This window comes from Bos indicus, chromosome 6 (genome assembly GCF_029378745.1).
Source record: "Bos indicus isolate NIAB-ARS_2022 breed Sahiwal x Tharparkar chromosome 6, NIAB-ARS_B.indTharparkar_mat_pri_1.0, whole genome shotgun sequence".
Lineage (NCBI taxonomy): Eukaryota > Metazoa > Chordata > Mammalia > Artiodactyla > Bovidae > Bos > Bos indicus.
Window position 1 is genome coordinate 58,290,687 of NC_091765.1, and position 50,870 is coordinate 58,341,556.

Below are 50,870 nucleotides of genomic sequence, written 5' to 3' on the forward strand. Positions count from 1 at the left end.
AGCTATACTCGCTCCCCCAAATTCCAGACATATATATCCAATTGTTTAGTTAACAGTTCCACTTGGATGTCTAACAGACATTTCAAACTAAATTTGTACAAGACAGAACTCTTAATCTACAAGCCCTCTCCCAACCTACTGTTGTTTTTCTTATCTTAATAAAAGGCAACTCCATTATTCTCCTTGCTCAGACCAAAACCTCAAAACTTCTTACTGACTGCTCTTCTTTTCTACTCTACCTTGAGTTCATCAGCAAATGCCATTGACTCTTCCTTCAAAGTATCATCTGCCAACTTCACAACATCTATCAGCTTCCTGGTCCAGGCCTCTGTAATCTACTTTATCCTTTCCATCACCTAGCTACTAGACTCCATGTCTCTTGTCAACTTTATCCATGCCATCACCTAGGTACTAGACTCCTTCATCTTTTTTCAGCACAACAACCAGTGATCCTGTTTAATTCTTAATTCCAATCATGTCACTTTTTTGCTTGAAATCCTTGAACTGTTTCCCAAATCACTTGGCACAAAAGCTCAAGTCCCTTCAGTTGCCTATAAAGCCTATTCTTCCCCACTATTTCGAGCCTCATCATCAGTACTCTCACCTTTGTTCATTCTGCTCCAGACCCACAGGCTCCTCTGCTATTCTTCCAACATCTCAAAGATGCTGCCACTCCAATGTCTCTGCATGTTCTTGCTCTTTGTCTTGAAAAGCTCTTCTTCTAGAAACCACTCCCTCTCTGCCTTCAGATCTTTGATCAAATGTCACCTTCTCAAGGAAATTCTCCCTGACCATGCTATTTTAAGTGCAATCCTTGACCCCACCCCTTGCTATCTCAACACCCCTGCCCTTCTTTGATTGCCCTTCATAGCACTTTTCACCATCTGACATAGTTTTTTATTTGCTTGTTGTCTGTCTCTCTACATTTGGAATTAAGATCATGAGAGGAAGTGTTTTTGTAGGCTTTGGAAATCAGTATTTTTTTTAGTACCAAGATCTATGTGCATGGTAGATACTCAATAACTCTTTGTTGAAAAAAGTAATGGTATATCACAATGGAAGTACATAAGCACATGAATGAAATATACATACTGGGGCAGCCAGTCTCCAAGATGTGCCCCAATGAGTCCCACCTCCTGCCGTTGTGTAGTCTCCCTCCCACACTGTATCAGAATTTGTCTGTGGGGCCATAGAATAAGTGATGGTGTGTAACTTCTGAGACTAGAGTATAAAAAATAGTACAGTTTCTGCCTTGCTGTCTTGGATCACTGACCCATGCCAATATCATGAGAACACTCAGTCACCCTATGAAGAGAGTCACATGGCAAGTAATTGGACCTCTGTCCAACAACCAACACTGTTTTGCCAGCCATGTGAGTGAGTCATCTTGAAAGTGGATTCTCCAGCTCCAATCAAGTCTTTAAATGGTTGCATCCCTGGCCAACATTTTGACCACAACTTCATGGGAGATCCCAAGCCAGAACTACTCAGCTTCAGCAATTTCCAACTTCCTACAGAGACTATGTGAGTTTCATTTTTTTTTTTTTTAATGAACATTTACTGTTGCTTTAAGCTACTAATTTTAGGGTAATTTGTTATACAGAAACAGTAACTAATACACATTTTTGTACCTGGAAGTAGGATGTTGCTGCAACAAAAATCAAAAATGTGGAAGAAGCTTTGTGCTTAAACAGTGGGTAGAAACCAGAAAGATTTTGAGAAGAGTGTTAAGTGAAGGTCTAAATGGTTTTGAACAGATTTCGGAAGCCAGGTGGTCTTTGAGGAGGCTCCTGGTGAGGAAAGTGAGGAAAATGTTAATGCACACCAGAGAAAAGGGAGCCCTTGCAGCATAGAAACAGAAAGTTTAGCAATGTTATTGCCAGCGATAACATGGAAAGAAGAATAAGTATCTGGTGAACCAGGGTATCTAGCTAAGGAGATTTCCAGGCAGATTATTAAAGGTGCTCCCTGATTTAGCCTTGCTGTAAGATGTGAGAGAAGACAAAAAGCTAAAAGGAGAATTGTTAATCAGAAAAGAGCTTGGAATTTCTGGATTTGAAAAATTTCCAGCCTTTGTAGATGTCAAATGACACTAAAATTTAGAAATGACTTCTGAGCAAAGATCAAATCCAAGGCCTCTCAGGAAAGCCTGATATAGAGATGAAGGCAAGGATGTGCCTGTAAAATCCTTGCTAACGTCTAGAAAGATCTAAGTCAGTGCCTTAGAGAACTGTTGGGTCAAACAACAGGGCTTCTAACAAGCTTAAGGGTGATGTCCCCAGGTATTCTTCATAGACGCTTAAGATATAGAAGTGCTTATCTCAAAGAGTTTTGTGGGCATGGTTTTGACTAATATAATGACTATCAATAATATTTATAGATTATTGACAAAGTTTTAAGAGAATAGTACTGTATTGGCAAAACCGTCTCCTGCTTGAGCTGAAAAAGAGAAAAATAATATAAAATGAAGAAAAGGACCCCAAACTTTATAGGCAGGAAGAAGTCTGAGAAAGCTATTGAACTGTAAACCTTTTTGGGAAGGGAATGATGCCTCAGAGGGCAAAAACGTGAGCCCAGAGGGTGAAGTCAGTAGCCAGAGAATTATTACCAAAACTTAACTCCCAATCAAGGAATTATGAAAAAATGCCCTGCTGAATTTCAGCATTTTCACAGACCAGTGACACTGGTAGACCCTGGTTCAATTCCTGGGTTGGGAAGATTCACTGGAGAAGAAATAGGCTACCCACTCCAGTATTCTTGGGCTTCTCTGGTGGCTCAGCTGGCAAAGAATTGGCCTGCAGTGTGGGAGACCTGGGTTCAATCCCTGGGTTGGGAAGATTCCCTTGAGAAAGGAAAGTTTATCCACCCCAGTATTCTGGCCTGGAGAATTCCATGGACTGTACAGTTCATATAGTCCATGGGGTCACAAAGAGTTTGACACGATTGAATGACTTTCACAGAGAGAGAGGGGTGATTCTAGTAGGTCTCTCCTTTCCACACTGTAGTTTTTTCACTCATATGCTACCATTATAAACTGGATTTTGGGGGATTGAGAGATGGGCATATAAGCTCACAGGCCTTCAAATCAAGATTAACTCTACTCAAGGAATTGGACCTGCTTTAGATGAGATGAGAGTCTGGACTTTAAGCTGATGCTATGATGAAATGAGAGTTTGGGGTCCTTGAAAGGAGGTGAGTATATTTTGCATGTGAGAAGCCATGAATAATTCAGAGGATGGATTGTGGTAGCCATCTCTAAGATGGCCTTCCATGATTCTCTCCCAGAATTCATGCTCTTGTATAGTCAGTCCCCTTCCACAATGAGCAAGGGCTGATCTGTGTAATTAATAGAAATATTTTGAAAGGATTTTATATAACATTCATGACCAGCTTATAAAAGTATTTGCAAGTTCTGTCTTGCTTTCTTGGATCACTCATCTGGAAGAAAGCAGCTGATGTAACACAAAGTTATTCAATCAGCCCTATGCTTGAATTCCTTTGCCCACAAAAACTGTATGAGGTAACTGTTTATTATTGTCTTAAGCTACTAAGTTTTGATGTAATTTTGTATACAGCAAAAGACAATGAATATAAACCCTAGAAGGTTAGCCCTATTTTTGGAAACTCGGATATCAAGTCACAAGTGGCCATTCCTAGAATATTAACCTTAAATGTGATGCAAGCTAACTTTCCATTCATGATCTATTTGATGTGTTTATGGTCAAGGAAAAATTATTTTATTTTCCATTATTCTTACATATTTTATTTGTAAAGTTTCAAGGAAAGATGAGGTACATTATGATTATGAGCACAGAATATACTATATTCACCAGGTGAACTTCACCCGGTCAAGAAATGTATCAGTTAATTATTGCTACATGACAACAGCCTCAAAATCAGTGATTCATTAAATTAATTTTTGACAAGAGTTCTAAGACTATTCTTCTTAATGAAGAAAGAATAGCCTCTTCAGCACTTAGTGTTAGGACAATTAGAAATCTACATGTAAAGAGAGAAGTAGGACCTTTACATCACATCATATACAAAATTAATGCAAAATTGATCAAAGACCTAAATATAAGAGCTAAAATCATAAGGCTTAAAAGAAAACATAGGGGTAAACCTTCAGGATCTTGAATTTGATATCAGTTTCTTCAGTATAACACCAAATTACAAATAACACAAGAAAAAAAAAATGAACTTCACCACAGTTAAGAATTTTTGTGCATCAAAAAAGACACTATCAAGAAAGTTAAAATACAACCCACAAAATGGGAGAAAATATTTTAAAGTCATATATCTGATAAGGGTCTAGTATCCAGACTTAGAGATGGTGAAGGACAGAGAAGCCTGGTGTGCTGCAGTCCATGGGGTCACAAAGAGCTGGACATGACCGAGAGACAGAACAACACCCAGACTTTGTAAAAGACTTTCACAACACAACAATAGAAAGAAAAGAAACCCAATTTAAAAAATGAAGCGCTTGAGTAGACACAGCTGTTTTTCCAAAGATATACAAATGGCCAACAAAAAAGATGCACAACATCAGTAGTCATCAGGGAAATGAAAATGAAAGCATAGTAAGATACTATTTCCAATGCACTTGGATGACTGTAAGAGAGACAGAGAGAATAACAGGTGGTGCTGAGGCTATGGAGAGAGGATGTGGAGAAGTTGGAACCCTCCTATTTACCAGTGGAAATGCGAAATGGAAACCTGCTGCTGTGGAAACTCATTTGGTGATTCCTCAATAAATTAAATATAGAATTACCATAGTATCCAGCAATTCCAGTCCTAGGTATAAACTCAGAAGAATTGAAGACATTTGAAAAACAGTTATTCTAGCAAAAATTTACATACAAATATTCATAGCAGCATTAGTTATAATAGCCAAAGAGTAGAAATAACCTAAAAGTCCATTAATCCATGAATGGATAAACCAAATTGGTATGTCCATACAATGAAATATTATTTGACTGTAAAAAGTTGTGAACTACTGATATATGCCATAAAATATATGGATGAAACTTGAAAACATCATGCTAAATGAGAAGCCAGACACAAAAAGCCATATATGAATATGAAATACCTAGAATAGGGAAATCCATGGAGATAGAAAACAGATGAGTTGTTTTCAGGGGCTGGAGGGAGGGGCTGATGGAGAGTGACTGCTTAATGGGTACAGGTTCCCTGTGGGGTGATGAAAATATTATTGATCTAGATGATAGCAATGGTTGCCCAGCACTGTGAGTATACTAAATACAACTGAATTGTATATTTTAAAATGGTTAGAATGGCAAAAATTATTATATATATATATATATTTTTTTAACTTATATGGTTCAAAACAACAGTAATTTATAAATCATCCTGAGCTTTTCTTCTATTGGTTTCACCTGGGCTTATCTATGTGTTTGCAACCAGCTAGAAGCTCAGAAGGTGGATTAGGAAGTCCAGCCAGCCTCACTCACAGGCCTAGCAGTGCTTCTCCTTGTGGCTTCTTAAACATCCATAATCTAAGCTGTTTTTCATACATGGAAGTCTCAGGGGAGTGTTCTAAGAAAGCTACAAGGCTTGGTGACGCCCTGGCCTGGAACTCACACAGCATCACTTCCATCACATTCTATTATATTGTGGTGTGTGATTAGTCGCTCAGTCCTGTCCAAGTCTTTGCGACTCCACGGACTGTAGCCTACCAGGCTCCTCTGTCCATGGGGATTCTCCAAGCAAGAATACTGGAATGGGTTGCCATGCCCTCCACCAGGGGAATCTTCCCAACTCAGGTCCTCCTCATTGCAGGTGGATTCATTACCAGATGAGCCACCAGGGAAGCCCTATTAGTCCAAAGCAGCTTGCAAAGCTGGCCCAGATTAAAGGAGGGGAAAATACATAACACCTCTTAACTATAACAGCAGCAAAGTTACCCTGCACAGATGCTGTGCAAAGAGAAATTATTGAGAACAATCTTCTAGAAGCAGCACTGACCTCATTTTCATCTTCTGATCTATATTTCATTAGATTTTTATTTTTTAGACTGAGAGAAATAATAAATTGAAAACCAAATAGCTGGGCTTAGTTTAGATAGCATTGGAGGAATATATTTTTGATAAATGTTCCTCTTTTTCTAGACTTTGGCTTAAAGCAACTTACATTTTTGGAATTCTCTAGGATTCTTTCTTGCCTGTGGACTCCAAAGAAACCATAGTGACACTCTGTGCTGTTATTGCTTTAGACTGCCTTTAGCTGGATTTCTGTATTGCAGAAACTCTCACATTCTCACAATAATTATATGCATAGAGTCCTATGAGAATAACAATAATTTCAAAAGTATCTGATTGCATAATCAGATACCATTTTTCCTTGACTTCAGAAATGGCACTGCTATGCTAATCTTTCTTTTCCAAGCCTAGCTCTCATGCATCTTGTATAAATTATTGGTGATTCTCCAATAATTGTTTAAGTGAATGAATGAATCCAATAAATATTTGTGGTTTGGAGTTATTTTGAATAATGCCAGCAAATTTTCAGTATATGAAAGAATGATCTGCTGGCAATTAGAAGAAAAACAGAGTAAGGTGGAGCAAGTTGCGGGAAATGTTAGCTGCAGGGGGTTTCTTCAGAGGGAGTTGCCGTGTATTTTTCTGTTTGACTTTGCTATCATAGGGAACGTTGTGATAACAAGGAAATACATTCCCCTGATGAAATGTAAATATGAATGTGCTGTCTCTGAATGACATCATTACACTTAAGGAGATTGGGGACAAGGTTGGCTACTTGGTCTGCACAATTCGTTAGGCAATAGGACTCTCTGAACAGTACTTCAGGCTCAGACTTCTAGAAACATGTAGTGAAGTGATGAGGACTGGGAACTGGTGTGTTCTGGCTACAACTTTATGTGACCCCATGGACAGTAGCCCACTAGGCTCCTCTGTCCATGGAATTCCCCAGCCAAGAATACTGGAGTGGATAGTCATTCCCATCTCCAGGAGATCTTCCCAACCCAGGGTTTGAACCTGTGTCTCCTGCATTGCAGGTAGACTCTTTACCATCTGAGCCACCAGGGAAACCCTCTCTCAGTCTCTCTCTCTCTCTCTCTCTCTCTCTATATGTATATGTTATATTGTATTTGTACCTTCTTTTTAATTGAAATATATTTGACTTACAATATTTCAGATGTACAATTATACATAAATATATTTATGCATGTATACATTTTCATTATAGGTTATCAAAATTCAAAACTTGGGATTAACAGATACATACTACCATACATAAGATAGATCAATAACAAGGACCTACTGTATAGCACAGAAAACGAAATTCAGTATCTTGCACCTGTATTTTTAAATGCTCCAAAGTTGGTCATTGTCACCGCCACTGTTAATGAGGTGAGTTTGGTTCAAATATTTCTCTTGTGAGCACCTCTCATGAAGTGCCCCTACGATCAAATCTCCGAGTCAGAGGAGAGATGCGGAATGCCCCAGGGTGATAAAAACAGATCTGACTTGTAACTCTGGCTTCCCCCTCTGTCAAGTGATGAGAATGAATACAGCAGTAGCTACACACCTCTCTCACTTCCTCTCCTGTTCAAGGAGGACTGTGAGAATTAACAGTTGATCAAAAAGCATAGTAACATCATATATCACAGAGAAGCAGACTAGAGTGAGCTTTGTGAAATTTGGGCAAACACAGGATATGTCTAATTTAGCAAAATTGGATTGGTATTCAGGCAGCTCACATCTTCGGTGCTTGAGGTTGCCCAGCATCCTTTCTGTAAAGGAATGCCAGTGACAAGGGGAATCCCTGCCTCACAATTTGCATGTAGATTTAGAAAGAAATGCAGTTTTGATCATTTGGTTTCTGTGTAACTTTAAAGTCAAAATGAAACTAGAATGTGAATATTAGAGTGTGTGAACCGTCTGAGTATGAAGTTGGACTGCTGTAGCATTCAGGAATTGGCATCATGCAACAGCAGTGTTCGATATACACACTGTCCTAGGGTCTGAGCATCAGCGGTCCTCACTGTCACTTCTCACAAGAACAGTGGAAATCAGTTACGGGAAGCTCGTAGAATTCAGCCACTTGTTGTTTGCATGCAAGAGTGTCTGGATGACCAATATTCACTGCACATTTTCTTTGTGTTTGCATTCTAGTCCTCTGTGGATAGATAGATTTGCTAACTATATATGTATTTCCCCCCCCCAAGAACTTGAAGTGCTGATTTTTTTTTTTAATTTTTGTGGAATTATCACACATAATCATTAAAACAGATTGGAATAGAAGGAAGACTGGGCTACCCAAACACAGCCACTGTTGGCATGCATATACCAGGTTTCCCTAACTGATTTCCACTTAATAAACCCACCAGATTGACTGATGCAGCCTCCACTCTACCTGTAAAGCACTTTTCTGATGCCCTCAGCCCGCTTAACACGTTTGAGTGGCATTCTCAGAAAACATCTGAGCACGTCTGCCACCAGTTGCGTTGTCTGTTTACCAAGAGCCAGTTTCTTTGTTCCCAGACATATTTGAAATGGTTGCAATAGAAATTTGTAATGTAATTAGGAATCAGGTAAATAATAAAAATACAATGCAGAAAGAACAGTCTTAAGAAAATCAAGTTTCTTTGAAAGGCTTGATAAAAGTGAGGCATGATAAAAAAAAATACTGTCAGATTAGGTGTAGACAAGCAACTATAAAAGACTGAAAGTAACATTAAAATCTAGCAGGATTTGCCCTCAGTATCTTTGAATTCTTGCTCCATTTTAAAGAAACTGGAAAATTGCAGCTGATACATTTAGGGTGAGTGATTGAATAGGTGAATATTGTTATTTATACTGAAATTAGTAATGAGAAATATTAATACATTTCTGGCACAGAGCTCCTGGCACCCTCGGAATTTGCTAAGTGATGAGAGTAGTAAAGGTGCCTTTTGTTACATTAATGAGGAAACTTTTGGGAAGCACCTGTGTAGCCTAAGGATGGAGGTTGGTTGGGACAATCAACCAAGTGATTAGAGGGCAGAATCTTCTACTCCCACACCAAGACCTCCTGGAAGAGAGAAGGATTGGAGGTTGAGTTCAATCATCGATGGCCAATGACTTAATCAATGATGCCTATGCAATGAAGCTCCAAAAGGAGGGCGTTTGGAGAGCTTCCTGGCAGGGAACACATGGACACTTGGGGAGAGTGCATAGCTGGGGAGGGTATGAAAGCTCTGGGCCTTCTCCCCATACCTCCCCAGCTATGCATCTCTTCCATCTGGCCATTCCTGAGTTATATTCTTTTATAGTGAACTGGTGGTCTACTAAGTAGAATGTTTCTCTTGAGTTCTGTAAGTCACTCTAGCAAATTCATTGAACCCAAGGAGGGAGTTGTTGGAAACATCAGCGTATAGCCAGTGGGTCAGAAACATGCCTGAACTTATGACTGGCATCTAAAGTTGAGGGTGTGTGGGCAATCTCATGGGACTGAGTCCTTAACCTGCGGGTTCATATGCTCTCCCCAAATAGTGTAAGAACTGAGTTGAATAGAATCTGAACAGTAATTGCTTGGATATGTGGGGAGAACTCCCACATACTGGAATTGGTACCAGGATCATTAGTTGGTGTTAGAATTGGAGTTGGTGATCAGAAGTGGGATCAGAGTCATATTTATAAAATGCAAAATGAGTGAAGACATTTTTCAGGATTCTTATGTCCATAGACAAAAAAGAAAAGAAATTCAATAAAAATATTAAATTCATATCCTGCTCAGTATGTGCCATGAACTGTTTTAGACACTGGAGAAATTCTACTCATTTTTTGGTCATATTAAATCAATGAAGTATTAAGTAGGTGGCACTGTTAATCCCATTTTACAAATGAGGAACCTGAGATAGAGTGACATCAAGTTTCTTACTCTAGATTTTACAGCTGGTAAGTGATAGCACTGAAGGTCAAACCAGGCAGTCTGGTCCTTAGTCCATGCCTTCATTCACTGCCTACTACTAGCCCTCAATTCTACAGTAAAATATTTAAATACTTTATATAAGATCAAATTTAAGATATGTTTGTATCATTAAAAATATTTTACTACGGAGATATTAAAGCCTGTATAAAAGTAGAAAGAAGAGTATGATCAGCCTGTATGTACTCATCACTCAGCTTCAACAATGTTCAGTCAATGGCCAATCTTTATTGCATCCATCCCTTATTCATTTCCCCCTTGCTATTGAAACATATTAAAGTGAATTCTAGAAATAATATATTTTCATCCACAGATATTTAATAATACATCTCTAAAAGACAAGACTTCTTTTAAAAAGTATAACACAGTATCATCATCACACTTAAAAAATGAACAATAATCCCTTCAGTTCAGTCGTGTATGATTCTTTGTGATCCCCGTAGACTGCAGCATGCCAGGATTCCTTGTCCATCACTAACTCTCGGATCTTGCTCAAACTCATGTCCATTGAGTCTGTGATGCCATCCAACCATCTCATCCTCTGTCATCACCTTCTCCTCCTGCCTTCAATCTTTCCCAGCATCAGGGTCTTTTCCAATGAGTCAGTTCTTTGCATCAAGTGGCCAAAGTATTGGAGTTTCAGCTTCAGCATCAGTCCTTCCAATGAATATTCAGGACTGATTTCCTTTAGTATTGACAGGTTGGATCTCCTTACAGTCCAAGGGACTCTCAAGAGTCTTCTCAAACACCACAGTTCAAAAGCATCAATAATCCCTTAATTCAATAAAACATCCAAGCAGTATTTGAATTTCTCTGATTGTCTCAAAAATGTTTTAAGGAATTTTTCCTCCAAATAGGATGCAGATGAGATTGTTGCAATTAGTCTCTTTTAATATCTAAGGCCCCACTCTCCATCTTTTTTTCTTGCAATCCTGTTCTATAAATTTTCCCAGACTAGATTTTGCTAATTTCATTCCCCATCATGTCATTTAAAGCACTTCTCTGTCTCCTGCATTTCTTATAAATTGAGAGTCATATCTAGAGATGCAACTGATTCACGTTTTGTTTGTGTAGCTTGAATACTTCATAGATGGTGATGTGATAATTCCATAAATAAGTACGCACTCTGGCTATGTCTTTTTCTGTAACATTAGCATCTACTGCCTAATCCATTATTTTATTGAGGGTTAAAAATTGTGCTAATTACTATTTCTGCTTCATTCCTCAATTCCTCAGTATTATCTGGAATATTTCCATAAATAAAAATTTGCCCTCATCAACAATTTAGTAACCCTAGGTTCTGTACAGTACAAATACTTTTCCTCTATTTACCAGTTTTCAAAATAATGAGTTATTTCCTAGCTCCTCTAAAGGGACCAATGCAGGTCTTTTTCTTCCTGCATAATTAAACCTATATGTTTCAAAACATTGATGTGTTTCAATGCACCACCGTTATTGATTCCCAGGAGTATTTTCTTTAGGCGAGGGGAACCTCTTCCATTTAGCTCTTGAGTGCTCTTGACGATAGCCCTCGAATCTTTTGCAGCTTCCTTGCTTTCTATTATGACAAAATGTCCCAGGCTCACCCTGTTGCATGTAACATTTTTAATGATATCTTTCCACATTATCCTTTTTCTATTTTTCCATGAACTGATTGACAGCTAAGAGACATGGCCATTGAGGCTTCCTGGATTTCTCTTTCAGCTTTGACCTTGTTCACACTAGGAGACTTGGTTAGCTTGCTTAATGCTCTGCCCCAGTTCCTTCATCTGTAAAATGGAATCATAATAGTCGTACTTACCTCAAGGTGTTGCTGCACAGATAAACTGAGTTAATATATGTAAGTCACTTCGAACAATACCCAGTACATAATAAAAATATGATAATGTTCGTTATTATCATTAGTCTAATAAGACAGCTTTTAGTATATCTTTCTGAAGTCTTTTAAGCAAGCCTGGCATAGTTGTGACCATACTTGATATTTACATGTTTCCTGATATTTTCCCCGTGCAATAAGATAGGCATCTATGTCATTTAACAAGCACAAGTTCTAAAAACTATGTAAAACTGTTACATAATACATATCATAATTCACCATAAAGAACAGCTGATTTCTATTTGCTCCCTATTATAAATAATACAGCAGTGAATATCTTTATAAAAAGAAGTTTTTTGTTTTTCTTTTCTGTTTAGAATTTCTTGACTATTAATTTCCAAAAGTGGAATGACCATATCCAAGTCACAACCAAATTTATTTCCTGACAGTTTGTACAGATTCATATTTACCTTGAGCTTTTCGCATGATTAAAAAAAAATGTTTATAAAAAGCCAGTTGTTTTTCATGTTCTTTTACAAAATCCAATGACATAAATATGCCATTTAGCTTAATCAGCTCTATTAAAAAGAAAGATTAATATGGTCACATATACAGTACTGTCAGCCTGGCCTCTTTTTTTTTTTTTCTTTGTATTTAAGCCTTCATCTCTCCCTGCAGAAGAAAATGGCAACCCTCTCCAGTATTCTTGCCTGGAGAATTCCATGGACAGAGGAGCCTGGCAGGCTACAGGCCATGGGGTCACAAAGAGTCAGACATGACTGAATGACTATCACACTCACTTCATCTCTACTTTCTATTTTCAAGCAATGTAACTATAATACTCTGTGCATTTTTAAAAAATTAGGGGGAGTATAGTTTCTTTACAATGTGGTGTTATTTTCTGCTGTATAGCAAAGTGAATCAGCTTAAGTATACATGAAAGTGAAAGTGTTAGTTAGTCATTTGGGTTCCACTCTTTGAGACCCCCTGGACTGTAGCCCATCCGACTCCCCTGTTCACAGAATTCTCCAGGGAAGAATACTGGAGTGGGTAGTCATTCCCTTCTCCAGATCTTGCCAACACAGGTCTCCTGCATTTCAGGCAGATTCTTTACATTCTGAGCCACCAGGGAAACCCCATAAATATTTATATATCCCCTCTTTTTAAAATTTCCTTTCGATTTAGGTTACCACAGAGCATTGACTAGAGTTCCCTGTGTTATGGTAGGTTCTCACTGGTTAAATATGTTATATGTAGAAGTACATACATGTCAATCCAAATCTCCCAATTCATCTCATCCTCCCTTTCCTCTTCAGTTCAGTTAAGTTGCTCAGTCATGTCCTATTTGAGATCCCATGGACTGCAGCATGCCAAGATTCCCTATCCATCACCAGCTCCCAGAGCTTGCTCAAACTCATGTCCATCAAGTCGGTGATGCCATTCAACCATCTTATCCTCTGTCTTCCCCTTCTCCTCCTGCCTTCAATCTTTCCCAGCATCAGAGTATTTTCCAATGAATCAGTTCTTTGCATTAGGTGGCCAAAGTAATGGAGTTTCAGCTTCAGCATCAATCCTTCCAATGAATATTCAGGACTGATTTCCTTTAGTATTGACAGGTTTGATCTCCTTGCAGTCCAAGGGACTCTCAAGAGTCTTCTCCAACACCACAGTTCAAAAGCATCAATGCTTTGGTACTCAACTTTCTTTATAGTCCAACTCTCACATCCATACATAACTATTGGAAAAACCATAGCCTTGACTAGACGGATCTTTGTCGGCAAAGTAATGTCTCTGCTTTTTAATATACTGTCTAGTGTGGTCATAGCTTTTCTTCCAAGGAGCGAGTGTCTTAAAAATTTCACAGCTGCAGTCACCATCTGCAGTGATTTTGGAATCCCCTCAAAAATAAAGTCTCTCACTGTTTCCATTGTTTCCCCATCTATTTCCCATGAAGTGATGGGACCAGATGCCAAGATCTTAGTTTCCTGAATGTTGAGTTTTAAGCCAACTTTTCACTCTCCTCTTTTACTTTCATCAAGAGGCTTTTTAGTTCCTCTTTGCTTTCCACCATATGGGTGGTGTCATCTGCATATCTGAGGTTATTGATATTTCTCCCAGCAATCTTGATTCCAGCTTCATCCAGCCCGGCATTTCACATGATGTCCTCTGCATATAAGTTTAACAAGCAGGGTGAGAAAATACAGCCTTGACATACTACTTCCCTGATTTGAAACCAGTATGTTGTTCCATGTCCAGTTCTAACTGGTTGCTTCTTGGCCTGCATACAGATTTCTCAGGAGGCAGGTCAGGTGGTCTGGTATTCCCATCTCTTTCAGAATTTTCCACAGCTTGTTGTGATCCACACAGTCAAAGGCTTTGGCATAGTCAATAAAGCTGAAGCAGATGTTTTTCTGGAACTCTCTTGCTTTTTCGATGATCCAACCAATGTTGGCAATTTGATCTCTGGTTCCTCTGCCTTTTCTAAAACCAGCTTGAACATCAGGAAGTTCACAGTTCATATACTGTTGGAGCCTGGCTTGGAGAATTTTGAGCATGACTTTACTAACGTGTGAGATGAGTGCAATTGTGCGGTAGTTTGGGCATTCTTTGGCATTGCCTTTCTTTGGGATTGGAATGAAAACTGACCTTTTCCAGTCCTGTGGCCACTGCTGAGTTTTCCAAATTTGCTGACATATTGAGTGCAGCACTCACAGCATCATCTTTTAGGATTTGAAATAGCTCAACTGGAATTTCATCACCTCCACTAGCTTTGTTCATAGTGATGCTTTCTAAGGCCCACTTGACTTCACATTCCAGCATGTCTGACTCTAGGTGGGTGATTACACCATGGTGGTTATCTGGGTCATGAAGATCTTTTTTGTATAGTTCTTCTGTGTATTTTGCCACCTCTTCTTAATATCTTCTGCTTCTGTTAGGTCCATACCATTTCTGTCCTTTATCATGCCCACCTTTGCATGAAATATTCCCTTGGTACATTGGTATCTCTAATTTTCTTGAAAAGATCTCGAGTCTTTCTCATTCTATTATTTTCCTCTATTTCTTTGCATTGATCACTGAGGAAGGCTTTCTTATCTCTCCTTGCTATTCTTTGGAACTCTGCATTCAAATGGTATACCTTTCCTTTTCTCCTTTGCCTTTAGTTTCTCTTCTTTTCTCAGTTATTTGTAAGGCCTCGTCAGACAACCATTTTGCCTTTTTGCATGTTTCTTGGGGATGATCTTGATCCGTGTCTCCTGTACAATGTCACGAACCTCCATCCACAGTTCATCAGGCACTCTGTCTATCAGATCTAATCCCTTGAATCTATTTGTCACTTCCACTGTATAATTGTAAGGGATTTGATTTAGGCTATACCTAAATGGTCTAGTGGTTTTTCCTACTTTCTTCAATTTAAGTCTGAATTTGGCAATAAGGAGTTCATGATCTGAGCCACAGTCAGCTCCCAGTCTTGTTTTACCTGACTGTATAGAGCTTCTCCATCTTTAGCTTCAAAGAATATAATCAATCTGATTTTGGTATTGACTACCCGGTGATGTCCATATGTATTGTCACTGATTCCTAAAATGTCTATGTTCACTCTTGCCATCTCCTGTTTGACCACTTCCAATTTACCTTGATTCATGGACCTAACATTTCAGGTTCCTATGTAATATTGTTCTTTACAGCATCAGACTTTACTTTCATCACCAGTCACATCCACAACTGGGCGTTGTTTTCATCTCTTCGTTCTTTCTGGAGTTATTTCTCCACTCTTCTTCAGTAGCATATTGGGCACCTACCAACCTGGGGAGTTCGTCTTTCATTGTCCTATCTTTTTGCCTTTTCATACTGTTCATGGGGTTCTCAAGGCAAGAATACTGAAGTGGTTTGCCATTCCCTTCTCCAGTGGGCCACGTGTTGTCAGAACTCTCCACCATGACCTGTCCGTCTTGAGTGGCCCTACATGGCATGGCTCATAGTTTCACTGAGTTAGACAAGGCTGTGTTCCATGTGACTGTTTTGATTAGTTTTCTGTGATTGTGGTTTTCATTCTGTCTTCCCTCCAAGGAAAAGAGGCTTATGAAAGGTTCCTGATGGGAAAGACTGACTGTGCGGGAAAGTGGGTCTTGTTTGTTGGGGGGGGCCATGCTCAGTAAACCTTTCCCCTTGGTGTCCATATATTTGTTCTTTATGCCTGTGTCTCTATTTCTGCTTTGCCAATAGGCTCATCTGTACCATTTTTCTAGATTTCATATATAATGTTAATATATGATATTTGTTCTCTTTTTACTTACTTCACTCTATATGATAGTCTCTATGATAGGCTAATCCTTCACTCTATGTGATAGGTCCATCTGTGACTCTGCACTAGTACCCTTCTGCCTTAATTACTATAGACTAGTCTGAAGTCAGGGAGCCTGATCCCTCCTGCTTCATTTTTCTTTCTCAAGATGGCTTTTCCTCTTCAGGGTCTTCTGTGTTTCCACACAAATTGTAGAACTTTTGGTCCTAATTCTGTGACAAATGCCATTGATAAGGACTTTTTTATAAGGATTTGCTAAGGATTGCATAATTTGATAAGGATTGCATTGAATCTGTAGTTTCCTTTGGGTATCACTGTCATTTTCACAGTATTGAATTTTTTTCAATCTAAGAACATGGTATATCACTCCATCTTTTTTTGTTGTCTTTGATTTCTTCTCAGAGGTTAAAGCGTCTGCCAGGAATGTGGGACACCAGGGTTTGATCACTGGGATGGGAAGATCCCCTGGAAAAGGAAAATGGCACCCCACTCCAGTACTCTTGCCTGGAGAATCCCATGGATGGAGGAGCCTGGTGGGCTGCAGTCCATGGGGTCGCGAAGAGTCAGACACGACTGAGCGACTTCACTTTCACTTTTCACTTTCATGCATTGGAGAAGGAAATGGCACTCCAGTATTCTTGCCTGGGAATCCCAGGGACGGTGGAGTCTGTTGGGCTGCCAGTCTATGGGGTCGCACAGAGTCGGACACGACTGAAGCGACTTAGTAGCAGCAGCAGTAGCAGAAGTTCAGCTTCTATGTGTTTGTGTTTTTTATAGGTTTTTTTCCCTGTAATTGATTTTTAATCTCATAGGCTATGGTCAGAAAAAATGCTTAGTATGATTTCAATTTTCTTAACTTTAATGAGGCTTGATATGTGACACAAGATGGGACTATCCTGAAGAATGTCTCATGTACGCTTGAGAAGAAAGTGCATTCTGCTACTTTCAGATGAAATGTCCTATAACCATGAATTAAGTCTATCTGGTCTAGTGTGTCATTGAAAGTTTGTGTTTCCTTATTAATTTTCTGTCTGGATGATCTGTCCATTAGTACAAGTAGGATGTTAAAGTCACTATTATTCTGTGACGGTTGATTTCCCCTTTTATGGCTATTACATTCACTTTATGTATTGAGGTGCACCTGTGTTGGGTACATAAATATTTGTAAGTTTTTATATTTTCTCCTTGGATTGACCCCCTGATCATTATGTGGTGTCCTTCCTTGTCTCTTGTAACAATCTTTAAAGTCTATTTTGTCTGATATGAGTACTGTTTCTCCAGCTTTCTTTTGATTTCCATTTGCATGGAATGTCTTTTTCCATCCTCTCACTTTCTGTCTGTACATGTCCATAGGTCTGAAGTGGACCTCTTGTAGATAGCATATATACAGCTCTTGTTTCTGTGTCTATTCAGCCAGTCTGTGTATTTTGGTTAGAGAATTTAATCCTTTTAAATTTAAGGTAATGTTTTGATAGGTATGTTCCTATTACCATTTTCTTAATTTTGGGGGGTTTGTTTTTTTTGTAGGTCTTTTTCTTCCCTTGTGTTTCCCGTCTAGAGAAGTTCTTTTACTATATGTTGTAAAGCTGGTTGCATGGTGCTGAATTCTCTTAGCTTTTGCTTGTCTGTAAACCTTTTGATTTCTCTATAGAATCTGAATGATATCCTTGCTAGGTAGAATAATCTTGGTTATAGGTTTTTGCCTTTCATCACTTTAAATATAGCCTGCTACTCCTGCTGCTCTGGCCTGCAGAGTTTCTACTGAGAAATCAGCTTATAATATTATGAGGATTCCCTTGTATGTATGTTATTTGTTGCTTTTCCCTTGTTGCTTTTAACATTTTTCCTTCAAATTTAATTTTTGTTAGTTTTATTAATATGTGTCTCAGCATGTTTCTCCTTAGATTTATCCTGTATAGACTATTTGTGCTTCCTGGACTTGGGTGACTATTTTCTTTCCAATTTTAGGGAAGTTTTGGACTATAATCTCTTCAAATATTTTTTCAGACCCTTTCTCTTTTTCTTCTGGGACCCCACTAATTTGAATGTTGGTGTGTTTAACGCTGTCCTGAGGTTTCTGAGACAGTTCTCATTTTTTAAATTCTTTTTTCTTTATCCTGTTCCTCAGCAGTTATTTTCACCATTCTATTTTCTAGCTAACCTACTTGTTCTTCTGCCTCAGTTATTCTACTATTGACTCCTTCTAGTATATTTTTCATTTCAGTTATTGTGCTATTCATCACTATTTATTTGTTCTTTAGTTCCTCTAGGTCCTTGTTAAACATTTCTTGTATTTTCTTGATCTGTGCTTCCATTCTGTTTCTGAGATTTTGGATTATCTTTACTATCATTACACTGAATTCTTTTTCAGGTAGACTGCAGGTATTTCCTCTTCATTTATTTGGTCTTGCACATTTTTACCTTGCTCCTTCATGTGTAACATATTTCTCTATCACCTCATTTTTGTTGATAGGTAGGGCTGTGTTCCTGTCTTGTTGATTGTTTGGCCAGAGGCATCTAGAATTGGACCTTGCAGGTAGTTGGGTCAAGCCCTATCTTGGTGCTGAGATGAGGACCTCAGGGAGAACTCACACCAATTAATATTCCCTGGGGCCTGAACTTCTCTGGTTGTCCAGCAGCTTGGTGCTCCCATTACAGAGGCTCAAGCTTGATTCCGGGCCTGGGAATCAAGACCTGCAAGATGTGCAGCATCGGGGGGGGGGGGGGGGGGGCGGATAAAAGATAGCAGACAAACAAAGCCCAAGGCAAATAATAAAAACCAAGCCAACCAAACAAAAACAAACACAGAAACAAAAAAAGAAAGGAAAATAGAAATAAAACCATAGATAAATAATAAAAACAAATCCAAGCAAACAAAAAACAAACCAACAACACCAAAAAAAAAGGGAAAGCAAAAAATAAGACATCTAAACAAATGAGAGTCCAAAACCAATAATAAAAACAAAACTAACCTAAACATAAAACAAAAATTGAACAACAAACAAAAAACTAAAAGAAAAGCTAAGAGAACAAAAGACAAATACCCAAAAATGACAAAAGCAAAAACAAAAATTTTTTAAAGATAAAAATAAAATGAAGTAAAAACCAAAATGAAACAAAACAACACACAAATATCAAAAGAAAAAAGCAGCAACAACAAAAAACAAAAGACACAAACAGAAAAGAGTAGAATAATAACAAAAAGTAAAAAACAAAGTTAGAAAAATTTAAAAATATATTAGAAAAGGTAAAATAAATGAAACAATAGCAGCAACAAAACAAAACAGCAAACAAACAAAATTCCCTGGTGCCTCCACTGTGTCCTTGCCCACAAGGTGAGCTACCTCCACTCCCTACCTCCCTAGGAGGCCCTCCAAGATCTCTAAGTAGGTCTCTGGAGCTGCCGTGTCAGCCCATCTCTGTGTGTGTTCCTTTCACCAGTATTTGCTCCTGAAGCTGGCCTGGAGTACAGGTGTCCCTGCAGGCCGGTTAGGCTTTCACAGGCATATCTGCAGGGGCTGGCACAGTCAGAGGAGGCTTTGGAGAAGGGTTGCACTTAGCCTACCTGGACCTGATGACCAGAAGAGGCCTTGTTGGAGGCAGGGTTCAGGCCTGGGAACCATGCGGCCCTTGGAGGCTTTGGTGGGGGAACCTGGCCTCTTGAGTTAGACGGGGGAAATTTGACTGCCACAGCATTGAATGTGCCACAGCTGTGGATGTGGTTAAAAAAGAAAGAAAGAAAGAAAATCAGCAGCGTGAGTAATCTAGTAATTGGGTTCTGCCCTCTTCTGAGCTGACTTGAGACCACAGTCACATGAAACAACCACCAAAAGATGATAACAGCTCAGCAAGGGTCACTTGGCCTTGACAAGTGTACACACAGCATGTTGGGTGGAAAACCGGCTTGGCTCTTTGAGAGACTGCTGCATACTCTACGGCTTGGCTGAGACCATGAAGGGGGCTGAAATCCGACCCACCGTTGGCCCAAGCAGTGGGCCCTGTACAGATAGCACTCTTGCAGAAGGGGCCTCCCAGAGGGGCAGCTTTTGCAATTTATCTCCCTTCAAGAGGTGTCACTTTCAAATTTACACAAGGCTTTACATGTGTCAGATGTGACCCCAATAATCCTTTCCAGTTAGGAGCCTTAAACTTGACAGAGAGGGAGCAGGAGAGTGCCTATCACTTCTCTATGGCAACTACTTGTGGAGGCTTCCCATCCCTCTGTCCATAAAATTCGATTCATGAACTTCAGAGACCTGTGTTAAAATATCAGATGACTTGTCCCCCAAGGCTAGGGGCCCCTGTGTTCCTTATCCAAGCCATTCCTGAACCCTATAGAAGCTCCTGTCTAGATTCCCAGAAAAAAGTGTGAAAGTGTTAGTTACTTAGTCCTGTCTGACTCTGCAACCCCATGGACTGTATCCTCTGTCCATTGAATTATCCAGGCAAGAATACTGGCATTGGTAGTCATTCCCTTCCCCAGGGGATCTTCCCAACCCAGGAATTAAACCTGGGTCTCCTGCAATGCAGGCAGATTCTTTTACCGTCTGAGTCACCAGGGAAGCCCTCTGGATTTCTAGCCCCTCTCAAATCACCATCTTCATTTGGCTGACCTTGTAACCTAATGGTTAAGCTACAGACACTATATGAGAAAGACAGAGATTTGAATTCTGCCTCATTGATAGTATCTGTGAGATTTCACATCCCTCCTCACCTGCAGATTCGATTAAAGCACCTCTGTTTTACCTTGCAGGGCTGTTGTGATGATTAAGTGAGTGAGTGAAGTCTCTCAGTCGTGTCCGACTCTTTGCGACCCCATGGACTATAGCCTACAAGGCTCCTCTGTCCATGAAATTTCCCAGGCAAGAGTACTGGAGTGGGTTGCCATTTCCTTCTTCAGGGGATCTTCCCAACCCAGGGATCGAACCCCGGTCTCCCGCATTGCAGGCAGACGCTTTACTGTCTGAGCCACCAGGGAAGCCCCAGTGAGATACTGCAAATAATCTTCCCAGTGTGTTTTAAGTGTCCAATGAATGTGAATGCTCACTGTAACTGTGCCTTCAGGTCATCTTTCCTCCCCAACCCCTCTCCCTGGTCCAATCTTTGGTATAGGGTGGTTTCTTCCCATTGCAATGGGAAGAATTCTGGTTATCTGAATCAATTTTGGTTCTGACATTTGTATACTCAGTGTAGCAGGAATAGGAAAAAAAAAAGTGCTCCCTGTGCTGAAATGCACAGAAGGGTTGCCATCTTCACTAGCTCTTCCTTTCCTTTTCCCCCAAGTGGAATTCTGTGTGCCTCATTAGGCCTCCAGCACTGAGTGTTCACTTACTTCTTTTCTATCAAGGAAAATGGATAAGTCAAAAAGATGAAATGTTCCTATCAGTACTCAAGTAAATTAGTTCTCAATATTTGAAAGGAGCTCTATCTCCTTTCCATGCCAGACTTCTGGCTGAAATGCTTCCAGTCCTCCAGCAAAAGCAGAAGGTACACAGCCCCATCCAGCCTTGAGGAGACCCCTCCCTCCCATCATGTTTAAAATTAAGCTAGTACCATGTGCCAGAGAAAGGCTTGAACTTTCCCACTGCTCCTCTATTGGCTTCTCTTAGAGAAGGAGGTAGAGGATTAAATGACAGCCAAACTGTCCTCCTAGTAAAAGAGAATATTCTAGAGTCAAGTCCAGTGATGAGTGGAAGGGCAGGGGGCTGGAAGACTGAGTTCCAATCCTGGTTCTGGCTTTTTTCTGACTCTACCCTGAGTTAGATTTGACCTTTTGTCTTCCGGAGAAAAGTAGGTGTAAGTATAAGGGCTGCGACTATGTACTGCCTATGAAGTGGCTTTGCCAAACAATTAAATGTGAATCTAATCAAACCACTAGATCTAACTATCAGTTTACAGGAAGTACAGAGGATGGAGGAACATGTTAAATGACACCAAATGGATATAATCAGCAAAATCCAAAATGTGAGAAAGTTTACAAGGCCAGTGACTCTGTCTCTTCAACAATGGCAGCAGGGAGGGGACTTTACGTATCAACCAAATGTTGGGACTTTTTTTTTTTAATTGAGGTACAACTGACCTACAAATTATGTAAGTGTAAAGTGTATACCATCAGATCAGATCAGTCGCTCAGTCGTGTCCGACTCTTTGCAACTCCATGAATCACGCCAGGCCTCCCTGTCCATCACCAACTCCTGGAGTTCACCCAGACTCATGTCTATCGAGTCAGTGATGCCATCCAGCCATCTCATCCTCTGTCGTCCCCTTCTCCTCTTGCCCCCAATCCCTCCCAGCATCAGAGTCTTTTCCAATGAGTCAACTCTTCGCATGAGGTGGCCAAAGTACTGGAGTTTCAGCTTCAGCATCATTCCTTCATAGTGATTCACAATTTTTGAAAGTTGTTTATAGCTAATATAAAATATTGGCTAGACTCCCTATGCTGCACAATATATCTTTGTATCTGATTTATTTTATACATATTAATTGTAGTTTGTATCTCTTAATCCCCTGCCTCTGTCTTGCCCTTCCCACTTTCCTCTCCACACTGGTAACCCCTGGTTGTTCTCTCTATCCGTGAGTCTGTTTCTTCTTTGTTATATTTGCTAGCTTTATTTTTTAGATTCCACATGTAAGTGATGCATACAGTATTTGTCTTTCTCCCTCTGACTTATTTCAGTAAACATAATATTCCCCAAGTCCATTCTTGTTGCAAATTATGAAATTCTTTTTTATAATTTAGTAGTATTCCATTGTGTGTGTGTGTGTGTGTGTATACATTGTACATATATACGTACATATATACATACATCACATCTTCTTTATCCATTCATCTGTTGATGGACACTTAGGTTGATTCCATATCTTAGCAATTGTAACTAATGCTGGTATGAACATCGGGGTGCATGTGTCTTTCTGAGTTAGTGTTTTTGTTCTCTTCAGATAGATACCCAGGACTGGAATTGCCGGATAATATGGTATTTCTATTTTTAATATAGACACTATTAATCCCAGTTCAAATAAATCAACTATTAAAAAAACATCTGGGGACAGTCTGAGATATCTGAACAATGTTTGGATATTTGATGGTATTAAGAAATTTTTGTTATTTTTTTAGCTACAACACTGGTATTATGGCTACATTAAGAAAGTCTTTTTTTCTTGGAGATACCAATTAGAATATACACTGATACCAATAGGATGATACAATAAGAAATAATATGTATGAGATTCAAAATAATCTAGTACTGGAAGGGTAGATGAGGGATGAATGATGAAATAAGATCTGTCTTGTGTTGATGATTATTGCAACTGGTCAGTGAAATTATGGAGCTTCATTATAATATTCGCTCTATTTTGTATATGTTTAAAATGGTTCATCATAAAATGTTAAAGAGTACAAAAGTATGTGGGCTTTGGAGAGAGGGAGACTGCCTTGATCTACCTTTTACTGGGCCAATTAACTTTTGATTCAGTTTCTTAGTGAAGACAAATATAGCACCTGCATCATAGGATTGTTATAGGCACATGGAAAGCACTTAGCACAATGCCTGGCACAGGAGTGCCCAAGCAATGTTAGTTCTCACTAATAATAGTGTATAAGAGGTTGGACTCATTAATCTCTCTGGCTCTTCCCACCATAGAGATCTAGGGCATCTAATTCTAGCCCATTTCTGTCACACCTTAGCCTTCTCTATTTTCTCTACTACCCAACATTCACCATTCTGGAAACTCTAACTTCCTCTAATGTTCACCTCCCTTTGCCTGGGGCATCTGGACACTTTACCTGGGCAGCCAGCTTTCAGTTCCATAAGACGTGTTGGACCGATTCCTAGATTGACAAATGCAGGTTTCTGATTTCCTCATCTGCTTCTCACTATCTGGCTCTCTTTCTGGTAGCTTCCTGTCATCTGAAACAAGAGCACAAAGCTTCAGGAGGAAGGTGGAAACTTGGGGTGGAGAAGGGCGAGTAGGAAGCAGTCACATCCTGACTCCACCCCTCCTTAACTCCTCCCCGCCCAACAAAGGAGTGGGCAGGACTGGACGGGAGGCGCCTGGCATCTGTGTCCCCTAGCAGTGTGGGACAGAGCACACCACTCCCCAGTCTTCTCATTTGTAACACAGGAACAAGGATACCATGTCTTGGTTAATATAGAGCTGTGACTGAGAGTCAACTCAAGAGCTGGACTTCCAGGGCTACAACTCCCCAGCTCTGCCTTGTGTTCACTGTGCGATCCTGACCTCTCTGTGACAGTGTCTTCACTGGCAAAATGGAAACAGCGATTACATGGACCTCGTAGGGTTGTTGGGAGTGTTAAATTGAACATCACCTGGCACACAGAAGGCACTCAGTGAACTTTGGCTGTCGGTACTGCCTTCACCTCTGCCATAATCTCGTACAGTGCCCGTTGGGAGCTCACTCTCAAGGCTGGCACCTCCCTGAGGCCTTCTGTCAGCCCCACTGAACTCCCATACCAGCCCTGGGGGTCCACCCCCCAGGAGTTGGGGCCAGCTCAGAGACCAGTGGATGTCACAGACTCAGGGCACATGAAGAAAGTCACTGTGTTCCCCCTCCCTGATTTCAGATCTTTCTTTCCTTCCCCCCAAGGCAATGTTGGAGTAAAATCCTTCCAAAGAAGAACCTGGCGTGGGTGGGACAGGGAAGGAGAAAGGAAGGGAAGTGAGAGACTGTTGCACATCACATTTTGTGTGTGAAGTACAAAGGGACCTCTCCCGGGAAGACCAGAGATGGAGGTTCAGCTGGGCACACCCCCGCTTCTCCCCAGCCCCGCCAGAGAAAACAAATCACCCCACCCTGCACCAACTCCTCCTGTAGGCGCGTAGAGGCCAGGAGCCTGTGGGCCGGGTGAGGGGCCCGCCGTTGGTGCCTGGAGCTGTTAGTTACTCCCTCTTTGGAGTGGCAGCTTCTCGCCTCGGGCCTTCTGGCTATGAATCATTACTCAGCATTGGATGGAGCCCAAGAAATGTGGAAAACAAGAACGACAGGAAGCAACAAGAAACCAGAATCACAAAGTCCTATGGAAAATAGGCCATCGGGCTGAGCCTGGGGGAGGGGCTTGACATTGGCACCCACAGGCTGGGGATCACGTTGTTCTAAATATCACCCCACAGAATCCCAGGGTGCAACATTTGGTCATTGAGCTCTAGGGCATCTTTCTGACTTGAGCCCCTACACTAATAAGTAAATGTGTCTAGCCACCCTCGGCCCACACAAACCCCTAAACTATGGAACTGCAGGCAGAAAATCTTGTGAGGACAATCAGTCCTTGTGTTCCCTCCTCTGGGTGTTGAGAAAGATCTGGAATGGAACTAGCTTTGTGGGGATTTCCAGGTGCCGAATCCCTCGAGCATGTTTGAACTGAGCGAGCTTGGCTGCCTTCGCCTGCCTGACAAGGGGTGGGCCCGGCCACACCTGGTCCTGCCGAGTCATGGACCCAAAGTGTTTGTCACAGCGTCTCAGCGAGATGTCGGGCCAGGTTTAACAGAAACAAAAGTAAAGTGATTAATAACCACACCACATCACCAAAAGCCCAACTCTAGATAGAGTGATATGCACATTTTAGCTTAGTATGTCTTAAAAACTGTAGGCAAAGAACATTCTTCTGAGTAAAAGGAGCATGCAATTTTGTACAATCTGGGCATCAGGATCTCAACACCAGTGGTGAGGTGTATGTCCTGAGGGGTGAGAGTGGTGAAGGAGCGTGGTTTATAGCATAAACGTTGGAGGGATTTCCTCTCTTTTTTTTTTCTGCTTTGGACTTTATAAAAACAAAGAAAGGATTTGTTGAAAATGACAGGACCCACTCTTCACAATGAGATCGTGTTAGACTTGGTGTATATGCAACCAGTGAGAAAGCAGAGGGGTTTCAAACTGCCTCCTACTTACCATAATACGCCCAATTAATTCACCACTTCCACAGACTGTACGGCTTTGTTCTCAATATTGAAATGGGGGTGTGAGGCCAACACCTCTGAAAATAGAGAGGACTCTTGTGGATCTGAAAAAGAGTGAAAAGATGCTCATCACCATCATCAGGGAAAAGCAAACCAAAATTCAATGAGATACCACCTCACACCTGTTGAGATGGCTACTATCAAAAAGAAAATAAGCATTGGCCAGGATGCGGAGAAAATGGAATCATTGTGCACTGGTGGTGAGAATGTAAAATGGTACAGCTGCTGGGAAAACAGTAGAGTGTTCTTCAAAAAATTAAAAACAGAATTACCATGTGATCTAGCAATTCTACTAATACTTGGTATACATCCAAATGAATTAAAACAGAGTTTTGAAGAGAGATTTGTCCACCCGTGTTCATCACAGCATCACTTACAGTAATTAAAATGTTTAAAAATAGAATTACCATATGATCTAGCAATTCTACTTCTGGATATGTATTCAAACAGATTAAAAGCAGAGTCTTAGAAATTTGTCCACCCATGTTCATCACAGCATTATTCACAGTAGTTAAAACATGAAGATATGCATAAATAAAAGGTGATATATATATACAAACAATGGAATATTATTCAGCCTTAAAAAGGAAAAAAATTCTGCAGTATGCTACAACACAGATGAATCTTGAGGACGTTATACTAAGTGAAATAAGCTAGTCACATAAGTAGAAATACTGCATGATTCCACTTATGTGAGGTACTTAGAGTAGTCCAAACCACAGTGACAGAAAGTAGTGTGGTGATTGCCAGGGGCTGGTGGATGGGAGGAATGGAGAGTTATTACTTAATGGGTCTAAAGCTTGAGTTTTCCAAAATGAAGAGTTCTGGAAATGGAAGGTGGTGACTGTGCACAACAATATGAACGTATTTAATGGCATTGAAACGTACACTTATAAATGGTTATGATGGCAAAATGTATAAGTCTATTCCACCACAATAAAATAAACGGAGAAAACAGTTTTCTCTGAAATTTATGGTCCCAGAGAAATACCATGGGAATAGAAAATATAGAATATGGGCTTTCAAATTTCTCACATTCAACATCAAAAATCTTTATTAATAGTAATTGCACCATATAAAATAATAATGATGAAAATAATAATAATTACACCAACAACTCTAGAAACTCTTGAGTTTTGGTATTTCCAGTTAAAAGGGTGAAAACTATTAACTGTATGTTACTATTAATGCTGACAGTAAGCTATAAGTTTTAATTTAAATAAATTCTTTAAAAACCTAAAAGCTAAGAAATATGTTGGGGTCCTAACCCCCAGTACCTCAGAATGTGACCTTATTTACAGACAGGATCTTTCCAAAGGTAGCCAAGTTAAAACAATGGTTCTTAGGATGGGCTCTAACCTAGTGTGACTGGTGTCCTTATAAAAAGGGGCACATTTAGACGCACAGAGGAAAGATGATGAGAAGACACACAGGAAGAGACGATCATCCACAAGCCAAGGAGAGGGTCCCAGAACAGATTCCTCCCTTAACCCTTAGGAGAAACCAGCCCCGCAGACATCTTGGTCCTGAATTTCTAGCCTCCATTACGGCAGGACAATACATCTCGGAAATTTAAGTCACCCAGCTTGTGGCACTTTGTCGTGGCAGCCCTAGTAAACGAACACAAGGGACAGCAGGTGATTCTATGGCATGTCTGTCAGCCCTCTCCTCAGCATCTGTCCCGTCAATGGTACAGAGAACCTGGAGGGGCCCCATTGCATGCCCATCCCTCCTCAGGAGGAGCTGCTGTAAACTCCTGGCCAGTCTCTGCACTTGCTGGTCTGGTCTGTGCCTTTTTTTTTTCCTGAGTCTAGAGCAGTGGTGGCCCAGGTGCTCTGACCTACACTGGTCCTTCCATTGCTTGGCTCTTGGCTTGGATTTCCTGCTCTCAGAGAGCCCCTGATCTTCCTCCTTGCCATAGCCTGAGTTTGATCTTTGATTTTTCTTTCAGTGCCACTGATGACAGGAAGGATGTGAAAGCTCCTTTGGTGGAAGAATCCTACTTGGAGAGTGTACTGGAGATGGCCCCTCTGTCTGTCAGGCACTATGACCTTGTCACAGTGGGACATAGTAGAATGAGTCCCATAGTGATGGCACTCGTCACTAACCATCCTTCCAGCAACAGTAACAGACAATTACTGCTTAAAACATTGCCATCATATCATGTGGGTTTCACTCGGGCATCTAGATGACTTTCTCCTTGTGAAACAACTAGTTGTCCTGTAGTAGTATGTTATCGAAGCCCAGGGTTGCAGCAGCTGCATCTGGTTCTGGTTGAGGGCAAGACCTAGGTTTACCAGGTAAAGCTACCCAATTGAAACCTCTACAGCCAGCTGAAGCCTCTAGATTCTCAGTCACACTAGAATTGTCTGCAGATCCCTGAGCTTCCCAGGGGAAAGAGAGATGGTTTAGCAAAGTCCACCACCACGACCAGAAAACCAATTCAAAGTGTTCCTTTTTTAAGACTGTAAATACATAAGAATAGGAATATGTATTTGTACTTATCTGTATTTTCCTAAAGAAACAGGGGTAGGATTCAAGATAATAAAAATACCTACCAGTGAGGGAGAGAAGAAGTGGAGAAAAGAGATGAAGGGGGAGGAGGTGGCAACAAGATTTCCCAAGTGTACTAGGCTTTAGGACTGTGAATTTTCAGTCATGTAAGTGAATTATACCCTCCCTAAATTTATTAAAAATGAAGTTTTAATTAAAAAAAATACTGTCTATTGAAAAGGGCCTCTAAGTCCCTTTGCTAATGATACACACTTTACATAATTTGTAAAAAGTTAATTTAAATGTTCATGCTACCCTAGTTTAAAAATGAAGACAGTTTGTTTTGGCATAAACAAGAGCCTGTAGAGCCTGTTGGTAATCATTTCCAAACCGGGCATTAAATACCAGTGTAATATTTGGAAGATCTTGACCTCTTAGTTTGGGTTTTGTAGGGAACCACTTGAGTGGCCTTGGACAAATCACTTTTCCCTCCTTCTCCTCACTTCCTCGTCTGTAACAGCAGCAAATTCCATCCCTTCACCATGCTCCTGGGGTTGTTATGAAGCACAAGTGTGAAAACACTTTGAAAATACCATTATCAGCATCCTGACAGTACAGTTGCCAAATGTACACCTACAGCTGGAGACCAAGACACAGTCGGAGGCCGCCACAAAGTACACTAAACTTGCAACAAGACAGGGGACAGTCTTTAGGATTTGTGTCTCTACGGCACTATCCTTCTATTAAAAAGCAGAGACATTACTTTGCCAACAAAGGTCCGTCTTTGGTTTTTCCAGTGGTCATGTATGGATGCGAGAGTTGGACTCTAAAGAAAGCTGAGCGCTGAAGAATTGATGCTTTTGAACTGTGGTGTTGGAGAAGACTCCCGAGAGTCCCTTGGACTGCAAGGAGATCCAACCAGTCCATCCTGAAGGAGATCAGTCCTGAATATTCATTGGAAGGACTGACGCTGAAGCTGACACTCCAATACTTTGGCCACCTGATTCGAAGAGACCCTGATTCTGGAAAAGATTGAAGGCAGGAGCGGGAGAAGGGGATGACAGAGGATGAGATGGTTGGATGGCATCACCAACTCAATGGACATGAGTTTGAGTAAACTCGGGAGTTGGTGATGGACAGGGAGGCCTGGCGTGCTGCAGTCCATGGGGGTGGCAGAGTCGGACGCTGTTGAGCGACTGAACTGATGCCACTATCCTTAAACTTGAATCACTTAGATGGACATGGATCTCCTTACTTTCCAAATCTCACCTTCCTCAAGCAATTTGCTTAAGAGTAGTTTAATTTAAAAAGCCTGGGGAAAGAAGGCAGAAACCAGTCTCTTCATTTGGGCCAGAAAAGGAACCCTGATTTTGCAAACAGATGACGAGATTTAGGAATGCTTGACATATACTGTGCTTAGTCCCTCAGTCATGTCCGACTCTTTGCGACCACATGGACTGTAGCCCAGCAGGCTGCCCTGTCCAGGGGGATTCTCCAGGCAAAATTCTAGAGTGGGTTGCCATGCCCTCCTCCTTGGTTCTGGCTTAAAATCCTTAGGCTTCAAATCCTCTCTGTCCCTACGCTAAAAACACACAAGATTAAGGAAGAGGCAAGAAAGGTGGTAAGATTTTTGAAGGGAAGTTTCAAGAATGAGAGGAAAAACAAGAAAATAAATAGCACAATGTGTCCTGACATGTTATTTTGTTTTCCTTTAGGTTGTTTTTTTTTTTTTTTTTCCTCCTAGGAAAATATCCAAGATTTTGTCTCTTCTTAACAAAAATTTGGAAGGAAAGTTGGACCTGAACCCTAGCACTGTAAAACTTCTTTGTGCGCCGGCACTGCACTGCTTTTCTTACTTTTCCTGCAGAAGCCAACCTACAATGTGGCAAGTTTGTGAGGCCAGGAAGGGAGGAGTAATCCGAGAGGAGGCAGGGCGGCTCCGGGGCGCGGGCGAGGGCGGGGCCCCAGCTCAGGGCGCTGGGCCCCTCCCAGGGCCGCAGGGGAAAAGGAGGAGAGACCTACATTTAAAAAGGCAGGAACCTACCAACTACAGAGATCCAAAAAACGCCCCGGAGAATTCCCATTTGTGAGGTCAAATCAAGGTCAAAAGAGTTACCTAATCATCTCTGAAAACCCCCTAACTTAGGGGGCTGTGCAACACCCCAAATCATGAACTAAGTCTAACTTGATCTTTAAAACGTAACCTATGACTTTTTTTTCTTTTGCTTGAGCCAATTTTTTCTGATGGCATTTCTGTTACTTCCTGTTTGTGACTGAGCTTCCTTGTCCTACTTCCTTTTGGGGGTTTAAATTGCCTCCCCCTACCATTTCCACTGAAATGTATGAAAGAGGGAGGTGTGTGTGTGTGTGTGTGTGTGTGTGTTGCATTGGAAGGGAAAAAATAATAGCTCATATTAAATTTTTATGTTATAAAACACTTTTCTCACACATTCACATTCTTTCATTTACTTTTCACAACACTAAGAGATGAGCCATATGCCCAAATAATGGATGAAGAAACAGACTGAAAATGGTTAAGTCCAAGGTCACTCATTTTTAAAAAAGGAGCATAACCTGAATCTGAGTCCTCTATTCTCAATCCAAGTCCAAAGCTCTTTTCACTTATTTAACTCTTAGAGGGAAGCCTACATTTAATTTACTTGGCAAAATTCTATTCAGGGAAGATTTGTTTATTCAGTCTTTATTACAGAGTTTACTCTTGAAATGTAAAGACTTAGCCTGGGCCCTTCACCGAAGCCATGGAAGAATTCTTAAGGATCTACTGTTTCATTTTTTGGCAGTCCCACTGCAGCCTTACAACATGGCTCTTCCAGGGCCAGGCTGGGGCGTTCCTGGGTCTCCTGGAGCCAGGGTTGCGTTGCCAGCAGCAGGCAGTAGGGGGAGCACGTGTGCAAGAGGAGGGAAGCCGCTGAGGCTCAGGCAGGAAATGTCTGAGACCATGTCCTTAACAGGGCTGGGTTGGAAAAGTGGTATGTTGGTTTTTTTTTTTTTCCCCTTCTGCTGAGCGAATGCTTAGAACTCCAGGCTTCTCTGCACAGATTTGTGCTTACTGACTTGTAGGGAAGGGAAAACCAGACTCAGGGAGTTGCAGAATGAAGTCACCTCTATGCCCACTGGGTGAAAGGAACTCCAAGCTTCCCCATTGCCACCAAGGAGGAGCCCCAGCTCCGGGCCTCAGCAGGTCCCAGAAGGCCTGAAAGCTTTGCTTCTAAGTGGAGGGAGAAGACACAGAGGCCCAGACAGTGAGCTACTCTGGGTCCAAAGCCTAGAGAGAACAGGGTTTTGTACAGTTGGTAGCAAGAGAGTTAGAATGCACACTGCAGGAGGGGAGAGGTGCGGCTTTCCCTCTTGTTTCACTGCCTTCCAAGCTGCCTTTGACGCTTGGCCTTAACGTGCCTTCAAAGAGGCATCCATGTTGACAGAGCCTGTTAACTTACGGTTCGTTTTGACAAAGGCTTTGAAGTCAGGTGGAAAAGGAGCACTACCTTTGGCACTGCGTGGCCCCAAGCCCAGAGTGAGATGGGGAGGAGCCATGAGGCAGGCCCTAGCTCTGGAAAATCAGTGCCGACAGGTCACTTTTACTCTCTCATTTTTTTCCCCTTTCTTAACCAAAAATCTAATGTCTTAACCCAGGAAAGCAAAGATGCAGCAGGGGAGAGATGCCCTGGGGGCTAGCTGGCAACAATTTCCTTCCTAGTAAAAGAGAGAAGCAAAAAGTTGCCATTTGCTTATACTTTGGATTTGTATGTGGAAGATAAGTTGTATTTTCTAGTGAATGGTGCTCATTTACAGAAAGCATTGTTTCAGCCTTGGTTCCAAATACATGTGAAATTTCACTCTTAAACACATACTCCTGTAAATTTTTTTTTTTTTTTTTTTGCTTAATATGCTGACTTCTCAAGTTATTTTTCTGCATCAGTAGAAAAGACTTAACCAAACTTTCCTGTAAAATTAACACTTCTGCCATCATGCTATTCCAGAGAGAAACCTCCATGTACTTTGAATATGTCTAAAAGATGGAAAGGTCAAAATGACGACTTAATGGCAATCATGTTCTTTGTATTTTCATTTGTCTCAGGGTTTCCCCTAATATAGAGTGATACTTGTGTATCCCCAATATGAAACGGTACGTGTTGGCATGTTATATGTTGAGTTTGCGTATTATAAGGAATTTAAGTAATCTGGAATATTTCTCATTTCTTCTGGCCCATCAAAAAATTTACGTTTACCAGCACTCCAGTGCGCATAATTCACTCAGCATGGAGTTCGCTCTATGGGCTAGGCATAGGAAACAACGGTGAAGACCCACCCTCAAATAACTCAGCCTGGTTGTGTGTGGATTTAGATGTGTGACAGGAAGAGTGTTCTGAGAGCATTGAGGAAGAAACGTTTAATTCCATCTGGATGAGTTGATATTTGCTGGGGTCCTGAGCCCAGGCACTGAATTCTGACTTCACTGCTTTCTAGTCGTCTGACTGGGCCAAGTTTCTGAACCTATCTGAGCCCCAGTTTCAACACCTTTATTATATGGGAAGAATAATGGGACCCACATCATGGATTTTTTTTTTCCCGTGATGATTCAACGGAATGCACCATAGCAAGCACTCAACATGTGTGGGTGGTGATGATGATGATGGTGGGGGAAGTGGAGTGAGGATGAAGGCAAAGAGATGGAGAAGGCCTCACAGAGATTATAGGGTCAGGAATTCAGTGGGTAAAGGAGGAAGATGTGGAAGAGTGAAGAACATTCCAGCTAGGGCCCCATGCTGTGTTTTAACAAGCCCCCAGGTGATTCCAATTCCAAGGCACAGTGAAGTTCAAGAACCACTGAGCCGTGGTAAGCTGAGGATTTTTTTTTCCCCTTCTAGCTGTGAATTTTAAGTAAGGGAATGCTATGCTTGGATTTTCACTTTTGGAGAGAACACATTGGTGGCTGTAGGAAGGATGGATTAGAGATAGGGAGGCAGGAGGCAGGGACAGGAGTCCAAGTGAGCGATGACAGGACTCAAGCCTGGGTCATAATGGTGGGGATACACAGAAAGAGAAAGATGGGTGGTATATGACGGCAGTGACACAAAGGTAGTGGTAGAGGGGGCACCTGGAAGACGTTAAAGTGTAGAATGAACCAGATTTAGTCATTGGATTTAGAGATGGGGGAGAGAAGGAGGCAGGGTGAGTCCGGGGTAGTGAACATAAGGCTGTTCACACCAATGACTAAATGGTGCCTCTGCCATCTTGCTGAGACCGCTCATCTACCCCTCCCTCTCCCTCCTCCGTTGCTGCCAAGGTGACTGACAGCACAGATCGGCATCCTTGCAGGAGGTCTGGTTCTCCTCTGGAATGCACTGCTCTCTCCAGTCACAGCCATCACCTCCCCCACGGCCCCCCACGGCCAAGGGAGTCATTCCGCCAGCCAGTGGTTACTGCCACATAGGCTGATGAGTCACCTTCCCACAGCAGCTGGTGGCCAATGTCCTTCTCTTGTCCACAGTTAGGGAGCACTTCCAGGACATGCCCTTCACCCCCCCGCCAAAACATTTTGACCCACCCTTCAGAGCAAGTTGCCTTGAAAGGGCCAACCACCCACACACCTCCAGAACTGGAGTGTCTCTAGTCCAAAACTGTACTCAAATTACTGCTCTGTCTGCATTTTAACTGAGATGATTAACTCATTGCTTTATTATTGCCACATCTAAGGTGGAAGGGGTGCAAGAGGGAAGGCAGTAGTGGCTCCTGTTCAGAGTGAAAGGTCTTTCTTTTAAAGCAGTGTTTCTCAAAGTGTAGTCTGTGAGCCATGCCCTGCATCGAGAGCACTTGAAGTTTGGGTGGAAATGCAGATTCCTGAGTCGTACCATAGCCCTGTTGAGTCCCTGGGGGTGGGTAGGCTGGAGTTAGAAACGAGGGAATTTGTATTGTTAACAAGCATCCCTAATGAGTCCTCAATTACCTGAAAAGCGATAGTGATGGCGGGAGAATTCCTTTTGTAATATTTCTGTCCCACCATGCAGCTGGGATGACCTAACAGTCCTGTGGATCTTTCCAGCTTCCTTGGAGGAAGGCAGTGCCTCCGGTCCCGGGGAGGAACCCTGTTCCAGAGTGACCAGCTCAGTGCTCTTGCCATTCTGTTCATTCCCTTAAGGCACTGGAGACAGCGTGCACAAGAAACAAGTCCAGCATACCTGTTTAAAAAGACAAATGCAGGGACTTCCCTGATGGGCCAGTGGTTAAGAATCTGTCTGCCAGTGCAGGGACACAGGTTTGATCCAAGCTAGTGCTAGTGGTAGAGAACCCGCCTGCCATTGCAGGAGGTGTAAGAGATGCAGGTTCGGTCCCTGGGTCAGGAAAATCCCCTGGAGGAGGACATAGCAACCCACTCCAGTATTCTTGCCTGGAGAATCCCATGAACAGAGGAGCCTGGCAGGCTCATGGTGTCACATAGAGTCAGACACAACTGGAGCGACTTAGCACCCGGAGCTGAGATCCCATATGCTAGGGAGCAGCTGATCACACATGCAGCAACTACTGAAGCCCGTGCATGCTAGAGCCCGTGCTCGGCAAGAAGAGAGAAGCCCTGGCTTGCCACAGCTAGAGAAAGGCCTCAGGCAGCAACACAGACCCAGTGCGGTCAAGAATAAATAGATTTTTAAAAGACAAAAGCATTCTCGTATTCAAAACAATAGTGATGGCTTCCATCGCAGTATTCTTCTTTGAAAAGACAAATCCCATGTGCTCCCAAACTCCAAATATTAGTATTGACTTACCACCCCTAAAACATTTCTCTACATCATCTTACTTGTTTGGAGTAATGAGTTTCTTCTAAGTGAAATCCTCTCTCACCTTTCCTCTTATTCCCCACGACTGACCAGGGTCAGCCAAGCAATCTGTGCTATTGGTCCTGAGTTGGATGCTCAGGAGCAAAGGTAACTGAACCCCTGACGATGTCACAGGAAGGCACCACTGTCCATGTGCTTTGAACTCTGAGGAACACTGATGCCCGATAGGCATGCATGCATGTTGAGTTGCTTCAGTCCTGTCTGACTCTTTGTGACCACATGAACTGTAGCCTTCAGGCTCTGCTGTCCATGGGATTCTCCAGGCAAGGATACTGGAGTGGGTTGCCATGCCCTCCTCCAGGGGATCTTTCCAACCCAGAGAGAATCCACGTCAGGTGAGTTCTTTACCACTAGTGCCACCTGGGAAGCCCGCCCAATAGGCATGTAGGTTCAAAAAGGACTCCAAAAGAGAAATTAGTTAGAGGGCTCTGGATAATTGGGTTTGGTTTCCTTGCTCAGCAAGTGTTCATTGAGTTAAGGGCTGAGGGGATAGAAGGTGCAACAGGCATGAGCCACACCTGTGTAGAGCATAAGGTAAGGCTGGCAAGATGAGACACGCACTTTGAAATTCAATACCAATCTGAGGCAGTAAATGTTAATGAGTGGTTGGACATCAAATGCTGGCACCGTCCAGGAAAAAGAGAGAGAGACTGCCCCGGGCTGAAAGTCAAGGAGGACTTAAAGGTGCCTGGAAAATCTGTGGAAGATAAGGAGAGACAGAAAGAAGCAATGGAGTTATGTGTAGAGAGTAGTGAGCAAAAGGCACAGCTGGGGAAAGAGTCCTTGCTGCAGAGAGTCAAATGGTTCTGGATGAAGCCTGTGGCTGTGGTTGGGAATGGTGAGATGAAGTTCAGGTTTCACATCTAAACATTTACCAAATACTTATAATGTGTCAGGCACTATGTTCAAAACTTGACATTTTGTTTAAGTCTTACAGCAACGCCAAGGAGCGAGTAATATCCCATGATCCATTTTGATGTGAAGACACTGGAGCTCAGAGAGGTTCGAAACTAGCCCAAAGTCACACAGCAAGTGGATGGAGGTGCCAGGGCACAAACTCAGATCTACTGATGTCCGAAGTTTGTGTGGTTCATGGGGGCACTTTCTGTCCTTTCCCCCTTTCCAGGTCATACTGCTGCTTGCAGAAGAGGATTAGCAGTGGGGATAAAGTGAGGCCAGGAGGCTGAGTGCTCCCTTCTGGCTGGTGGCCCATAGCCTCTGCCTGGTAAAGACTGTATTTCTTGTCCTATCCATATAGCCTTGGGAATGGTGCCAAGGTCATGGAGGGGTAGAGCAATACTCCCTCTTTGGCCCTCTTGACCCATCTGCTTCATGTCTGTAATTTTGAGAACTTTGATATGTATTTCCTAAAAATCAGAAAAAATGACAATAAGATCTCTCCTATTCTAATCACTCTGCATACTCTATAGCCCTAGTTAGATTGTAGTGTAATGGTACCTAAGGACTCTCTCAAAATGTTGTTTTTTTTTTTTTTTTCCAAAAGTTAGTTCATTACTCTTTTGTAATGAATCCCAAAGTAGGCACTTAAGGGCTGTATAATGGCACCCTCAAACTTTACAGGAATCCAGTCTTCTTTATTCTTTTTTTGTGTGTGTGTGTGTGTAATAAAGTTTTATCAAAGTATAAAGGAGATAGAGAAAGCTTCTGACATAGGCATCAGAAGGGGGCAGAAAGAGTACCCACTTGCTAGTGTAGGCAATGAAGTTATATACTCTCCAATGAATCCAAAGAATGTCTGGAGGTTGTAAAGACCTCACCAGACCTACTCCCATAATCTACATTTTAAGGTAACAGAATTAACCAGAAGGTTTAATCCAGAGACTGTCCTCAGGCAGGATACATTATTGTTATATAATCCTAAGGGATGTAGAAGGAAAAAAGTTTGTCCTTTCTTCCTCCTTGAGAATTCCAGATCCCTCTCTCCTTGGGGACCCTTAGACTCCTTATCAACCTGCCTAGGAAATGACTCTCTCATTCCCCCCTTTTCTTTTAGGAGAATTATGTTGCCTAGGGAAAAGGGGCGTCGTTCTCGTTCCATAACTGCTTCCGAGCTGACAAAGGGCGTTGTCCCTAAATTGGTGAGGCAACATATTCTCCTAATCCTCATATTGAGGATGCCTCTTCCACCATGGTTAGTGCACTGTCTACTGGACTAAGAAGGCTGCTCAAGCTCTAGCCATCACTTCCACATTCTAATGAGCAAGAAAAGAAGAAGATGTGAAGGCATTTCTTTTCCAGCTTAAGAACATTTCCTAAAAGTTGACCACCATGCCCCCATGTGTAACTCATTGGTTAGAACTGAGTCAAATGGAATTACTAACTGCAGGGACACTCAGAGATGTAATTTTTCCTTCAGATGGCCATGAATCCAGGTAAAACTTCATTACTAGAAAAAAGGAGGGAATAGGTATTACAGATGGACGTGGAGCAGCCTCTACCACAATCCTGTTAACTTATTTGATCTTTATTATCACAGTCTTGTGAAATGGGTATGATTATCACCCTCATTTAATAGACAGGGAAATCAAGGCTCAGAGAGGTTAACTTGTCTGAGGCTATTTTTTTTTTTTTTTTTTTTTTTGATTTTGGGTTTTTTTTTTTTTTTTTTAATATGGACCATTTTTAAAGTCTTTATTGAGTTTGTTACAATATTGCTTCTGTTTTATGGGTTTTGGCAGCAAGACATGTGGGTGGGATCTTAGCTCCCCAACCAGGGATCGAACCTGCACGTCCTTCATGGAATCACTGGATCACCAGGGAGGTTCCTGTCTAAGGCTGTTAGTTAAAGACTTGGGACTGAACAGCATTCCACTGCTCCCAAGCCTGTACAGACATACGATTGTATGTTCACTTATGCCTAGTCTACGTATGAGTGCTTTTTTTTCTCTTTATGTTACCTAGCTAAGATGTAAGCATTCCCTTTATACCTTAATTTAACTAAGAAAGTTAACAGTTTTCGAAAGAAGTGTAGCTAGGAAACCAAAGAGGAAAAGAAACCACAAGGTAATGAAATGGCTGGGCATGGCGGGGCAGAGATGCACAGATTTGGTGTCCTGAGATAACTGAGAGCCAGCTGAGGACTGGCAGCAGCGGCACGGACGACGTGCAGGTTCAGCTTAAAGGGTACACAGGCCTCTGTGCCTTGCCTGGCCTTCAAGCTGCTGTCATTGAACATGCCTGAAGCATAGTCATCAGCTAGAGGTCCCCTCTGGCTTTGATCTAATCTGGTAATCTTCCCCTCACTGCCATCTCTGCCCTGGCCCCAGTTTGCTGAAAGTTGCTGTCTCTGTTTGTAAACCTGGCATCCTGGTGGACCACCACCAGCCATGTGTCCAGACCAAGGGGTAAAGCCCTAGCTTGCAGCATATTAATGCAGCGAAGGTGACTCCACACCCTAATGAACAACCAAGACACAGTCAGAGCGCTTCACCCTCACAGGTTACCCAGACTTATTTCCCCAGGTGCTCTGTGCAGATGGTTCAGGTGCTCCACCTCCAGCCTGGGCAATGATTAATCCAAGAAAAGATAATCTCCGTCTGTGTAGTAGCAATGATCTCTACAAATGGCTGTTTCTCACACAGCCTGAGAACACTTTGTTTCTGAATGATTCTGTCTCTCTTAATTTTCTCTTTCTCTCTTCCTGCCTCTCTCCCATCTGCCTCCTTTTCCTTTCTCCTGTCTCCCTTCCTTCCTGCTTCCCTCCCTCTGTCTCTGTCCTTCCTTCTCTCTTCCTTTCTTTCCCTCTCTTCCCTCCTTTCTTCCTTCCTTCCTCTTTCTTTCTCTCTCTCTTTTGTGCAGTGTGTGTGTGTGTGTTGTGTGTGTGACTGTCAGAGAGCAAACACAGTGTCTGGCTCACAGTCCAGGTGGGATTCTGTGTTCATTGCAATGCTCACCTGCTCTAAGAGAAGGGTGCATGCTCAGAAAAGGCTTTCTGGAGGACACGGCCTTGGCCAACCCCCAAATAAATGGATGGAAACAAGAAAAGTCTTCTGGAAACAGAATGACTAGCTCTCCGGTTCTTCCTGCACGCTGCAGTCTCTTTTCCTGTGTTTAGGGTCACACTGTTTCACAAAGAAATCAAAAGCTACTTCAAGGCTAGGAAAGCCATTCAAGAGGATAGCAAACTATGGTTCTTTCAAACCTGCACCCCTGGTTAGCTAAGATTCATGGCTTATTTGAGAAACGAATGATTTAGGATCTTGGGGCAGCTGTTTTTCTCTTTATAGATGTTGTAGGCTTTTGTGGGAAGGCAATGTTCTGGAATGAACTGAGTTCTTCCACATCCCCATCCAGGCCTTCAGGACTGGGGAAGCCTTCCACACTTAGACGCAAATACCTTTATCAGGCCCCACCCCACACAACCCTAAATGTGAAACAAGAAAGCACTGCGGACTTCCTCCTTCTCCTGTGTACACAGCCGTTACCCAGATTGGGTGTCTATCTATCTGTTGTACTGAAAAGAATAGATGCTTTGTTCTCCCCTCTGGCATTGGAACGACTTTTATCCACAGTGACTTGCGAAGGCCCCGGACACTCCTTTGGGACCTCGTTCATTTTCAGGGTTTACATTAGAGTCTTGAATTCAACACTCAGAAGAGATATCACTGATTATATGAGTTGTCAAAATCTTTCTCTTTATGACGTATTCCATGAAACAAAAAACAAAACTAGTGTCTGCTTTGTAGCTGGGAAGAGCCCCAAATGTGTCACTCGCCGACCCAATTTGGCTTCTTTCTGGAAGTTATGGTACATTCTGACATCCTATTCGTCAGGCTCTGAGACAACTTGCCAGGCTGATAGAAGAATGAATGACACAGATTTTCTTTTCTTATCATCCAGGTCAATTCACTACTCTTTATTTTAAAATAGCAATTTAAAAAGATGTTCTAAACCATAACTTCAAGATAAAACCTGACCACCACAAAGGGTTTCATGTTGGATCTGTGCAAGTTAAGTACTTCACTTCATCCATGAATAGCTTAAGTACTTTTTTCATTCAGTATCACCTTATTAAGTATATCTCACATAAATAGATTTATGATACATCCTGTTGGGAATGGTAAGATGTACAAGACCTTGGCTTTGGCCTTAGAAGCTAACAATCTGGTAATGGTTACGGCTGCTATCACTGAGCAGGCCATTTGTGCCAAGACCTTCAGCTAGCCTCACGACAGCTGGAAACCCCATCTTTGTTAGCAGCTAATCAAGGCTGGAAGGAATTAGGTAGCTGTTAAAAGTATAAGAAGGATTCCCAGGTGGCGCTAGTGGTAAAGAACCCTCCTGCCAGTGCATGAAATATAAGAGACACGGGTTCCACGCCTGGGTCAGGAAGATCAGAACCATAATTCAAATCTAGGTCTGGGTGACTCCAAAACTCATGATGTTCACTCTTCTCTCTCCTGACTCTCAATTTATCTAAGGAGTCTCATCCATTAGAGTCTTATCAGGAGACAGAAACCAAATCCCTTATTTGGAGATGTTCACAGGTAAGTGAAAGATGAAAAGGGAAGTCTTCAGATACCATGGAGGTTGTCACTGCAGGAAGTAGCTACCGCCCCCAGGGCTGAGGAAACAAAGGGAAGAGGTTACATGATTAAAACTTAGAAATCACGAGGGCAGGCCCCATGGAACTGAAACTTGGACCTCTGAAGAGTGGATGCTACTTGCTGGTGCTGGTGTCTCTGAGCTCCCAGGACTGTGGGACCCAGACTCGGCGAAGCCTACTGCCAGCTGTGGTCCTGGCGACCCACTCCACAAAGCGGATTCTAAGTGTTGGGAAAACTGCAAACTGGATTCAGTTATTGCTCTGGGAAGGCACTGTCACTTCTGGAGTGAAGAAGCCTGGCTGGAGTGACACTCCCAGGACCAGGAGGCAGACAAGACAAAGCGAGGCTCTTCCTCTTTCAGCCTCGCAGCTATGACGGCAGAAACTAGCACAGAGCCCGCTGGCAGAGCAGATCTGCAGTCTGCAGGAACCCAGCTGCAGAGCAGAGAAGGGGGCACTTCACACTGAAAGTCAGCAACTTCATAACTGGCCCAGGAGATAGTATATGGATGTAAGAAGACATCACTGTAGGTACCATATGATCATGTCTCTGATGACTCTACTGCACGTTGTAAATCCCATAGAACTGAGAAGGAGTTAATGGTTATGTGCAAGTCTTTGCTATCCTTGAGGGTAGGGACTATACCCTCTTTATGCCTCCAGTCTCCACAGCTTTCTGGCAATAAAAAGATGCCCAGCAAGAGCTGGTGAAATAAACGAATAATTCTACTGTAATAAACCATCATAAGCCTATATGTATTTTGCTGCTGGAATTTCAAGGGCCAGTTATGAACCCTGGGGAGGAGGGTTGGGGGGGATTCTTATCTTGTGCTGTATCATGCTTAGTTGCTCAGTCTTGTCCGACTCTTTGCAATTGCATGGACTTTAACCTGCCAGGCTTCTCTGTCCATGGGATTCTCCAGGCAAGGATACTGGAATGTGTTGCCATGCCCTCCTTCAGGGGATCTTCCCAAGCCAAGGATCAAATCGAGGTCTGCAAGCAGATTCTTTACCATTTGAGCCATCAGGGAAGCCCAAGAATACTGGAGTGGGTAGTCTATCCCTTCTCCAGGGGATCTTCCTGACCCAGAAATCAAACCAGGGTCTGCTGCATTGCAAGCAAATTCTTTACCAGCTGAGCTACCAGGGAAGCCCCAACCTCAAAATCATGGAGGATAAAGGAATTGTTTACTCTTGGTGAGGGCGGATTATAGTGGTCCTTTCTAAGGGATGGCAGAGGAGATCGGGTCTCGCTATGGGGACTGGTGCTCAGGCTAGCTTCTCTCAATGCTGTGCTTCTATTCAATGATGTTTGGCCCTGCCCACAACCCCAGAACCATCTTTTTCTCTCTGGTTCCTGTCCCTCCTTGTGTCTCACTATCATTAGTCTTTGGAACATGTATGTTTGCCTGAAGTCATGGACACACACTCTTGCATCATCAATAGCACATGCTTAGATGTAGTAGAGGCAGTCAAGAGTGTGGACCCTGGAATTCCTTTCCTTAGTAACCACCATGGATGACACATAGACTCCTGAGAGCCCAGCCCATCAGCTCTGTGTCAGAACGCTGGATGAAGACTTTGAGGTCCTTGTTTTACAATGATCTCATTTTACACATACAGAAACTGAGGCTCAAAGGTGGAGAGTAAACTCTTCCCCAAATTCTGCAGCTGGTTAGCCAGACCAGAGTTTTCACACAGCATCCTGACTCCTTGCTTCTCTTTCTAGCATGTTTTTCAGTTGAATACAAATATTTCAGTAGAACTTACTCAATACAAGGTGCATTGTCAGAGTTCCAAGTTGATTTATATTAAATATTTTCTTTTGGAAACTATTTGGGCATTGAGGATTAGTTTCATCTTAAAGGTTTTATTTAGTATAACATAATAATACAACAGGAGGAAGGCATGGCAACCCACTCCAGTATTCTTGCCTGGAGAATCCCATGGACAGAGGAGCCTGGTGAGCTATGGTCCATAGGGTCACAAAGAGTCAGACACAACTGAAGTGACTGAACATGCATGCACTCAATAATACAACATGATATAGTATAATAATATTTTGTTCTGAATCTAATTGTTAAATAATGCACACATATAAATGTGCATTAGTAATAAAAGAAATAAACATATATAATCTAAATCCTTCAGAGCTAGGTTTTCCTAGCTAATATTTCCAATTGAGTGCAATATTAAACATAAGCTTATTAAGGATTTTTCTTTAAGGATTCGGAAGGCATCAACAACAAATTGCTACTGGGTGGAAATTCCATCGGTAACCAAAACTCGTTCTACTGTTTCATTGCATTTAGATCAGTGATCCTAACAGCTCCATGGCATCTGGCATCAAGACAAGCAGAAGCGACTGGAGGAGAGGAGGGGCAGGTCATCGGAAGTCTCTCAAGGCCCTGAGAACAGATGGACAGGATCACAAACCCCCTGAGTGCCTGCCAGCCCCCACCCCCTCCACCACCTCCACGCCCTCCAGTCCCTCAGACCACTCCCTAGCACATTTCTGACCTGGTCAGGTTTAACTCTTGAGTTGACCTTGCCATTGCCAGCACGGAACATTCCATCCAGATAAACCCACAGCAGTTCATGGAAAAGCTGTGGACAAAGCTGAATAAAGACATTTCCTCCTGTGCATCTGGCAGGTTTTCTTGAGCCTTTTGCTAGGATTCATTTCCATCTTTTCTGGATGACTAGGGCTGGAGGATAATATGGGATCAGGGACACAGGGCGCTTACCCAGTAAGAGATTAATTTTAGTTGCGCAAAGCTGTTTGAATGAAACTTCAGGTACATTTATGATACGTGTGGGCTCTGATCCAGTGTATAAAGGCAGTAGGATGAAGTTTTAACCTAACATTAATGTTTAAATTCTCTTTGGGGACCTCTGTTATATGTAAGTCCGGCACAAATATGATAAAAGAGGGGAAAAGAATTATTCAGAGTTAAATATAAGATGACAATTGAAAAAAAGAAAACACAGTTCTCACACATCCTCTGGTACCCTTTTCTTCCCATTAGCATTTTCAGTGCTGCAACTCCACAAAGACAAATACAGCTGTGGCTAAGACATTATTTGGTGGTGGTGGGAATACAGTGAGTGTGAGTGGGAGGGTATGGGGAGGGGGGTTGAGGGATGGAGAGCTAAAGTTTTCTCCTGTTGATAAGAGTAATAAAATCTTGCTGTTGAACTCTAAAAAGTACCAAAAAATGTAACAGGAGGTAAAAAATAAACTACCCATAATATTATCATTTTGATATTTCTCCTTCTAGGAGAGGCATATTCATACTGACTATGCCATTTTACATAGTCTTTTTTTTTCCCCTATACAAAGTATTTAAAATGTCTTATCTGAAAGTTGATATTTAAGTCTATCGTGTGGATACCTCATGTTTTTCTTCCTTGTTCTTATCATCATCCTTCCTTTTAAAAAAATGTTAAACTATTATGAAGATCTCTGAAAAGAATATCTTTGTGCATCTAGTATTTTCTGTTAAGATTCCAAGGAGTGAGACTTCTGAACCAAAACCTATAGGCATTTCATAGGCTCTGTTTCTATTGCAAAATTTCTTTCCCAGCAGAGGGTTCTATCTTGGAGTTCCTCTAATCTAGTGTATGAGATATCAGTTTCGTACACACTTGGAAGTCTTGAGCATTTTCTCTTTTTGTTTTAAAGAGCTAATATGATACAATAATAATTAAAACTTCATGGTTGCTGCATTTCTATATGTGCACATTTGATTGTTAGTAAGGTTGAACATTTTAATTCAATGTATATTAACCATAAGGGCAAGGATTGTGTCTATTTTGCTTATTTCTGAATCCCTAGTTCTGAGGAGAGTGTCTGACATATAGAAGGCACCCAATAAATACTTTACAAAATTAATTTCTAAATTATAAACTGCCCACTTATCTAATCAGAATGATGTTTTTAATGATCAGATATTTGAAATGATAAAATCCAGTGTTGGAAAGTCTACAGTTTTATAACAGTTATAAAAAGTAGCAAGTTAACATTCCCACACATGTGAATTAATTTATGTTTCTAATTTTGGAATATTTGTAGTCTTGAGGACAGAATCATGGAAAAGAAGTCACTAAAATGAGTTTGTATTCTGGCTTAACTGTGTGATGGATAACAAACAAGGACCTCCTGTATAGCACAGAGAACCTCTGCTGAATGTTATGTGGCAGCCTGGATGGAAGGGGAGTTTGGGGGAGAATGTATATGTATGGCTGAGTCCCTTTGCTGTTCATCTGAAACTGTCACAACATTGTTTGTTAATTGGCTATACCCCAATACAAAATAAAAAGTTAAAAAAAAAGTTAACTCTGTGACTTTAAGGTTTTAATGTCTCCTCCAAAAATCAAAGTAAAATTTTAAAAAGGCAACAAGTTTGTCTTTTTAATTTCATGGGACCATTGAGACAATATAATGGGGTAATTATAGGTAATAGTTCAAGGTAAAACTTTCAAAATGCAAAATGTCATATTCAAATACAAGACGAAAGTACTAGCATTTCACTCTCAGAGTTTCTGTTCCAGGTCTCACTTTCCTCATTTATAAAAAGGGGGGAGGATTGGGATTAGTATAATACGTAAGGTACAATAGTAATAGTTGAATAAGCTATTTCCAAAGTTCTTATTTTGACTCTATGATTCTGGAATGTCTCATAGGTTGAATAAAAGTAAGGAATGTGGTTGTAAAAAATAAACCAGTGCTCAAATATTTGAAGTAAAATCTGATTACAAAGAATTAATTTAAAATAAAGCTTTCCTTCAGATCATCCCCCCAAAAGAAAGTTTTAATATGATATACAGAGCTGTTGGTAGTATATACAAAGAAAATAACCCCAAAAGAGAGAGGATAATTAAGATAATGAAGTCCTTAAGTAAGTGTTAGTGTTAGTCGCTCAGTTGTGTCAGACTCTGTGACTCCATGAATTGTAGCCCACAAGTTTCCTCTGTCCATGGGATTCTCCAGGAAAGAATACTGGAATGGGTTGCCATTCTGTTCTCCAGGGGATCTTCCTGACCCAGGGATCAAACCCAAGTCTCGTGCATTGCAGGCAGATTTTACTGTCTGAGCCACCAAGGAAGCCTAACGAAGTTGTTATTTGTCCAATATCTGTTATAGTAGCTAGCAAATTAGAAACGATTCAAATTCTCACCAATAGGAGAATAGCTAAGCACACTAAGTTATTGTAACCTGATTTACTGCTCCTTAGTCAATGATGACAAATATATAATCTGTTCAGTTCAGTTCAGTTCAGTTCAGTCGCTCAGTCGTGTCCAACTCTTTTCGACCCCAGGAATTGCAGCATGCCAGGCCTCCCTGTCCATCACCAACTCCCAGAGTTTACTCAAACTCATGTCCATCGAGTCGGTGATGCCATCCAGCCATCTCATCCTCTGTTGTCCCCTTCTCCTCCTGCCCCCAATCCCTCCCAGCATCAGAGTCTTTTCCAATGAGTCAACTCTTCGCATGAGGTGGCCAAAGTATTGGAGTTTCAGCTTCAGCATCAGTCCTTCCAATGAACACCCAGAACTGATCTCCTTTAGAATGGACTGATATAATCTGTATTATTATGTATAGAAAATGGAAAGAAGTGAAAAAATAGATCACAAAACAATCTACACACTCAGGTTCACATTACATGAAAACATGTTGAATATATATTTTTAAAGAAAAAAGAACTTGCAATGAGGAAAGCAAACAGTATGTGCCCCTCAAGTTCTCTTTTTTTTTTTCTCCAAATAAATTGACCCAGCTCTGTCACTTTTTTAAAGTCAAAAGCTTGCCATGAGTTTGAGGATAACTTAACAGTCTTATCCTAAATCATGATGGCTATAAAATATCTGTAGTTGTATAACAAGGCAAAAGAGTTTCTCCACAAAAGACGCATCTTCTGTCCAGGCTTGTCCATTGCTTGACACTTCCTTTGACTAAATAATGATTAATGGGCTATATAAACAGCATGCCAGATACTTGTATTTGGTTGTGGATAGGGAAATTATTTATAGTTGCCTGAAGCCAGCGTGGCTGTCTGGTATTTCTATGAGATTGTCTTCATCTTAGACAGAAGAAAAAATTCTGTTTTGTAAGAAAAATAAAGAATAAAAAAAAAATCTGTGCAGGCATCTTTGGAGGCAATTTCTGGGAGGTGAATGAAGGGCTGAGGTCTTTGCAGGTAGCCTGGAAGATGAGGGAAAGAGAGACTGAAAATGTAAGACGAATATCTGAACTTTGTGGGAGGAACCTTCACAGAAACCACAAAAAGTTGGCTTTTGACTAAGTTCCCGAAAGAAAAAGTCAGTTTCCTGTTTGCTTGGGGCTATATTTTAATGTCCTTTTTGTTCTTATTTAGATAATTTTCAAGAACACGTGGAAAAAGTCTTGGTCATACCCTCTTCTTCCCCAAAGAACTATGCAAATGAAATGGTACAGAAATCTCTTCAATCAATCAAGGACAACATTCCACTTGATGTCAAAATTTCTCTCAAGATAATTTACAACCATGTACTAGTAAAATAATGCTGAGCAGCATTTCACAAACTTTAGGACAGGAAGTAAAAATTCTTTAGACAATGAATAACAGGAGGGGAAAAAAACACACAAAATAAGCTAAACTCTGTTATCTAAGATTAAATCCGACTGGGTTAGTGATAGAGATGGTAGTGATAGAAACCCCTTCATCATCACACGCTTGTCGTGGGGAAGGGGCTTGTGTAACTCAGTGAGCCACACCATGCAGGGCCACCCAGGACCGACGGGTCATAGTGAAGAGTTCTGACAAAACCTGGTCCACTGAAGAAGGAAATGGTAAACCACTCCAGTATTCTTTCCATGAGAACCTTATGAACAGTACGAAAAGACAAAAAGATATGACACCAGGAGATGAGTCCCCCCAAATTGGAAGGTGTCCAATATGCTACTGGGGAAGAGCAGAGGGCAATTACTAATAGCTCCAGAAAGAATGAAGCAGCTGGGCCAAAGCGGAAATGATGCTCAGTTGTGGATGTGTCTGGTGGTGAAAGTAAAGTCCAATGCTGTAAAGAATGATATTGCATAGGAACTTGGAAGGTTAGGTCCATGAATCAAGGTCCGACTCATTGGAAAAGACCTTGATGCTGGGAAAGATTGAAGGCAATAGGAGAAAGGGGTGGTAGAGTATGAGATGGTTAGATAACATCACTGACTCAGTGGACATGAATTTGAGCAAACTCCGGGAGATAGTGAAGGACAGAGGAGCCTGGCGTGCTGCAGTCCAAGGGTTCACAAAGAGTCAGACACAACTTAGCAACTGAACGACAACAACAAAAAAGTGATAGAAATAAGAGCCTAAAATACTTTGAACACATTGGGTCAATAATTATACTTAATGCTTTACATGTACTATTTTATTTAATCCTAGGAACATTATGAGCTTGGAAGAATAAGGTAAATTGTTTGAAGTCCTCAGCTAGCAGGCACTAGAGCCAATATATAAACACAAGTCTGTCTGATTTCCAGAAGCTTAGCTCTTAACCACTAGGATATGTTGCCTAATCTTGATGCTGTAATGATAGGTTTTGGTCAAACTCAATGGCTTTTTTTCCATATAACTCATCTGCTCTTGCATTATTTTCTGTAGATGAGTAAATGGAGAAAGGCTGAGAAATAGGAAAATAGTTGTATGATTTTACATGCAATAAATATTTTATTATATGATCCTTTAGTGGAAATTAGGAGAAGGCAATGGCACCCCACTCCAGTACTCTTGCCTGGAAAATTCCATGGACAGAGGAGCCTGGTAGGCTGCAGTCCATGGGGTCACTAAGAGTCAGACACGACTAAGCGACTTCACTTTCACTTTTCACTTTCATGCATTGCAGAAGGAAATTGCAACCCACTCCAGTGTTCTTGCCTGGAGAATCCCAGGGATGGGGGAGCCTGGTGAGCTGCCATCTATGGGGTCGCACAGAGTCGGACACAACTGAAGTGACTTAACAGTAGTAGAAATTGGGAAATAATACATGTCAGTTCTTAGTACACAAGTAAACCTAAGCTCTCTGAATTATGCATCATTTTTATTTCCTCAACCTTCTACAATTGGTAAAACCATCGTAAACTGATCAAGAATAAAGGAGAAAGAATGCAAATTATGAGTATCAGGAACTAAAGGTGGAATAGCAGTAGACAGCTTGTAGACATGAATAGAATAAAAGAGATGCTTTAGACACAATTCACAATAAATTTGATAATTTAGAACAAAAAATTTTTTCTTGAGATACAACTTTCCCAAACTGACACAAGAGAAAATAGAAAAAATGAATAGCTCTATTTCCACTAGAAAAGCTGAATTTTTCTCTAAAATCTTTACACAAAGAAAACTCCAGGGTCAGATTATTTTGCTACTGAACTTGGTCAATTTTTTAAGAACTAAATAATAAATAAATAACTGATCTTAGATAAACTCTTTCCAAAAATTTGTTTTATGAAGCTAGCCTACCTTGAAACCTAAGCCAGATAAAGACATTAGAAATAAAATTATTGACCAATATCCTTCATGACATTCTAACAGAATGTTTATAAAGTTAATTCAGTAATATATAAAAAAATAATAATACATTATGACTATATATAATTCTGGGTTCTCCAGAGAAATAGAACCAATGAAATATTTATAGATATATTGAATATAAAAGAGATTTATTATAGGTAATGATTCACATGTTTACGGAGCATTTGCAAAGCTTGCTTTGCCACCCCCTTCTTATCTTTAGAGTATGTCTTCTTGATAGTGGATCTCTTATTTTCTAGCATTTTTTGCAATTTGAATCAGCTGATAATTTACCAAATCTCCAAGTTATGATTCCCTTTAATTTTCTTTTTAATAGTTTTTACTTCAGTTTATCTCTTTCTTCTCATAGTTCTCTACTAGCATCAAGAAGAAACCAAGTTTCACATTTACATTCTGCTTAGACAGCTCCTCTGGGAAAATAATACAATTTTATCATTTACAATTTCTGTTGTTCAGGTGAACGTCGACAGAACTTCTGCCTTGTATAATAAAGACCTCCTTTTCTCTCGTTCCCAATAATGTATTCTTCCAGACCACTCATCAATAGTGCCTTTAAAGCCCATTGTTTCTGCTAATCATTTGTTTACAACTATTTGGGCATTCTCAAGGCAATTCATGTTTTCTCTACCATAGTCTCCACTTCCTTTGAGCCCTCAGTGGCAGAGTCTTTAACACTCATATTTTTACTAACCATCTGTTCAAAGTAATCTATGCTTTCTAATCCTGCACCTCAAAAGTTCTTCCAGCCTCTGCCCATTGCCCAATTCCAAAGCCACTTTTATAATTTAGGGTATTTGTGATACAATACCCTCACTTCCTAGTACCAAAGTCTGTATTAGTTTTCTGTGATGCTTCCCAGGTGGCACACTGGTAAAGAATCCACCTGCCAGTGCTGGAGGTGCAAGAGACACAAGTTTGATTCCTGGGTCCGGAAGACCCCCTGGAGTAGGAAATGGCAAGCCACTCCAGTGTTCTTGCCTAGAAAATCCCATGGGCAAAGGAGTCTGGTGGGCTACAGTCCATGGGGTCGCAAAGAGTTGGACACAACTGAGCAACCGAGCACACACACATATAACAAATCACTTGGAATTTAGTGGCTTAAAGCACCCAAATTTAAAATTAAGGTGTTGAAAATCAAAGCTACGTTCCTTTCTGGAGGCATTAAGGGACTAGAAGAAATGGAAGTATAGATCTACAAGAAAAACAAAAATTTTATACAGGCAGCTTTATTCAAGAATCCCAGACAGGAAACAATCTAAATGACCACCAACAGAAGAAGAGATAAAGTTGATAAATTCACACAAAGAAATACTACAGCGTAATACAAAGGAAGCAAACTACTAAA

The 50,870-nt window shown here is 41.3% G+C and overlaps 1 long non-coding RNA gene across 2 annotated transcripts; it reads left to right on the forward strand.

Annotated features, from left to right (window-relative positions):
* The first annotated feature begins 786 nt into the window (after window positions 1-786).
* Window positions 787-45,291, forward strand: LOC109560396 (uncharacterized). 2 transcript variants are annotated; one of them, XR_011567147.1, is made up of 2 exons: window positions 787-1,524; window positions 43,265-45,291. It is a non-coding gene; the product is annotated as an uncharacterized lncRNA (long non-coding RNA). The 2 variants fall into 2 exon arrangements; XR_002180918.2 differs by lacking the exon at window positions 787-1,524 and adding an exon at window positions 37,976-41,479.
* The last annotated feature ends 5,579 nt before the right edge of the window (window positions 45,292-50,870 follow it).